Source organism: Schistocerca nitens, chromosome 7 (assembly GCF_023898315.1).
Source record: "Schistocerca nitens isolate TAMUIC-IGC-003100 chromosome 7, iqSchNite1.1, whole genome shotgun sequence".
NCBI classification, from domain to species: Eukaryota; Metazoa; Arthropoda; class Insecta; order Orthoptera; family Acrididae; genus Schistocerca; species Schistocerca nitens.
The window spans coordinates 19,175-91,263 of record NC_064620.1 but is presented as its reverse complement, the minus strand read 5'-3'; the positions used below and the strand labels follow the sequence as shown (position 1 = coordinate 91,263).

General features: G+C 39.3%; 1 protein-coding gene across 2 annotated transcripts; it reads left to right on the top strand.

The window, feature by feature from the left end:
* The first annotated feature begins 27,343 nt into the window (after positions 1–27,343).
* Positions 27,344–63,468, top strand: LOC126195144 (low-density lipoprotein receptor-related protein 4-like). 2 transcript variants are annotated; one of them, XM_049933649.1, is made up of 9 exons: positions 27,344–27,403; positions 29,872–30,024; positions 35,904–36,047; positions 36,856–36,986; positions 48,834–48,968; positions 53,022–53,282; positions 53,934–54,072; positions 55,823–55,932; positions 62,589–63,468. In XM_049933649.1, the coding sequence occupies exons 1-9, from the start codon at positions 27,349–27,351 to the stop codon at positions 62,802–62,804; spliced, it is 1,344 nt and encodes a 447-aa protein (XP_049789606.1). In that variant the 5' UTR covers positions 27,344–27,348; the 3' UTR covers positions 62,805–63,468. The 2 variants fall into 2 exon arrangements, with proteins under 2 accessions (XP_049789606.1, XP_049789607.1); XM_049933650.1 differs by lacking the exon at positions 48,834–48,968.
* Positions 63,469–72,089: the final 8,621 nt, after the last annotated feature.

Below are 72,089 nucleotides of genomic sequence, written 5' to 3'. Positions count from 1 at the left end.
TAAATTACTCAACGGACAGTATTTTTCAGTACTGGTATTTCGTTCATTCCAAGCACGTATCGATTCGTGACGTCATCGTCTGAATCCGTTTTAGCAAAGTAATAGTTTCTATCATTCGATAAAATTTTATTGATTATGAAATACAAGTTCTTGAAGTTTATTCAGAATGGGAAATGGTTCCAATGGCTCTGAGCACTATGGGACTTAACATCTGAGGTCATCAGCCCCCTAGAACTTAGAACTACTTAAACCTAACCAACCCAAGGACATCACACACATCCATGCCCGACGCAGGATTCGAACCTCCAACAGTAGCGGTCGTACTGTTCCAGAATGGGAAATAATGATTAGTAATTGCAGACCATAATTTATCTGCTCAATATAAAGGTGTTTTGAATTTTTTGTGCACGAAAAAGTGTGAATTTATGTGCAGCTTTTACTCTGAGACGAGTTATCACTTAGCGTGCTAAAAAAAGTGCGCGTGTACAGTTCGCTGACCTGCGCGGTGAATTTTATTTTTGTGATTTTGACCCGAATGGAGACAAATCCAGTTTCATTTAGACTTTACGTGAGATAGACACATCACGTTATTACAAAAGAGTCGTTGAGCCCATTAGGGTAAACTGAAACCTGCGCGCTCGATTTGAAATACGTTACACGCTAGTGCGTGATCGACTGTCCAGTGAATCGCGTACAATGGTTGCAAACGCGCTTGGACTTAATGCACGAAGTTGAAAATTAATTTTGAGACAAGTGCTGATTTTGACAAAAATGAACCGAAAGTTTATTCAAAATATCGAGTTTCTGTTTTAATTGAGACACGTATCACCTCGTTGGTCATGTTGCTTACAAGGGAACCTTCCCATCGCACCCCCCTCAGATTTAGTTATAAGTTGGCGCAGTGGATAGGCCTTGAAAAACTGAACACAGATCAATCGAGAAAATAGGAAGAAGTTGTGTGGAACTATGAAAAAAATAAACAAAATATACAAACTGAGTGTCCATATGCAAGATATGCAACATCAAGTACATACAGAGCTCCGGAGCGTCGTGGTCCCGTGGTTAAGGTGAGCAACTGCGAAACAACAGGTCTTTGGTTCAAGCCTACCTTGGAGTGAAAATTTTAATTTTTTATTTTCAGACAATTATCAAAGTTCAGGCACTCACACATAATCAATTTCGCTCTCCAGAATTCCAGGACATGTTTAGATTTGCTTGGGCATATGCAGGATTTGACGGTCTACACACAGAAAAATTTGAAAACGTTAAAAACATCTGTTTTGACAGAGCACAGGGAAAACTGTGCGACTGTGAAACTGTTGCATTCATTTGTTGCAGTTTATGTGACAAACTCTTATGTTTTCATCACTTTTTTGGGAGTGATTATCACATCCACAAGAAAACCTAAATCGGGCAAGGTAGAAGAATCTTTTTACCCATTCGCCAAGTGTACAAGTTAGGTGGGTCGACAACATATTCCTGTCATGTGACGCACATACCGTCACCAGTGTCGTATAGAATATATCAGACGTGTTTACCTGTGGAGGAATCGGTTGACCTATGACCTTGCGATCAAATGTTTTCGGTTCCCATTGGAGAGGCACGACCTTTCGTTTACTAATCACACGGTTTTACGGTGCGGTCGCAAAACACAGACACTAAACTTATTACAGTGAACAGAGACGTCAATGAACGAACGGACAGATCGTAACTTCGCGAAAATAAAGTAAGTAAACTTTTCGCTCGAGGGAAGACTTGAACCAAGGACCTCTCGATCCGCAGCTGCTCACGCTAACCACGGGACCACAGCGCTGCTGAGCTCAGAGTATGCTTAATGTTGCCTATCTTGCGCATGGAGTACTCAGTTTGTATATTTTGCTTATTTTTTTCATAGTTCCACACAACTTCTTCCTGTTTTCTCGATTGACCTGTGTTCAGTTTTTCAAGGCCTATCCACTGTGTCAACTTATAACTAAATCTGAGGGGGGTGCGATGGGGAGGTTCCCTTGTTAGCAACACTGTAACGCTGGTTAATGAATTCATTAGAAAGATTTGCGACGTAATAAGTCCCATTACTCATACAAACTGTTACACGAAATTTGCTGACCGCATGAGGGTATGAGAGTGATTTTATTTCCAGAAATGCCAATAAACCAGCGGTTTCAAAAGTTAAATTACTGTTTTGTAACTTTATTGATTGTCCCACGCCACTACTGAACGTGTTGTATCGTGTCTCTTCACAAGAGATCTCAAGAAGCCGGGATAAACAAGAAACAAGAAGAAGACTAAAGAAGAGGCATCGGTATAACTGGACTAAAGAGTTTCTAACAAACAGAACACAGCATGTCATTCTGAACGGAGAAAAGTCTTAAGACGTAAAAGAAACTTCGGGCGTGCCCCAAGGGTGTGTTACAGGACAGTTATTTTTCATAATACAGTATATTTAAACGACCTAGGACTTAGCGTCGGAAGTTCCAAGAGGCTCTTCGCGGATGATGCTGCTGTTTACAGAGGAATCGCAGCGCTAGAAAATTGTAGTGAAATGGAGGAAGACGTACAGAGGACCGACGCTTTGTGCAGGCAGTGTCAATTGACCCTCAACATGAACGAATACGAAGGTCGTCCACAAAGTAAGTTCCGTTTCTGTTTCTATCCGCGACAGCGCTTCGATCGCAGTTCCGAGCATGCGTGGCAGTTACTCTGACTCAAGGAGAAGACGTGTACGCCATTTTCAGATCGCTGCTGCCGACTTGTGCTTTGTAGTGCTTGTTTATAATGTCGGCCATAATTGAAAATGCGGCCGCGTGTGAAATCAGATCTGCGATTCGTTTTCTAAATGCATTGAAAGTTAAATCAAAGGAAATTCATCGGCAAATCTGCGAGGTTTACGGACAAAATGCTGCTAGTGATTCAATGGTTAGAAGATGGGTCAGACTGTTCAATGAAGGACGTGATCAAGTGCAACATGATGACTGAAGTGGACGCCCATCTGTGGTTACTGATGAACTGGTTCACACAATTCAAGAGAAGATTAAGCACAACCATAAGTTTACACTTAGTGCCCTTGCTATGGAAGTTCCGCAAGTCTCACGATCACTAATTCATGAAATTGTTGCTCACGTTGGGTACCCAATATTCTTACTGAACAACACAAAAAACAACGGATGGGCAGTGCACTTCAGTTTTTGACATGTTACGATGAAGAAGGCGCTAGTTTTCTTTCTCGGATACTCACAGGGGATGAAACTTGGGTATCGTACAACACCCCTGAAACAAAACGGCAATCAATGGAATGGAGGCACACTTCATCCCCAACGAAGGGGCCGGCCGGTGTGGCCGAGCGGTTCTAGGCGCTTCAGTCGGGAACCGCGCGACCGCTACGGGCGCAGGTTCGAATCCTGCCTCGGGCATGGATGTGTGAGATGTCCTTAGGTTATTTAGGTTTGAGTAGTTCTACGTTCTAGGGGATTGATGACCTCAGATGTTAAGTCCCATAGTGCTCGGAGCCATTTTGAACCCCAACGAAGGTTAAGCCTAAGTAAATCTTGTCACCTCGCCCAAGTGTACCGTTTTTTGGGACAGAAAAGGCAGTTTGCTGATTGATTTCTTACCATGAGGCCAAACAATCAATGCACATGGTTACTGCAAGACCATTAAGAAATTGCGCCTCGCAATACAGAACAAGCGCCGAGGATTACTGTCAAAAGGTGTTGTTTTTTGCTACAATAATGCGCGACGTCACACGGCGAAAGTGACCAAACAACTCTTACGGGAATTTCACTGGGACGCGTTTGATCGTCGTCCATACAGCCCGGACCTCGCTCCTAGCGACTTAAATCTCTTCTTACACCTAAAATGTGTCCTTGGTGGTCAACACTTCAACGATGATGACGAGCTGAAAGAACATGTTCCCACATGTTTGAATACACAGGTGGCAACCTTCTATGAAGAAGGCATACAAAAACTTGTGCCACACTATGAAAACTGCCTACATGATTTCGGAAGTATGTAGAAAAGTAGTTAAACGGTTGTAGATTTTTGTACAATAAATATTTTTCTGTATCTGTACATGTTTGTTTCATATAACCAAAAGGAACTTACTTTGTGGACGACCCTCATATAACTTATTGCGCAAACATAGAAAGACCATTTACTGTGTGACTACTGTACAATTACACTATTGATGAGAAACTGCTGGAAACAATATCTACCGAAAAGCTATCTATGGGTAACTATCCAGTAGGACAAGCAAATGCCAGACTGAGATTCATCGGAAGGATCTTAAGGAACTGTAACTGATCCACGAAAGAAGTGGCATGCAAAGCGCCTATTCCAGCGATATTTGTGTATTGTTCATCAATAAGGGATCGTTAGCAGGTAGGACAGACAGAGGGATAGAGAAGATCCAACGAAGAGCTGTACGTTTCGTCAAGGAATCGTCGTGTCGGCGCGAGAGCGTTACAGAGACACACTACAAACTCCATTGGCACACGATACAAGAGAGGTGTTTTGAATCACGGAGAGGTCTACTATTGAAATTTCGAGAGAGCACTTTTTGGGAAGATTCGGACAACATATTACTTCCTCCCACATACAATTCGCGAAATGACCACGACGAGAAAATTCGAGAAATTAGAACCATCTAAGAGATTTACCGACAATCATTCTTCCCGCGCGTCATTCGCGAGTGGAGCAGGGTTGGTGAGACCAGTAAGTGGTAACGAAGTACTCTCCGCCACACTCCATTAGGTGGCCTGTGGAGTATGATGTAGATGTAGGTTACACTGCTTGAGAGCAATCACTGGAAGCAATTACTCCCATTAAATAAATAGGAGCGATCTGAAATGGGATGACCACGTAAAATTAATCGCGCGTAAGGCAGATGCCAGAAAGAGATTAACTGGAAGAATTTCAGGACATGTAGTCTATCAACACAGGAAGTAGCTTACTAAAGACTCGTTCGCCCAATATTTGAATATTGCACGTTAATATGGGATCCGCACCAGATAGAACTGATAGAGGAAATAGAGATGATACAAAGAAGAGCAGCACGTTCAGTTACCGGTTCATTTAGCAGGCGCGAAAGCGTCACAGAGATTCTCAGCCAACTCCAGTGGCGGATGCTGGAAGAGAGGCGTTCTGGATCAAGGCATGGTCTATTGTTAAAAGTTCTTAGAGAGTAGGTACCTAGAAGAGTCAACCAATATATTGCTTCCTTCTACGTATATCTCACGAAAAGACGAGAGCGTCGAGTCCACACGGACTGGGACATGACAAGGGGAAATGACACTGGTATGTGAATGACCCTCGGCCACACACCCTAAGGCAGCCCGCGAATTACAGATGTAGATGTAGACGTTGGTCGAAATTTACAGACAGCCAATCCAAATCTATGGAAGTGTAATGAATGAAGCTTCAGTCAGAAAATGGTGCATCCTTCTTAATGGCGCAAAAACGAATATTCGTGATGAAGAATGACCGGGTCGACCTTCAGTTTCCACTGACCAACTCAAATCAAGGAACGTGTACATTATTTCTTAAGTCAACACTCCTTTTTCTCAACCTATACTAATCGTACAGGGTTGAGTGAGGTATCTTTGGAAAGGTTTTTTTAACCTCCTTCTGACATTGCATACGATTTTGCGCTAAAACGTACTATTTGTGGGAAATTTTAACATGAAGGAGACTTTTAACTATCATAGACAAAAAGGCATCATGAATGTCCAGCTACATACCAATATTTGACGAAGCTAACTTCTTAATCAGGAGTAAGACTCCCTTTTCATATTATCTTGTTGCAAATGCCATTTTATTTGTTTTAAGGTGCTTATTAAATGGATAATTTGTTCAAATAGTTCTGGCGCTGCAGTCCGGAACCGCGGGACTGCTACGGTCGCAGGTTCGAATCCTGCCTCGGGCATGGGTGTGTGTGATGTCCTTAGGTTAGTTAGGTTTAAGTAGTTCTAAGTTCTAGGGGACTAATGACCTAAGATGTTGAGTCCCATAGTGCTCAGAGCCATTTGAACCAATCAAATGGTTCAAATGGCTCTGACCACTATGGGACGCAACTTCTGAGGTCATTAGTCCCCTAGAACTTAGAACTAGTTAAACCTAACTAACCTAAGGACATCACACACATCCATGCCCGAGGCAGGATTCGAACCTGCGACGCAGCGGTCTCGCGGTTCCAGACTGCAGCGCCTAGAACCGCACGGCCACTCCGGCCGGCGGATAATTTGTATACAGCTTTGTCGTAGATGACCACTGTCATAGTCCCTTATTTATGCCTAATGTACAAGTTGTCTTTCCTAAACCAATTATGTTCTGAAACGACAACATATCTGCCCGTTTCGTCTTGAATTGTGGTTTACCTTTTGTTACTACAGCCTAACGTGCTTTACTGTAATTGAAAATGTTTGTCGAGCTAAAGTTGTAGGTTGTGTGACCCTATTGACAGTTCCTGGGGCCCTATTCTATATCGTTCACACCCCGGTGCAGTAGGTTAGTCTCGGTAGTAACGTCATTTTCGGTTCTTTATCCGAGTTTCCTATTCAGTAAGCTTCTGAGACCTGTTACCGAACGGTCCTCCCGCCGATTCTTCGACAATTGTACCGAGCGGTTTTGGATTCCGGTATGGCCCCGTCGTTCGGTTAGCTGTGGTTTATTTACACCTATAATTTGTTATTTTACACATATCAAGCGGTTTTAGCTTTGGATTTAGTGATTTTGTTACTAAAGAATCACCACAGGACGCGTCCAGTTGGAAAGTGAGTTCATAATAATTCTTCTTTGTTAGAAATATGGTTAGGTTAGGTTGTTACTATGAATGATTACTACATCAAAAAAAGTTTTCAGTCAATATTCTCTCAAAATATCTGTTATTTTACACAATTAAGTGTTTAAAGATCATTAAATATCAAGACATCGGCTCTGCTTATGTATATTACATGAGTGTTAGCTGAAATTACTAGTAACTTGGCGTACTCTTTTCCGCAAATGGTTTACTTATTAAGCATCGAGATGTGTTTAAAACTTTTAAGTAACAATTGAAAGGAATTTTGTGAAGCCTTATAGTGGAAATCTTCCAAAATTTCATGCATTTACGGCTTACGCCCGCATCACTCGGCAGCGAAGTCAGCCTGCATCTCTCATTCCAAATACTGTTATTATTTAAAACTATAAAAGTGCGAAAGTTTCGCACGGGTCCCTTGGTGAGGAAAAAATTCAACAAGATAGACTGTCACTATTTGCAAGACAGGAAGTTAAGCCAGGCCCGCGTCGAATCCACGCGCGGAGGGCTAACGACCGGCCTGGTTGATGGTTTTCACACCGCTTCCCACGCTCACTTGGGCAAACGTTGTGCTGGTCCTCACTTTCCGCCCCAGAAAATGCGATACACGAACAGTTGAAATGCGATCACACACAGAACAATGTTTACGCAATTCACAGACAGGTGGCGTACACGACTTCTATCCCCCAGGCAACTGGTGACCGCTCAAAGCACGGGCATCGGGCCGCAAAGTTAAATAAATTACATTTCTCAATAATGAGAACTGCGGACCACCTTCCTAGATGGGATTAACGAGAAGTAAAACAAAAACAAGACGTTTCACTATTTTTGAACTGAGACAGTACTTTCCTCAGATTTCCCGGTCAGTTCTTTATTACGTTGCTAGCGGTGATTTGTGCCAGGGGGACTCCTCCCTTTTGACAGATGAACACTAAAAACAAAGATTGAGAGAAGTACAGATTTTTCTCACTTGGTACAACAAAGGGGGCGAGATGGTTTTGAGCCACAGTGTTACTGGTGACGAGAACTGAGTTTCCAGAAAACAAGCTCCAGTCAATTGAGTGGCATCATTTACGATCCTCAAAAAAAAAAAAATAAATAAATAAATAAATAATTAAAAAAAAATAAAAAATAAAAAAAACACTGAGCACCTAAAAGCTGTAAGACTACTGACACCCAAACCTCCAGCCGTCAGTCAGTCAGATCGCTAGCAAATGTATATTGACGGAGTATCAACAAAAGCTCCGATGTAGTTTGTGCTATGTGTTGTCGTCCAGGAGAAGCGTGCGTAAACGGTAAGTAACAAGTAACATCTGACCTACGGAGCGAAGGAAAACCAAAACTGTGAGTCTCTCGTGAGGAGCTCCCGTGAGGCGAGGCAGTCGATGGAACGTTTCTTTGTCGTAGCAGGGGTCCCTGGTCGTCAAAGTTTTTATACTGTAGTACACGTGAAACTGTTATATTGTAAGCTCTCCACTATAAGTTTCAGTACGAAATTTAGCCCAAATTTAGCTCCCACTCTATAAAAAGTCTACGTATTACCAAAACTGTGTGCCCACAAACTGTTATCCCTCTTACTCGTATGTTAACTTTTGACTAAAGAGAACCTAACTTGAATTGAACTGTAACTGGTCTGAATATAACTTGTCTTTATATTAAATGTGCAACTGAAGTAAAACTATTATCTGGCCCTAATCGAAATTTCCACTTACTTCGCGTCTTGACAACACTCTAGTAGATTTATCGAAAGCACAACAGCAAACAGCAAGCAGGCAGCGGCTAAGCTAAGTTCCTAGTTCTGAATAAATATTCAAACTGTTCCATACCACGTGGTGGTAATGTAAGGATAAACCTTCCTTAAACAGTGGGTTGGGGAGAATAACTATTCCTATGAAATGATATTCCAAGACAACGATTTTAGAACGAAAGAAATGTATTCAAAAGGACAGAGAAAAGCTTCGAGTGATCCTCACACTTTACATTGGTCTGAACAATACAATGATTAACAAAGTGAACAATGATTTGAAAAGAGTACAATTTTAACAGAGTTTCTGTAAAAACCGAACAGCTTAATCAGTTGAGATCTTATTGCATGACTCAGGGAAGCTGGGTGGTTTTTCTATCAGCTCCAAGCAAGCTAATTAGCTGACAATAATCATTACTAGCTGCGCAGTGCTGCAGTCTTACTACATTCTCTTCAAAAGTAATAACATTATTCAAAATTTATATCTTTTTCGCCTTCCAATATAAACATCATATTCATCGTTACTGTCCTCTACAATAAATCTTTCTTCTAACAGATACAATCACTTAAGTCAACACAGCACAACTGAATATGTCCGTCAACTATCACACTTCAACTAAAAATGTATCTGACTGTGAAGAGGCGAAGACTGTGCTACGACAAGACCAAAGATTGTTTATCAGCAACATAACTTCCTCTCTCTCTCTCTGACGTGCACATCGATAACTTACAAAAAACCAAATGACATGTCCACCATGTGGGACAACATGTTTCTGACAGGTAAAATGACTGTTCGGAGTTTATAGCTATGCTCCATTGGCTGTCCGCTTTCGCTTCGTTTATTTGGATGTAGCAGACCTGTAGAGAACATTTGTAGTATAATAATAAGAATTATTATTATTATTACTATTAATATTTTCGCGCATGTGATGCAATTGTTTCTTTGTTCTTCCGTTCCGATTGTTTACGGTTATTCTGTGAAACTGCAGATGTGCTCTATAGGTTTGCTACTTTTAAATAAACGAAGCGAAAGCGGACTGCCGGTAGAACTTTGCTATGAACTCCGAACACTGTTTTATGTTTCAGGAACATGTTGTCCCACATACGAATTTTACAAGTCAAACAGTACCAAAACTGGCACGATCAGTGCTCGTGACCCGAGACTCTTGGTACGACAAACTATCCCTCTACCGGCTTCCCCACGGGAACTCTTTGCGACAAACGCTTACAGTTATACGTTTGCTGTAGTCCGTAGGTCAGGTGTTACTTTACTCACCGTTTACGCACGTTCTCCTGAACTGCAGCACATAGCACTAACTACATCGGAGTGTTCATTGATACACTATCGCTATACAACATTTGGTAGCTATCTGACTGTCTGACATCTGGGGGTTTGGGGATGAGCTCTGTCAATTTTCCGGAACGTAGCCATTCTTCCAGCATAGATCTATAAAATTTAGAAGACTGATCTTAAGCTTTTCATGGACCTATTTAATAAGATCCAAATTTATTTTGTCTTCTCCTGGACACTTTCTCTTTCTCATGGTTCCTATTGCATCTTCCACGACTTCCAAGGAGATTGGACGTACAATTTTCTGCATTTAATGAGGTCATTTCAGAGTCTGTACGCTGATGACAATAGCAAAATACTTGTCGGCCCAACCATTAGTACAGGAATGAGAAGAATCACGCACGAAGTTTAACAAGGGTGTCCTTTATTGCTCACATTGTTTAAAACACATACAAATGACATTGCCAATAAATGGCAAAAGAGAGTCGAAAATTGCTAACCAACCAAGATATACAGTATTTAACTCACTCCTTTTTGCACATGACCATTTTATACAATCTGCAAGGAACTGTTTGACCCTTACATATAATGGCAATACAACATAATTTAACCACGTCCACAAATCAAACTGAAGTTACGTTCTTTTGAAGAAAAGAACACCGTAGTGTTAAAATAATAACCGAGAATAACATACTGGTATAAGTCCACATCTCTTATGCTTATGATAATGGTCCTGAAAAGAAACTACAAGGGTTCTTACTTACCCCTGTTAAGTACGATTAAGAGAACACTAACAAAACCAGGAAAGGGACAGTACTTTAATTCTATAATACAATTAATGTACCTTTACTGCTCCATAGATTCGAAGCACGGACTTTAACGATTAAACTACTACAGAGAATTGAAGGGGCAGAAATGATACTTCTAAGAGCTTTGACAGAATACAAATTAGATGATCGTAGGAGGAGCAGTGACGTAAGAGAGGAGATCCATGTTCTAGGAACAGTAGGAAAGATCGTGTAGCATAGCTGTGTTTGGTAATAATGCTAAGACGTAACTGCAATTTATTTTATTTTCTCTAATGGATGAGTATGGTTTCTTATTATTTGCATATGGAAAGACTTCAATTTTTTTTTGTTCATTGTATCTGCATTTGTAACATTATCTGTGATGTGAAGTACTGCTATGAAAATCGTAGACATTAAAGCATAGAGAGCGATATCGAAAGCTCAGTTGAGCAGCGATATACAATGAAGGAAAGTTAGATAGTCTGTGCGTGTGTGTGTGTTAGCGACAATATGGCGAGTCGTGCGGTGTTGACTTGAGATGCATAAACTTGCCGAGACAGTGACGACAGACGGACTTGCTACAATAACTTCATCTGCCGCCGTCATCTCCAACAGCGAACAGATAAGCTGTGTTGATGTGTGCTCTTCCCAGTTAAAGTCTGCCAGTTCATGCTGTAAATTGTTTGTTTCATTACGAAACTCTTTTCTTTCTTTTCCTTTTCTTAATCACTGCTACGTAAATAAACTTACTTGAGATGAACTATTAATTTTCAGTGTAGCTTTGTTGATCCACCATTAATGATAAGTATTTTTCTTTTACTTAAACTATCTCTTTCTTTCAAATTAATGCTGCTGCAGCGGGATATTGTTTGTTTGCCTTTCTGAGGGAAGTGTTATAAACGCACGTGCACTATTATTTTCAAAGTCGGTTGGCATACGTACTGTTTGTTACGGTCGCGCGCGTAAATCGCGCCACCGTCATTATTTTCTGGGCATCGACCAATAAAATTAAAGCTGATTGTTCGCTATTGGTCCCAGTTTCTCAAACCGCGCAAGTTATGTTTACATCGTACTTAGAATCACGTCACTACACTTTTACGAGTAATAAGTTGCTTGATGGTGATTACAGGTATAAGTGAACAGATGTATAGTTAATCCTACAGTGTGATATAATTTAGTGACTAGGTTGAATCATATTCTCCATATTCACATAATCCGGAAGTAAAACGAGTTCTTCTAGGGCGAAATAATCAGACATTAACTCAGTTAAGTTATTTCTAACACAACCTCATGTAGACACACGGTCTATATTCTCACGAAGTACAACCCTGGGAACCGTTTTCCCCGCATAATGGTAAATACAGTACCATTAATTTTTTAATAAGATCGTTAACGTGAGCTTTCCACGTCAGTTTACTCAATCTGAACACCAAGAAATTTGAATTATTCGGACTCACAAATAACATGCCCACTCTGTGCAATCAAAGTGTCAATTTTAGTTGAACTGTGTATATCTGGGTCTTACTGTTATTAAGCATCGATTTGTTTTCTACAAGCCACGAACGTATGTCTCGACATGTAGCACGTGATACGTAGCCTGTGCATAGTGTCAAAATTAACAAATTCTAGGGTTTTCATTTGACACGTGTGAGAGAATAAAATATCCTCTGGGTGTGACAGTACCGCCGTGCGGCCGGGGTTTACCGAGCCACGTCAGCTGCGAAGCGACGCGAGTGGAGCTGTCAGTTGTCTGTCTCACGAGGTGGCGACGTCTCGCTGAGATTACATCACTACGCATGCGCAGCGCAGACAGCGGCGAGTGCTCCTCTGGTTTCCGCAGCGCCACCTGAAGACCTGCACCAGCAGAAGGCGAAACCGTCTGGCTGCTGCGTGCTGACGCGTCTGCGTCTACCATCTAGGCCCCGAGTATCTCTTACTATTGCGAATACCGGATACCGAACGTAAGACTCTGGATGAGACATCGAAGGGTTGTAAAACAGTTGTAAAGAGAGTGATTCCCAAAAAATTCTTCTTCATAATTGCAAATTATCTTCATCAGGGAGTGTAATACTACATCTACATCTGCACACATACTCGCGAGCCGCCGTGTAGTTAATGGCCGAGGGTAGCACCTTCCACTACTAACCGTGTTTCCTGTTCCACTCGCAAATGGAGCGAGGGAAAAATGTATGTCTATATGCCTCCGAACGAGCCCTAATTACATGTATCTTATCTTCGCGGTCCTTACGCGAAATGTACGTTGGCGGCAGTAGAAACGCTATGTGGTCAACTGGAAATGCCGTTTCTCTAAATTTCTTCGATGGTGATTCTCGAAAAGAATGCCATCTTCCCTCCAGAGATTTCCAGAGGTATTTCCTTAACACTCGCTTTTCGATCGACTCTAGCGGTAACAAACTAGCAGCACTAGTGCCCTATACACGGTCTCCTTTGTAGACGAGGCACACTACAATTTCCCCAAACTCTTCCAATAACCGAAGTCGGCCATTCGCCTTCCCTGCTACTGTCCTTACGTGCTCGTTCCATTTCATATCGCGTTCCAACGTTACGCCTAGATATACGAGAAGCACATCATTAATATTGTATTCGAACATTAAGAGGATTGTTTTTTCCTACTCATCTGCATTAAATTGTATCTTTCTACATCTAGAGCAAGCTCCCTTTCATCACATCAAAAAGAAATTATGTTTAAGTCATCCTGCATCGTTCTACAATCCCTGAACGGCGGTACTTTCCCATATGCTGCAGCGTCATCAAGAAACCGTCGCAGCTTGCTGCTCACGCTATTCGTCAGATCATTTATGTATATACAGAAAGAGAGCGGTCCTCTGACACTTCCCCGGAGGCACTCTTAACGATACCACTGTCTCTGATAAAAAGTCGCACACTGATGACTCGACGCAACTTTTAACTCCTATACGAGAAGAGAACGTAAGACGAAATATCCCTTTCATTCCGTTAACGATACAAGAAATCGGAACGAAGTTTTTGACATTATAGTGCATAAACGGACACGTAATTTTGTTCCATTTTTAATGATGTTAACTCCTGAATCGGTCGAGTCTTTTCGAAATGGAAATATACTTGCTTTTACACCCGCCTTCGTAGCCGAGGTCGCTGACACACGCCCGTGAGGTGGCGCACGACTCGGAGGTAAGACGGTTGGAATTCTTATGGTGTGCGACATTAACACTGCCAGTAATTGGTAGGCAAGTGGAGGCCAGGTGGTGACGTAAAATTCCTGGTCACAAGTCTTCGCGCCAGTGTCCTGGGTTACATTCCAAACCTATTCGCAGTTTCTCATAGAGTGAGGACATGTGATCCTGGTGGTGGTGATTCTTCCATTGGATGGCAGAAACGCTGAACTCAGTTTTAAAATGTTCCTTTACTAACGAAAATCCAGCAATATTCCCCTCAACTGAATCACCGTACCATTGATAAGATGAGTGAAATAATAGTGTCAGTGGCGTAGAGAAACAGTTGAAATTATAAAACCTGACAAAGCTCCATGGCCCGATGGAATCCATATCAGATTCTATATTGAATTTGGAGCTGAATTAGCGCTCTTTTAACTATTATTTACCTGTTGTCACAGTGATCTTCAGTCCGAAGACTGGTTAGATGCAGCTCTCCATGCTATTCTATCCTGTGCAAGCCTCTTCATCTCTACTGCAACTTAATATCCTTCTGAATCTGCTTATTGTATTCACCTCTTGGTCTCCTTCTGCAATTTTTATCCCCGCTCCTTACACGCACAATTCCCTCCACTACTAAATTGGTGATCCCTTCATGTCTCAGAATGTGACCTCTTAACCGATCCATTCTCCTAGTGAGATTGTGCGACAAATTTCTTTTAAGTTGTTACCTGATCTACCCATCTAATCTTCGGCATTCTTCTGGGGCACCACATTTCAGAAGCTTCTTTTCTCGCCTTGTCTAAACTGATTATCGTCCATGTTCCAGTTTCATACACGGCTACACACCATACATCTTCAGAGAAGACTTTCTGACCCTTATATCGGTAACAAATTTCTCTTCTTCAGAAACGCTTTTCTGGGCATTGCCAGTCTACATTTTATATCCTCTCTGCTTCGCCCATTATCTGCTATTTTGCTGCCCACGTAGCAAAACTCACCTACTACTTTAAGTGTCGCGTTTCCTAATCTAATTCCCTCAGCATGACCTGATTTATTTCGACTATATTCCATTATCCTTGTTTTAATTTTGTTGATTTAAGATATTGTGCCAACCGTTCAACTGTTCTTTAAAGCCCTTTGCTGTCTCTGACAGAATTACAATCTCATCGGCAAATTTAAAGTTTTTATTTGTTCTCCCTAGATTTTAATTCCTATTCCAAATTTTTCTTTAGTTCCCTTTACTGCTTGCTCAGTGCATAGATTAAATAACATCGGGGGTAGACTACAAACTGGTCTCACTCTCTTTCCAACCACAGCTTCCTTTCCATGCCCTTCGACTCTCATAACTGCTGTCTGGTTTCTATACAAGTTGTAAATACCCTTCCACTCCCTGTATCTTACCTCCCCCTTCAAACCAACAGCTCAATTCATGGAATCAATACTAGAAATAAGAATAATCTTGACAAGGATTTAAAGTCACTTAGTCTTGTACAAAAAGGTGTGCATTATTCAGGAACACACATTTTCAATAACTTGCCAGCAGCCATAAAAAGCTTAACAACCAATGAAATTCAGTTTAAGAGAAGCCTAAAAGATTTATTGGTGGCCAACTCCTTCTACTCCATTTATGAATTTCTTAGTAAAACCAACTGATTTGTATATAAGTACAACATAACTTCTGCACAATTTCAGTGCAGTAATGTGTTCATTGAAAATTTGTGTGTCTGTGTATGTTTGTGTGTGTGTGTGTTAGTATAATCTAACTTCTGCACCATTTCAGTGCAGTAATGTGTTCATTGTAAATAAGTATTACAGTAGTTGTATTACCTTATAAATATATAATAAACTTTTTCATTTTAAATTCAGTGCATTAGTATTTGTAAAATGACTCTTAGTGTTCATTAAAAAATGACGATCATTCCACTTGGGAGCTGTGGAATGGTACATTAGCTTATTTGTTTTAGTTGTAAATATTTGTCATGTATTGTTGTTTTTCTGACATGTTCCACATCCTGGAGGACCTCCTCACTACGGATCAATTGGAATGAAAGTAAATCTAATCTAATCTAATCTAATCTAATCCGCTACCTTCAGAATTTCAAACAGAGGATTCCAATCAACATTATCAAAAGCCTTCTCTTACAAATGCTATAAACTTAAGTTTGGTTCAAATGGCTCTGAGCACTATGGGACTCAACTGCTGAGGTCATAAGTCCCCTAGAACTTAGAACTACTTAAACCTAACTAACCTAAGGACAACACACACATCCATGCCCGGGGCAGGATTCGAACCTGCGACCGTAGCGGTCGCGCGGTTCCAGACTGTAGCGCCAGAACCGCTTGGCCACCAGCGGCCGGCAAACTTAAGTTTGCCTTTCCATAAGCTATCCTCTAAGAGAAGTCGTTGGATCAGTATTGCCTTGTGTGTTCCTACATTTCTCGTGTATCTAGATTCCTCAGACAAAAACTGCGCCCAGTAGTTAGAAGAAAGCACAGGCCACAATCGTCTACAAGAAGGATAGCAGAGGTGACCCACAAAACTATCACCCAATATGCTTGACATCGATTTGTTGTAGCGTATTAGAACATATTCTAAGCTCAAACGTAAATAGGTATCTTGAACACTATGATCTCCTCCATGTCAACCAGCAAGGATTCTGAAAACACCGATCATGTAAAACACAACTCGCACTTGTCTCACACGACATAATGAATGCCTTGGATTGAGGCAATCATGTAGATTCAGTGCTTCTCGTTTACCGAAAAGCATTTGGCTCGGTACTACACCTACACTTATTATCAAAAGTACGAATTTATGAGGTATCATACCAAATTTGTGACTGGACTGAGGATTTTTTGGTAGGGAGGATGCAGCAAATTATATTGATTGGAGAGTCACTGACAGACGTAGAAATAACCTACGGTGTACCCCACGGTATAGTGTTGGGGTCCTTGTTGTTCATGTTTTATGTTAATGTCCTTGCAGACAATGTTGATGGTAACCTCAGACTTTTCGCAGATGATGCAGTTATCTGTAGTCTGAAAAAAGCTGCGTAAATATTCAGTGAGACCTTGATAAGATTTCCAAGTGCTGTAAAGACTGGCAATTCAAAAATTTAAAAGGAGGAAATTTTAAAATCTTAGACTTCTCCACTAAAACTAAAGTAACAGCGTGTAACAGTTGGAACCGGTCAGCTCCTAAAAATACCTGGTTTTGACACTTTGTAGGAACTTGAAATGAAACGATCACGTAGACTCATTCGTATGTAAAGCAGGTGATGGAGTTCAATTTATTGGTAGAATACTAAGGAAATGCAATCAGACGGCAAAGGAGTTTGCTTACAAACCACTCGTATGACCCATCCCAGAATATTGATGAAGTATGCGGAACTCGAACCGAAATGGGTTTAACAGGGGATATTGAACGTGTAGGGGGAAGGAAAGTACCAACGGTCACTGGTTTGTTTGATCCGTGGGCACGTCACAGAGATGCTGAAGAAACTGAATTGGCAGACAGTTGAACATAGACACGAATATCCTGAGAAAGCCTACTTATTAAGTTCAAGAAACGGGCTTAAATGATGACTCGGGGAAGATACTGCTACCGCTTACGTATCGCTCCCGTTGAGATCTGCAGTTAGCACTAACAATTACTGTGTACTTGAACTTTTGGAACACTATATCATCCACGTAATAAGCGACACGTTGCTTAACGAAAGTATGAATGGAACTAATAGACGTCAACCGTGACAGGTAGTTTTAGTATATTGACTTGTATCCTTCTGAATCTGCTTATTGTATTCACCTCTTGGTCTCCTTCTGCGATTTTTATCCCCCGCTCCTTACACACACAATTCCCTCCAGTACTAAACTCGTGATTCCTTGATGTCTCAGAATGCCTTATTTTTATAGACAAGTAAAATATCTATAACATTTTTTCACCATCTCGTAAGTAAAGCCATACATTACGAACAATAGAATAAAAAAATACAAGCTCAATGCTCCAATTTTGGAGTAATGAAAAAGGTGACAGCCAACAATTTTTTTTTAGGTTTTCTATTGCATTGATTCATATTGTCGAATCTGTTCCAATTAATTACATTGCAGTGACACAGTATAGGAAGCTATCTCATGCAGAAATACTTAGCTACACACAAGGGTCTGAGAACCGTCATAAACTTGAGGAAATTAATCAAACTGCTATATACAAATATTATCTACATATGAACATAGCACCAATCTACACTCCTGGAAATTGAAATAAGAACACCATGAATTCATTGTCCCAGGAAGGGGAAACTTTATTGACACATTCCTGGGGTCAGATACATCACATGATCACACTGACAGAACCACAGGCACATAGACACAGGTAACAGAGCATGCACAATGTCGGCACTAGTACAGTGTATATCCACCTTTCGCAGCAATGCAGGCTGCTATTCTCCCATGGAGACGATCGTAGAGATGCTGGATGTAGTCCTGTGGAACGGCTTGCCATGCCATTTCCACCTGGCGCCTCAGTTGGACCAGCGTTCGTGCTGGACGTGCAGACCGCGTGAGACGACGCTTCATCCAGTCCCAAACATGCTCAATGGGGGACAGATCCGGAGATCTTGCTGGCCAGGGTAGTTGACTTACACCTTCTAGAGCACGTTGGGTGGCACGGGATACATGCGGACGTGCATTGTCCTGTTGGAACAGCAAGTTCCCTTGCCGGTCTAGGAATGGTAGAACGATGGGTTCGATGACGGTTTGGATGTACCGTGCACTATTCAGTGTCCCCTCGACGAACACCAGTGGTGTACGGCCAGTGTAGGAGATCGCTCCCCACACCATGATGCCGGGTGTTGGCCCTGTGTGCCTCGGTCGTATGCAGTCCTGATTGTGGCGCTCACCTGCACGGCGCCAAACACGCATACGACCATCATTGGCACCAAGGCAGAAGCGACTCTCATCGCTGAAGACGACACGTCTCCATTTGTCCCTCCATTCACGCCTGTCGCGACACCACTGGAGGCGGGCTGCACGATGTTGGGGCGTGAGCGGAAGACGGCCTAACGGTGTGCGGGACCGTAGCCCAGCTTCATGGAGACGGTTGCGAATGGTCCTCGCCGATACCCCAGGAGCAACAGTGTCCCTAATTTGCTGGGAAGTGGCGGTGCGGTCCCCTACGGCACTGCGTAGGATCCTACGGTCTTGGCGTGCATCCGTGCGTCGCTGCGGTCCGGTCCCAGGTCGACGGGCACGTGCACCTTCCGCCGACCACTGGCGACAACATCGATGTACTGTGGAGACCTCACGCCCCACGTGTTGAGCAATTCGGCGGTACGTCCACCCGGCCTCCCGCATGCCCACTATACGCCCTCGCTCAAAGTCCGTCAACTGCACATACGGTTCACGTCCACGCTGTCGCGGCATGCTACCAGTGTTAATGACTGCGATGGAGCTCCGTATGCCACGGCAAACTGGCTGACACTGACGGCGGCGGTGCACAAATGCTGCGCAGCTAGCGCCATTCGACGGCCAACACCGCGGTTCCTGGTGTGTCCGCTGTGCCGTGCGTGTGATCATTGCTTGTACAGCCCTCTCGCAGTGTCCGGAGCAAGTATGGTGGGTCTGACACACCGGTGTCAATGTGTTCTTTTTTCCATTTCCAGGAGTGTATATACACTGACTGGCAGTTTACTCAAAAACACATGGCCATAAAATCGTGGAAATTATCTCTACATACAAGATTTTATAATACTGTGTCTCGATATTTTCCAACGTATGAAATGTCTCATATCAATATGACATTTACATACCTATGACAAGTAACTGGTCCTCCTTTCACAAACTTCTCTCTACATCTGTAACAATGACAATACTGCACCATAGCTGTTACTAAAACTGAAACATAGATAAACCAACGCAAATACGTGTGATATTCAAGTTTTGCCATTACCATGAATTCTAAACAAGCAGTAACACGCCAAAATCACATGACTAGCCTGGTTTAATGTTGACACATGCACAGTAGAGTTGGGGGTTGTTTGGGGGAAGAGACCAAACAGCGAGGTCATCGGTCTCATCGGATTAGGGAAGGACGTGGAAGGAAGTCGGCCGGGCCCTTTGAAAGGAACCATCCCGGCATTTGCCTGGAGCGATTTAGGGAAATCACGGAAAACCTAAATCAGGATGGCCGGACGCGGGATTGAACCATCGTCCTCCCGAATGTGCACAGCAGACACTGCTTACTCCATAGATATACGTACTCTATATCTGATACAAACGTTAAAAATCTAAGTTCATATGTTGATCAAGCTTCCGTGTTGTTCTTATTTCAACTGATGCTAAGTGGTTCATTGTCACGGGGACTCAAACTAATGACTGTTACTAGTTCCTTAGACAAGTAAAATAAGCCTAATAAACACAACAGATACACATAACAGAGACTTTAGACGTGAATAATATATTCTCCTTCAGTATTAACAACAGTTTGCAAATGCTGGGGTAATTTTTCGATTTGCGACTGGAGCGCTGTTCGGAGCGCATTTTCATCCAGAAAGGAAGTTCCTGGAAGACTTTCGACAGAGAGCGGAAAAGGTAAAAATTCGAGGGCCCAAGATCAGGTAAATAAGGTGGGCGCGGAATGACTTCCCAATCCAGCTCCTGTATAGTGGTTTTTGTCTGCCTAGCGGAATGAGGGCGGGCGTTATGGTGGAGTAGCATTATCTCACGCAGTCTCCACGGTCGTTGTCTTTGGACAGCGTCTGCAAGACGTCTCAGTTGTTGGCAACAAATGTCAGCAGTGATGATAACACCTAGTACAACACACCGTCACTGTTGCACCAGATGCGTAACATTAGCTTTTGTGGATGTGCGCAGGTCTTTGCTCTGAGAGTTGCTGCTTTGTTTGGTCTCAGCCGTTCTTTTCTTTCCCTTATGTTAGCATCAAGACACCACTCCTCGTCACCGTAACGATACAGCATGGGACTGGTCGGTGTTATTCGCGAGCCGACTGATGACGAGCAAGCAGAGATGCAGATCTGCTAATTTTCGTAATTTTGGGTTAGAGCATGCGACACCCATACATCCCATTTTTGAACCTTACCCACTGCATTCAAACGTCGCACCATAGTAGAATGATCATATTCCATCACATCTGCAACTTCTCGAATACACTGACCTAGATCACTTTGGATTAATGCGTTTAAACGGTCTTCATCAAACCCCGAAAGTCTTCCTGAGCGTGAAGACTCACTAATGTCAAAAAGAGAAAACCATTTTCTTGTCCTGTTGTGTCCAATGGCTTTATCCCTATACACGGCCCAAATGTCTATCGCTGTCTCCGCTGGCGTCACCCCTCTATTGAACTCAAACAGAAGAATATTCCGGAAGTGTTCCGATTTCTCCACTTGGCACTCCATTTTTTTAGTGTCCACAAATCACTCGCTGTCTCCAAATGACAGTATGTAAACTCAAGTAGCACCAGTGAACTAAACATAACAATGACAATCGATAAATAAACCCATGGCAACTGAAATGCTAACATGCAAAACAAAAACTCTATGAACTTATGCGCCAATCTAATACAAATAAAATTTATCTGCATCTTCATTTACGTCTATACTCTGAAAATCACCGTGAAGTGCATGGCAGAGTGTACGTCCCATTGTTCCATTCAGATATGGAACGCAGGAAGAATGATAGTTTGAATGCCTCTGTGCTTGCAGTAATTGTTATAATCTTATCCTTACGATCCCTGTGTGAGCGATGCATAGGGGTTGTAGTATATCCCTCGAGTAATCATTTAAAGCCGGTTCTTGAGACTTTATTAATAGACTTTCTCGGGATAGTTTACGTCTGTCTTCAAGAGTCTGACAGTTCAGTTCCTTCAGTGTTTCTATGGCACTCTCCCATGGATTAAACAAATCTGTGACCATTCATACTGTCCTTCTTTGTATACGTTCAACATCCCCTGTTAGTTCTATCTGGTAAGGATCGCACACACTCGAGGAGTATTCTAGGATGGTCTCACGAATGATCGGTAAGCAATCTCTTTTGTGGACTTATTGCACTTCCCCAGTATTCTGCCAATAAACCGAAGTCTACCACCAGGCCGGCCGATGTGGAGGAGCGGTTCTAGGCGCTACAGTCTGGAAACGCGCGACCGCTACGGTCGCAGGTTCGAATCCTGCCTCGGGCATGGATGTGTGTGATGTCCTTAGGTTAGTTAGGTTTAAGTAGTTCTAAGTTCTAGGGGACTGATGACCTCAGAAGTTAAGTCCCATAGTGCTCAGAGCCATTTGAACCATTTTTCTACCACCAGCTTTATCCACGACTGAAACTATGTGGTCATTTCATTTCATATCCCTACAAAGTGATACACACAGGCAATTGGATGAGTTCGCCGATTCCAGCAGCGACTCACTGATATTATAGTCATAGATACGTTCTTTTCGTTTTGTGAAGTGCAAAATTTTACATTTCTGAAGATTTAGAGCAAGTTGCCAATCTCTGCACCATGTTGAAATTTATCAAGATTTGACTGAATATTTATGCAGCCTTACTCAGATAGTACTTCATAATAGATAACAGCATCATCTGCAAAAGGTCTGACTTTACTATTAATAATGGCTGCAAGGTCATTAATATACAACATGAACAGCAAGGGTCCCAACGCACGTCCCTGGAACGCATCCAAAGTTACGTCTACATCTGCCGATGACTCGCCATCCAAGATAACATGCTGTGTCCTCCCTACCAAAAATTTCTCAATCCAGTCACAAACTTCTCTTGATACCACCATATGACCGTACTTTCGACACTAAGCGTAGACGCAGTACTGAGTCAAATGCTTTTCGGAAATCAAGAACACTGCATCTACCTGGTTGCCTTGATCCAAAGCTTTCAGTACGTCATGTGAGAAAAGTGCGAATTGGCTTTCAGATGATCGATGTTTTCGAAATCCAAGCTGGTTGGCACTGAGAAGGTCATTCTGTTCAACATATCTCATTATATTTGAGCTCAGAATATGTTCTAAGATTCTACAACAAATCCATATCAAGGACATTGGATGGGAGTTTTGTGGATCACTTCTACTAACCTTCTTGTAGACGAGTGTGACCTGTGCCTTTTTCCAAGAACTAGGTGCGGTTTTTTGTTCGAGGGATGTACGATAGATAACAGTTAGAAGAGAAGCTAACTCATCCGCAAATTCAGTATAATATCTGACAGAGATTCCATCGGGGCCTGGAGCTTTGTTCATGGTACGAGAATTAAATTAGGGCAATTCTTCTGAGTTTTCCTTTCTAAACGAACATTTGAAAACGGAGTTAAGCATTTCAGCCTTTGCTTTGCAACCCTGAATTTGAGTTCCTGTCTCATTCGCTAGGGACTGGACATTCATTTGGTGCCACGACGACAATAATCTGCTAACGTAGTCGTTGAAGGCATCACGCATTGCTCTCTTGAGAGCCACTCGCGTTTCATTCAACATCTCTCTATCCATAGCCCTAGGCTTTGTTTTACACCTATTATGCAGCAATCTCTGTTTCTGTAGCAGTTTCTTTACAGTGACTGTATACCTTGGAGGTTCTCTCCCATTACAAACTGTTCTACTGGGTACATACTATCCACTTCGTGGTCAACTATTCTTTTAAACTCGAGCCAGAGCTCGTCTACTTGCTCCTGACCTGTGCTGATAGTTTCAAGTTCCTCACTGAGATGTGACATTACTGATTTTTTGTCTAGTTTACTGAACATATATATCTTTCTGCTTGTTTAGTTGTCCTTTGTACTTTCTAATCATTGTTGCCACAACCGCGTCATGGTCACTGTGTCTTGCTCATTGTGTCTTGAAATTAAATCACTTGCAGTCAAGCAGATCTCACATTAATTACTACGTTTCAGAAAAGTGTTCCGTCTTCAGTAAATATGAATACCGATAGTTCGCGTCGACCCATATTGCGGAAATGTCAACATTTATCTTTTCGGAGACATGTAACTCAGGGGCAATGCGACGAAACACTTCCTAAGCCTGAATACATCGCAGTATTTCACGAATGTGAAGTAGTTTCTTGAACCTACACCGCATACGTTTTGTTTAGGACTAGACATTCGGAAGTATATTTGCAGGATATTCGGCGATGTATTCTCTCGAACACTTTTAATGTTTACGTCGGAATATATTTGTTCATCAGAGTGTTGACTGATCGGACATGCTAAACATTTAACGAAACCTAACATTTTTAGTGATATGGTGGCAGACTGGTGTATTTGAAAGTGTTAAAACATTGAAGCACGCAAGAAAGTTTCAGAGTTATTCGTTCAAACATTGTAGATAAGCATACTGCAATGATACGCTTAAAACTATTGAAAGTAACGTAAAACAGGACAGTGCTACATGAACTACTGTATATTATAACATGCCTTAATCGACATGAAAAGGTGTCAATGTTTGGGAATGTTGTGATAGTCTGCTTCGCTTAGCTGCCTACGTCGTTTGGTAATGATAGTACTGCTCTGTTGGTGAGAGAGTACTATCAACAAACTATTTTAATGGGAGTTTGTTAGTAAGGCAAAGGAAATGATCTCCGTCGGTAGTATTATGTTGCAAGGTTGTTATGATGTACAGCGTACCAAACTGAAACAGATTATATAAATTTTAAAAAAATCCTTTTGTAATTTTATAAATTGTGCTATGTATTTTAATAAATTAGAATCACGAAGAACGTAGTCTTCATTCAAAAGTACACACCACTGATATACTACCTCCAGTGCTTTAAAAATATTCCAAAGTCGTTGTACATAAACCTCAAAGGTATAATTATTTTCATTTCAAAACAGCCAATGAGTAATCTATTTCTTAAGAACTGGACAGACTCACTGTTAGTGCGCGGCGCGAGCTTGAAATAATGTTTATATTCGTCTACTGATAAACACAGTATAATGAGAACACTTTTTGTTTTCACTCTGCAAAATTTCCTCCAGAAACTTTTCTCTCCACAGTTTTAGATTGGCTTGTCTACTACACGAAGGCTCATCCATGATGAAACGCCTCACAATAATTATACTAGGATTATAACAAAATCTTTTAAACGCAACCAGCAACCTAGCATACGCACTCGTCGATGCAAAATACCGTACAAAACAAAAAACTGCGCGAGCGAAGAGCGGCTGAGAGGCGCGAGGCGCGAGCCAGAGATGATTTGGGGATTCCACATTCGTGCATACAGCGACATGCGTTCCGACTAGGCAAAATTAGTTCAGGCTAGGAACTGCCGGTTTATCCTAAAGCACGTAAATTCTAACGAAGATAAACCGATTCGACCTAGGCTAACCTGTTTTATCCTATCGGTAACAGGATGAACGAGGTTGACCTAGGCGAAACTAGTTCATCCTAAAATCGGGTTTGGCCGGTAACATATACACCGCCTCTAGATTAAAAATTATTACCTATGCATAATAAGTGCATCAGGCTTATAAAAACGTAGCTGAAAAACCAGAATGCAACGGCAATAACAATTTACACTAATAATTGTAAGTTACTTGACCATTTAATCAAAAACGCGTTAAAGTAACAATGATAATTTTTTTATTTGCATGGCCAGAAACGGGGTGAGAACGTGCTTCCTCTCTCGGCAGACTGTGGTAGGGGAAAGAAGGGAGCGTCGGAGCAGGAGAGTCGCGTGATGCTTCATCAGCAGGGGGATGGATGCTATATAGCGGCGGGCAACCGCGCACACGTTCTGCAGAACTTACCATCTGACCCCTCCGCAGGTGAGTACCAGAGCTTTGTATTTTATTGAGACAGCGTGTTTCGCATAGTTAATTTATCATACTGTCATTAGTAACAGAGCTTTCCGGGTATTTACTTTTCAATAATGCCTAACAAATTCACTAGAAATTTGATTTACTGGGTTTTCCTATTGAACTTAAGTCCACAAATACTTCATTTGCACTGCGAATGTAAGTTTGTTGTCCGCATACTAAATGATGCTTATTTGTTCGATTGGCTTCTCTGCATTTTCGTTCTGAACGCTTGGGTTGTACAATTGTTGATTGCAAACATACCGCAAGAAAATTCACGCCATTTCAGGTATCGACGACTTCTGATTTATCTCGTTGTTTTTACCAAAACCTTGCTTGACTCACTTTTTGATTGTTAGAATGAAATTTTGCACCGTTTTCTTTGTAGGTGTTTCACTCTGGTGAAGTTCTTTCATTCTCGTCAACTGGATCGCTGAAAAAATAGGCCTTTAGTGTAGTGTTAACCCACAGGTTTTTGAGTAGCAATAGAGTTAACACTAACTCAGGAGCAAAATCGAAATCCTGAAGGTGATCCGTTTCGCTGAACCAGCCTGGAAGATCTAAGTGGTGCTAACGCCTGTGGAAAATATGTTTGTTTACTTTGCGTTTGCAGAGGCAGCGATCTCTTCTTTTCCGTGCGTACTTGCGGATATGAGCCATTTAAAAGGCATTGCCAGATGTTTTCGTGATATTTGGCATTTGTCAGAATCTCCAAAGAAATGAAGGCAAGTCATTCACTTTATTAAAGGATTCACATGATGATGCATTGCGAACTCGGAAATAAAAATAATTGTTTGCGCAAAATTTAGCGGCTAAAGTAGGAGAGCAGAGCATGTTCATATCCAATTCATCTGTAGTAACTGTTAACAGTGAAAAATGGTGAGTTGTACCGTGAATCAGGAGTCAAAAGTTAATCACTATGTCACCCAATAAGTGGCCGGGTCAGTCAGTTCAGAGGTCAGAGAAAGGCATCAGCATACCACCTGCAACAGGCTCATTCCTACTTAAGCACTGTGTTTCGAATCAATCTTTGGGTTGATGACAGTTGTTCTTAACAGTACGAGTAGAAGAGAGATCAAGTCTTTTGTTTGTGTCTGTGCAGCGTAATAAAAAATTTGTATAGAGAATCTGTGCCACACTTCAAAAATAATTTGGTAACAGCCCTTTGGTAGGGATAATAAGCTCTACCAGAAGATAAGATATTGGTTGCTATAGCAACATGTAGGTTTTTGAATTTGTAAAATCATTTGGTAATGAGCTTTGAATAATTCTTTGAGGATAATATAGCCCTTTACAAGCCCTGACAAACATTCCAGTCATTTTTTGATCAAAAACCACAGCAAAGCTGCATAAGACACCAGAATGGAAAATGACTCAGAATCTGACAGTATACTCTCATTTGCCTTGTCAAATACAGTTTTCCATTCAAGAGTCAACTAAGTAATTCTGAAAAAATATAGTAGTCCTGAAAGCTGGAATATATTTACTCCCATGTTACTGCAAAAAAACACTGAATTTATAACACTGTTATAGCCGAATTAGCAATTTGTTTGTTTATTGGTCTTATTACAGCATAAAGCTTTTGCTTAATATTATATTCCCATATTTGTTGGTAAAAATATATCCTCTGAATTATTTAAGTTTATTTCTGTGTTATGAATATTCTTAACGCAGCATTGATAGATAGTTTTCATGGTGTGAACTAATAGCAGCATAATGTTGAAGTATAACCTTTTCCTTTCACCGTAAGTATATAACCTCTTATTTTTTTCAGGTTAACGTCAATGGCAGATATGGTGTCCTCAGCACGATACTTGTTTTCCATCTTACTACTAATTGGTGAGTAGCCTGTAGTTTTTGTTGTATATTAGTGCAGTTTCAATATTGTTTCATCCAAGAAATAACTCCCAAGCTATGCAATTTGTAATATTGTTTGTTTAAAGGCTTTAATAAAAAGTTGTTTAAGAACCACATACACAAAGAAGTATTGGCAGTAAATTCCTGGATACATATAATGAAGCTAGATTGCTACTTAACAAATAGAAGGGAAAAAATGCAGAGGATACACACAGAAAAGTGCTTCTAAACAGAGTCTTTATTCACAAGTAACAAGCACACAGATGTGTCTGATGCAAATGCCAACTGTTGGTATATGTGACTGCTGTGTGTGTTTGTGTTATATCAGTATATGTTAGCTCTCAAGGAGAACTACATCTGTAGACTAGTTTACCAGCTCTTGTATGTTATCATCTACTGCTCAGTGCCTCTTTTGTGAAAGGAAACCAGTGTAGAGCAATTCAATAAAACTGGATGACATATGTCACCATTTTTAAATTTTAAAATAAAACATGTAGTGAAAAAACCAAGAAACTTTCTTGTAGAGTGAGAAAAGAAAGTTTAGGAAAAATGTTTATATAAGACTGAAACGAGAAAAAGTTGCTCATATTATGAGTCAGAAGCAAGGAAAATCAAATTTTACATTCCATTGGGTAGTGAAACTATTAGAGATAAATCAGAAGCTTGGAAAGAACAAGGACGTGTAAGGAAATCAGCGGCATCATTTTCACTGCAACTACCAAGGACTAAGGGAAACCACAGAAAATCTAAATCTGGACAGTTATCTGAATGCCTCACCTCCCAAATTCGATTACAGATACCTTAAGGTCTGTGCATCAAGCTAGAATGGATCAAGTAAATTTGCATCTGTCTTAAAATATCAAACTTTTTTATTTATAAGGTTTTTAACTGTTTTGTTTTATTTTATTCAAGTAGATAGTTTGCTACTCTAAAATATCTCCCACATACCTTCCTGAGAATTTATAGGTATGTACAGGTTCATCTCATGGGTGTTACTCAAGCTGGAAATATGGGGAAGTCTCTGTATAGTTTGGGAAGTTGGTATATAATTTGGGCTTGAAATCAATGTATGAGGCATGCTTACATGCCTGTGGGAGGCAGAAATTTGACTGTCATCTGGTGTATAGATTTCATTTTTATATTTATTTATATATTCTGTGTATAATTTAAGAAGTTTCATTCTGGAATCTTTCATGTAGTTATTTTATTTATAAACCAATTAAATCAATGCTGCCACTGCTAGGAAGTCATATTATTTTGTTTTCTTATTTGTTTTCTTTCTTCCAAGCCATGATACTGATGGATTTTCTAATCAGTTAAATCTGAAAGAAAAGAAAGAGAAGAGAGAAATGTTTCACAAAATCTAATTTGGTGAGTAGGTGGTACATAAAACTGTAATGATGAGGAGATCCCACAGATTAGGTGATGAATACCACTGAAATTAACAGCAATGCTCATGCCAGCACAAGTAAGATGCCACAGGTCCCATTCATGAATAATGGATGAAAAGGACAACTGTTGAGCTAACTGAGTACGAACCACATTCTGTAATTTCTCTGGCTGTATTTGTAGCTCTGCTTGGAAAAGACTATTCTAGTATGACTACAGCAAGAAAATTTGGTGCAGCCCAATCTACACTGGTGCATATATTGCCGTAAACTGTGCAGAAAGGAATTATGTTACTAGCAGCTCTGTGATGTCAATGTACCTACATTCTCAGTGTGCTGTTGCATGGATCCCAAACCAACAGATATTACATGAGAATCAACCTTTACCTTCATGTCAAAGAATGCATGTAGATTCTGCAAGAATCCCTGTATATGGATGCATAGGATCTAGAATCTCATTATGAATTATTTAAAATGAAATCATTTGATTGGAGTTGGCTTTATATATACATTCCAAAAATAAACGATAAAACTGAGCTTCAAATATACTGGCTACTTACTAAGGCATCACTGCCAGTGAGAGACTTATACTACTGTTTTGAGGTATGCTTACCAAACGTACTTACAAACAAATCTATGTATATATAGAATGCCAATTTCAACAGTTGTGTATATGCTTCCATTAAAATAAATTTTGTGATTGACATTCCAGTGAGTCATGTGGTATGGACTAGCTGCCAGCCAGTCGTAGTTCTTTCTTGAGCCAATGTGCTAGTTATGCTGTATATTTTGCAGGTACTGTATATGCAGAGTCTTGTCAAGTGAGGCTGGCTGTGCACCAGCAGTGCAGGATCTTCCACTGCAATATGCCAATGTCAAGGTTACTTTACTTAGGCTGTAGCAACTAATAGAGACATTCTGTTGTTTAAGAAGTGGTACAGATTGGAGGAAAGGAGTGTGTAGAACGACGAAAGTTCTAATTCAGGAATAATGATATTGACCTGAGGGTCATGACTCTTATTTAACAAACAATAGTTCCTCAGTGCTTCATTTGATTTACAGCTCATGTATCAACAATGGCAGTACACTCTCCTTCTGCTGGAACCTGCCCACCAGGTTCACTGATGTGCCTTGATGGTTCACAGTGTTACAGCGCCAGTTTACGCTGTGATGGAAATGCGGACTGTGATGACACAACAGATGAATATGCCTGTGGTAAGTTACAGGAATAGCATGATTTAAATTTAGAGTGACAAAACCAATAAGTCTCAATTAGACTATTGTTGTGTTGAAAAGAGTCTCAAATGTCAAATTCTCTTTTTTATGCTCACTTGAACTTCCTAATTTCTATAAAATATTATATTTAGACAGGAATTAAACAGCCTGGCACAACTGGGAAATCTGGGAAAAACGTGGGAATTTCTTCATCCGGGAAAAATTTGGGAAGAAACCAGTAATATTTTAGGATTCCAGGAATTCTTCATTGTTTGAGTTTTCAGTTAAATGTTTATAATTTTGACTAATAAGAACTGATACTCTAATAAAGAATTTCACTTTAGCTCACTACTGCAGCAATAAAACATAAATGAGAGCGTAACACCAAAATAAAACTTTAGTTGCAAAGGAAATGTGTCAATTACAATAACAAAACAGAGTATACACACAAGTGTCTGCTGATAGCAAAACATGTGAAAGGCTTCAGGATGAAGACTATGCAACACTTCTAATAATAAACTACTATCAATGAGTATGACATCACAACTGTTTACATTCCTAATGGGTAGTGGGAAAATATTGTGAATGGTGGGTTGAGAAATGTTACTATCAAAGTAAATTTCCTTTTACACAACTTGAATAATGTTGTGTGAGAATGTGTGATGAATTTCTTAAGTGTGTTTCACTCATATTCAAACCTTAACACTTTGAGCACAAGCCACTTAGAGAAATTTTGGGCCCAGAAGACCAGCCCTTTATACCATTGCTTAAGATTTTTGTGGTGTGTTTGTGTTTGATATATCTTAAAGCGTAATATGTATATAAAAAAATTATATGTGAAAGCTTAGCTTTTTTTGTAGCTATACTGTATGTATATTGATTTAAACCATTAACTTTTCCTATTTGTGTGTTCGTGCTACTTAACAGTGATGTTGCTATTGGCTGGGCACATCTTGTGTCCTATGCACTGAATATCTGTTGTCATTGGCTGGCAAGATTACGTGACATGAGCAATGATAGGCTGAGAAAAGGGCATTGCACAGTGAAATCTCAGTTTCAGTGCTTTGTAAGCTTTTGGTGGAATTCATATTTATACTTTCATAATACAAAAATGTGCGGTGTACATGCCACTGAGCATCAAAGACCTTTTCAAACTGCATTGATTTTTGCAGGTTTTCGTTTCCTAAAGTGCTAATATGCATGAAACCTTTACCATTCAAAGGATTTATAAGTTTTAAAGCTCTGAGGGAAAGTATATTGTCACTTAACACATATAAAATGTACTTTCACCTATGAAGAAGTATATTTTTAACCAGAAAATCTGGGAATTTTTTTTCTTTTCCAAATGTTAAAGGATGAAAGCATCTTTATAGTTACTCCTGACTTCTCGGTGATACACAGTGAGCTATCATTGTAAAGCTCCAGTGCACTGTACTGTCCTCTTTTTTTTATGTCCACTTGACACATTCAACAGTCTTTCCATAGCCCCACAGTATGTGCCCACTCACTTCTCAAATTTCTTCTCAATAACAGTCTGTCCAATCCAGTTTTGGTAACATATATTGGTTTTAATAATAATAATCTTTATTTACTCCTGACAACTTAACAGGGTCAGATGTTGTCATTTCTTGTAAGCAAGCAAAAAGTTAATCAAACATACCTCCACCCCCACCCCCTAGGAAACATCACCCTGATATTGTGCAACACTGCCTCTAACCTTGATAATGGCCTCAGTTTGGTGAGGAAGAGAATCTGTACATTTCTTTGGGTATGCCATACCCAGGTGAAGCTACTAATTAGATCCAATAGAGCTACCAATTCTTGTGATGGGAAGTGCTCCATTTCACTTGCTGTTTCAAATAGACATAGAAATTTTCTGTGAGATTGAGACTGGATGATTTAGTCGGCCAGTTGAGGTTTGAAAGGATGCCAGTGTGTTAAACTAGGAAGGTATGCATTCTGCCCTGGAAACATGGTTACTCCCAGCTTGGAAGATGACAGTGTGCACTGCTTACTCATCATGAAGATGCAGAAGGAAGGTCAACACTTGGTCATCAAGAATGTATAAATAAACTCATGGTTCAAGTTTGCGGTAATCTGAATGAGTTTGTCCAAATCGTAGTGCAGAAATGCCCCCAAAACATTCATAGAATCACCTCCTGCCTAAACTATGCATGTTGAACCTTTCATTGGGCTGTCGGTGGGCTTGATCTCTTGCATCATTTGAAAAAAGATGAAAATGTGATAGTTACTATACTGTCTCTGTGTTGTTTGGCCAGTTGAAGTCGTGCAGCTTTATGTGTTTCTGTGGGCAATTGGCTTTCACGAGAGACTAGTGTTGCAAGTCCAAATTTAGAAATGGTGTGATATTTAGCCGGACGTTTTGCCCTAAAAGCCAAACTTCATATTTTAAATAGGAATTGAGTCAGATGGATATTTTCAGTCTTTTTAAATCAAGTATAGTAAGTTCTTTGTGAGACCAACCCAACATGCTTAAACTGGAAGAAAGAAAAAAATGTCAACAAGCAGCATTATAATTTGGCAGTTATGATAGCAAGTAAGTGCTCAGTCTTCTTAACCATTCAGTCTTCTTCATAAGATAATCTTGTGTCAAAAGAAACTAAAAGTTCTTCATTGATCAAAATAAACTATTATTACTTCTTATAGTATGGAAAACAAAGTGATATTTGATCATTCTAATTTGATTTATAAAGAAGTTTGGGCGGGTTGGCATCAGCTAACTGGCTCATTGTATGTTGTGTCACTTGCTCTGTGCATAGTGTTGTTGTAAAATGTTGTATTGGATTTGTTCAGCCTATGAAGAAAAACATGGGACACAGACATAAGAACAGCATTGGTTGGAATATCTATATATCCTTCAATCTTGTAATTCCTCCTTATACTTACTTCTCACACTTATGTCATTAGCTTGGAATGGGCCTTAGTTGTGCATTCTCTACTGCATCAACAAAAAGCCTATCAAAAGTGAGACAGTCTGGACTGATATATATATTTGGCCAGACATGAGCATAAAAAGGTGAATGTGTCTGGCTAAGCCAGACACATGGCAACCCTATGAAGGACCCAACTCTAATTATCTATTGCAAGCATTTCAGTTCACAACGTTAACTTTTAAACTGGTTGACGTGGGCCTGCATTCACTGACAGTACCGATTCCAACCGGATTTGACACCAACTGTTTTTGCCAAGGCTTGATATGTGTTTCCGGTCCCAGTCGGTTGGGATCTTTTTATGAAAAATGTTCTTACACCATGTTACATGGCTGTGAGTCATGTCCTGATACTGGTACTGCACAGTCATCAAATTATCCACAATAGTGATGAGAGGTTTCCAACATAAGTCTATGATTTTATCAAAAAAGGTGACTGACACATATCCTTGCTGAACCCATGGGACTGTGTGCCTCGAACAATCATTGACACCTGGCTCTTACATGTGTCAGACAAATCCTGCATCCGTTGGTGAAGAGAACTCAATGCCATTGATCAAGTTTGCATTCCAGGTGTTCCTTTGTCCCACCTTGAAATCCTCAGTGATGTGTATTATCTGGTTGATGCAGCCCTCCTAGTTGCCTCCAGAGAGGCAGCTCACAGTTCTGTTACACTGTTCTCAGAGTATCTGTGAGTTATAATTTGTAGATGGCAGTCATCAACTGTGTTGTTGAAGGCAGATCTTCAATATTTTGTGCCTCACAGTGGCAGTTGCACGTTCAAATGATGTTGCTGTGATAAAAACCAATTCGGCTAGCAACCTCCCATGTGATAATGTGCACAAAGTCTAAAGTTTCAAATGCCCCTCTGAAACATTTTGATTTAACAATGAACAGAAGCCAAACTGTCCTGTTCCTGATTCGAGACACAGTGCACTCTACTGAACTGAGCTGAAAATGCAGGTTCAGTGTCACCTCCATTACACAGCTGACTTCCTGTGGTCAAAAAGAAAAAAAAAATTACTATGTAAGTCATAGGGCTGGTGCAAAACAATTTTTGCAGTTTCTATGGCACCAATAAACCTGATGTGATGGTTGAAGTGGTCGCTATAGCAAGCAGAAACATACAGTTACCAGTATTTGAATGCTAGCCCCTATTTTGACCAGAACCAAGGTGGAATCTTCCTACACTTCACTCAGGGGCCTGAAAATGGCCATAGTAAATTACTGAAACTGGTAGCCAAATAAAATAAATTCGGAAATTAGATGGCTGAACGATGTTTCGATTTGACATCCTGATGTATACCAGTCATAAATCTTGACATTACATGCAACTCTCTCACTTTCTGCATAGTATTATCTATCTTCCATAATTTTAAATTTGAACAGATTAAGTTAGGCTTGACTGTGACTGTCATGAATATGAATTAAAACAACAAATTACTGTTACCAGTCACTTGCATCATATATTCCATGGTGTATCTTGAAGGATTACATTGCCATAGTTAGGTAAATTTATCTTAGTTAAGAGAAACAGATGTATTGTATACATGACTTTTTAACATCTTTACATAGTTTAGTTTGTAGGAAGTGCCTGTGATAATACAATATAAATACAACTGGAAAAGCAGCCTGTGACCACTGAAAGGCAGAGCCACAGATTAACCAAAAAGTCATACATACAGTAAGCTGTGCCTTCTTAATTTACTTAAATCCACCTAATGGTACACGTATACTCTGCCAAAATGTCACATGGAACGTGTAACAAAAGTAATTGGTTACAGTAATTTGATGTTTCAGTTGACATACAATGAAAACAAGCCATTGTTGAGCTGTTTTCATTTATTGTAATGAATTTCAGCTAATAATCTTATTATGAGAAGGAAAGTTGCTACTCACCATATAGTAGAGACGCTGAGTCACAGATAGGCACAACAGAAAGACTCTCACAATTAAAGCTTTAGGCCATTAAGCCCTTCATTAGGAATAGACTCACATTGGCACACACTCATACAAACGTAACTCACTCACACGACTAGTTGCATTTGCGTGAGAGAGAGAGAGAGAGAGAGAGAGAGAGAGAGAGAGAGTGTGTGTGTGTATGTGTGTGTGTGTGTGTGTGTGTGTGAGAGAGAGAGAGAGAGAGAGAGTCTATTGTTGACGAAGGCCTCAGTGGCCAAGCTTTCATTGTGAGATCTTTTTGTTGTGCCTATCTGCCACTCAGAATCTCCACTACATGGTGAGTAGCAACTTTCCTTCTCATATTATTGTTACATTCCATTGTAGATTTTCCATTGTTTGATTTGAGCTAATAATCTTAGTCATTAATACATGGCCGAATATTAGACGTGTCCAGCTATTTTCAGAACTTGGCATCCACTTATGCAGACAATGTCACAACACTGCAGCAGAAGTTACGCAGTGCGACACTGTCATGCACAAGAGACATTTGCCACTCTGTAGTACCATGTGTTATCCATAGTCCAATTTTTAGTAATGTAGTTTTCTCTGTTCATTGATTGCACACTTTGTATGCATAAAACTATGTTCCATAAGAACAGCTAATGTCTCACTGAAGGTATACACCCTGGTGCAGGTCAGTGCTGCTTGTTATATACAGTTTTTTAATGCTGAAAAGTGACAAATGTCACAGTTTGAACAGGTTAGGACTAAGTAAGAACGGTCACTACTTGTTTCCTTGATAGCTCACCACATTCATCACACAGCTGCTTAGAGGGCACTGCACATAAAAGGCATGCTAATTTATACTGTATTTATAATAAGTCTTGTACAATTATGATAATTCCTTTATTGTGGTGCTGTTAAAAATACATGAATGTATTTGGAAGTAAAGTTTCAATGTAAATTGATGTCCTGATAAAATTTACTACCTTCTTATTTTTATCCTCTCATACTAATTCTTTTACAGAGGGAGTTGAGCATTCTGGTGAAAAAAATATAACATGTCCTGAGAATTCAATCCCATGTAAAAGTGGGGATCAGTGCATTGAGACACACCAAAGATGTGACAAGATAGAGGACTGTGCAGATGGCAGTGATGAGTACAATTGTCGTGAGTATTGCTATGGCATTCGTATGAATATATATATAAAAAAAAACAAATTGCATATCATGTGTGGAATAACAGATTTCTGTAACAGCTAAAGCTTTACATAGCAATGATTTTGGTCAGTGCACAAAAAATTGATTTTAATATAATAAACACATGAATATGGTTTCCTTCTTTTGCTGTATGTCCGTCATATTTAGTCATCATGACAACAGGCTGTTTTTGCAATTCTTCCTTCACTGAAATCAAATAATTTGCACTCTGAAACTGGGTAAGTGTGTGACCAGTTACAAAAATAATAATAAATCTCATAATGTGATTTCTCTATATTTTTGAGAAAATTCTTTCATTATAAAGTGTCATTTTTCCTGATAAAAGGCTAAAAAGTTGGACAGAGTTTATAAAAATGCTACAGAATTATATTCTGTTCAACTTTTTAGAAAAAGATGTTGATGTCAGTGATCAGATATTTTCTAAGTAATTCCTTGTCCCCAACATTTCTTCTTTGTTACAGTACAGGTGATTTCAGTCTATTCTAGCCATTGAACCAAAATTGTGTGCATTTCTGGCATACTTATTTGTATGCATTATCTGATATTGAGACTACAATTTCTATATATTTTATTCTGCAACCCAGTTTACTGATAAATGTAATTAAATAGTTATACATATTTTTTAAAGGAACATCCAATGAGATTAATTACAAACATCCAGAGAAAACCTTAAAAAGGTGCATGCATATAAACTGAAATAAACTATTTTGTAATACAAGTAATTATGTGATTGTTATATTTCTGAACTTACCTTTCAGCTGTTGTGTGTGAAGGGGAACATTTATTTCCATGTGGAAATGGAAACTGTATTAGTACTGATTTGAAGTGCAATGGAGAAGATAACTGTGGTGACCATTCAGATGAAATGGGATGTGGACCACCAGTTGATGTGAGTACCACTTACTGTGATGTAACTATAGTAGTAGTAGTAGTTTCAGATGTTATTGAAAATTATCAAGAATTAAGTCAGTTGGAACTGCCTTAGCACATGCTTACTGTCACTGGTGTTGATGCCTTAGAAATTCATATGAGGCCATACAAATGCAATGCAAAATGGATGTGAAGATTTGGTATGGCTGTAATTTAGCTGAATCTGTCATTTAGGCATATTTCTCTTTCTGCAGCAGGTTATAAGTTATGCCATCTACATCTTCCTTGCTTTGCATGGGCTTTATAGAAATGAAAATATATGATGATGAAAAGTCTAAACATGACTGATTTTAAGAATTTATGGACATTGTTTTACTAAAAGCTGATTTACAACTGAAGATAATATTTGCATAATGTTAAAAAGCCTTTGAAAATAGTTAGGAAAAATGTTTGTGGATTTTAAGGTGTTGTTTGTCATCTAATTACTTCACCACATCAAATGATGTTTCGTGTTTGACTTTGTGCATGTTGCATGGCAATTTATTGTTTGTCCTAAGATTTATTGTGTGTATTGTTTTCAGTATTTTGGAGGTATTCTTAACTATTTTTGTATTGTCATAAATATTTTTGTGCATGAAGCATGGAATTGAGATGTGTGCAGGAGTTTTACCGTCATTAGACACTCAGTAGTAACAAACTCTTCAACTCTAGTGACTGTGGGTTTGCCTTTGAATCTAGTGAATGTGCATTGATTTCGTTTTCCTCCCATCATGAGTGAAATTCATAGCAGGTCTTCTAATCAATACTGTTTATCTGTTATGGATGTCAGATGATGGAACTTGACCAAATGATTCCAAATTAGTATACTATAGCTTCATGTCTAGTAGACCCATGTCGTATATATACAACAATAATTTGAGCACTTGAAGCCTTATTGTGAGAAATTCATACTACTTAAACACTATTGATGAAATACTGCTCAGAATACGTACTATTGTGCTCAAAATTACTTGTAAAGCTGATAGAGGTGAATTACATTTAACTGAATAAGAATTCATTCAAGAATAAGAATATATATCCTTAATACGCATAGAATAGCTACCACAGCAAGACCAAAATTTACTTTTTAAAATAAATCAGAATGAGGTCTGGTGTATTATCATCAACTATCCTGTGTTCAGAGGATGTAGGGAATATTTTTTTTAAGGATGTTGTATGTATCTACCTCCTCCTTTTCCATACCACACAGAGGTTCCCTTGCAACCATAGAGGAACAGCACTCCAGAAGGAAAGATGGTAGAGATAATGTATTAAGGAGTCTGGGGATTGTTCCTGCAATGAAATATTCTATATATATAGTGTTAATTGTTGCTCCTTCAGTGTGAGTTTTCATGAACAGCTACACTTTGCTAGTTAAACAATACTAATAAGTAATAAAACATATTAGCTAAACTGGAAGGCCTTTGCCTACAAGTGCTTTAAATTGAGATTGAATTCTTTCTCTTGTTCACAATGTTCATAGGCCAAAAATGCCTATTACAGAAAATATTCTACCAAGTGTTCACTCTAAGAAGAGTTATGTGGGTGACGGGAGTTGCTGTCTTGTTAGAAGTCGAATAGCCTCAATCGGTAATGACAGCTTTTGCAGCACAGCCAACCTAGTCAACCATGCATAGCAGATGGCAGTGTGTTTCAAGTAGCTATATACTCATAAACAGTAGCAGCCGTAAGACACAGTTAGAGGTCACAGAAACCTCAGATGTAATTTAATTTGAAATTGTTTAAATTTGTTGATATGTTCAGTGAAAATACTCCTTACACACAGTATTGAAACCTAAGGTTGTTAGTGACCATAGGCACATGAATATTTGCCTGAAGCCATGCGCCTTCCATTGACTTTCATCGATAAATAAATAAATAAAAACAGCTACTCCTGTCAGCCACCATGCCGTAACTCTTCATAGAGAGAATAATTAGTAAAATATAGAGGTTTTGGTCTTACATAAAATCAGTAAGGAGTTAAAAATTCTCTGTTCATTCACTCAGTGACCATAATGGCACTGTAATGGAAGATGACAGAGAGAAGGCTGAAATATTGAATTCAGTCTTCTGAAATTGTTTCACCACGGAAGATTGTAACACGATCCCTCCTTTCTATCATTGTATGAACGTCGAAATAGTAAATACTAAGTTAACTGATCACAGATTAGAAAAGCAACTACAACTGCTTAATATTGGAAAGGCATTAGAACCACATGAGATACCTATAAGATTCTACACAGATCACGCAAGAGAACTTGCTCCCCTACTATCAGCAGTTTATCGTAGATTGCTGGAGCAAAGTGCATGTCATTGCCATTTTCAAGAAGGGTCATAGGACAGATGCACATAATTATAGCCCTACATCATTGATGCCAGTCTGTTGTAGAATTATGGAACACATTTTGTGCTCATGTATTGTGGTGTTTTTGGAGAGTAATAAATCTCCTGTATAAAAATCTACATGGTTTCCACAAACAGACATCTTGCAATACTAAGCTTGCTCTGTTTGTCCTTGAGATCCATAGCATTGTGGAGAGTGGTGCTCAGTTTGATGTCATCAATGTTCTTGACTTCAGAATGATATTTAACACCATCCCATACTGGCATTTAGGGAAAGAAAGTACGGGCTCACTGAGATTTTCTTATGCACAGTACTCAACACATTGCTGTTAATGAAACCAAATCTACAGATGTAATGGTAATTTCTGGAGTACCCCACAGAAGCATGATGGGACTATTTCTGTTTACAATGTATATAAATAATCTAGTAGAAAGTGTTAGAAGCTCTTTAAGACTGTTTACAGATGATATGGTTCTCTATAAGAAAGTAGCAACACCAGAAGACAAGTACTGATTTGCGGAATGACTTTCAGATAACTGCAGGCTCTGGCAGTTGACCCTCAATGTAAATAAACGTAACACTGTGAAAAATTTAGGAAACAAATCCACTATTTCACAACTACACTATTGATGACAAATTGCTAGACACTGTTGCTGTTGTTGTAGTCTTCAGTCCGAAGATTCTTTTGCTGCAGCTTTCCATGCTGCTCTATCCTGTGTGAGCCTCTTCAACTCCAAATAACTACTGCAACCTACATCTTTCTGAATCTGCTTACTGTATTCATCTCTTGGTCTCGCTCTATGATTTTTACACCCCACTCTTCCCTCCAGTACCAAATTGGTGATCCCTTGATGTCTCATAACGTGTCCTGTCAACGAATCCCTTCTTTTGGTCAAGTTGTGCCACAAAATTTCTTGTCTCACCAGTTATATTCAGTACTTTCCCATTAGTTATGTGATTGACACATTTAATCTTCAGCATTCTTCTGTAGCATCACATTTCAAAAGCTTCTATTATATTTTTATCTAAACCGTTTATAGTCCATGTTTCACTTCCATACATGGTTACACCCCAAATACCATCAGAAAAAACTGCCTAACATTTAAATCTAGATTTTATGTTAACAAGTTTCTCTTCTTCAGAAAAGCATTTCTTGCCATTACCAGTCTACATTTTATTATATCCTCTCTACTTTGGCCATCATCAGTTATTTTGCTGCCCACATAGCGAAACTCTGCAACTGCTTTAAGTGTCTCATTTCCTAATATGATTCCCTTAGCAGCACATAATTTAATTCCACTACATTCCATCATCCTTGTTGATGTTCATTTTGTATACTCCTTTCAAGACACTGCCCAATCGATTCAACTGTTCTTCAAAGTCCTTTGCTGCCTCTGACAGAATTTCAATGTCACTGGCAAACCTAACGTTTTTATTTCTTCTCTGTCTAACCATTATGTAATAAATCTGAAACCTTCTGGTGTCTCCAGGTCTCTTCTGCGTGTACAACCTTCTTTTATGATTCTTAAACCAAGTGTTAATGATGATTAAATTATGCTCTGTGCAAAATTCTACCAGGCAGCTTCCACTTTCATTCCTTTCCCCCAGGCCATATTCACCTTCTATTTTTCTTTCTCTTCCTTTTCCTACTGTTGAATTCCAGCCCCCATAACAATTTAATTTTCATCTCCTTTATCTATCTGAATAATCTCTTTTATCTCATCACTCATTTCTTCAATCTCTTCATCATCTGCAGAGCTAGTTGGAATGTAAACTTGTACTGCTGTGGTAGGCAAGAGCTTCATGTCTATCTTGGCTACAATAGTACATTCACTAAACTATTCATTGTAGCTTCTTACTCATTATTAAACCCACTCCTGCAATACGCCTACAGGATGACTATATAAAAAAACGTAAATTAGTTATAAACTATGGCATGCACATGCTTTATTCAACATGTTAACATCACTACAGATAATCAGTTTTAGGTTATGACATGTTTGATATGCCTGCCATCATTGGTGATGACGTGGTGCAGACAAATAGTGAAATTCTGCATGACCCACTGCAGTGTCAGAAAATCGATGCTGTCAAAGACCTCTTGAATGGTTGTTATCAGCTGAGTTTTGGGGTTATTGCTGTACACCTTGTCTTTAATATAGCCCCACAAAAAGGAGTCACATGTGTTCGGATCCAGAAAATATGGTGGTCAATAAGAGCCCATGCCAGAGGACTCTGGATACTCCAGAGCCAGAATGCGGTCCCCAAAGCACTCCTCCAGGACATCAAGTGCTCTCCTGCTTTGATGGGGTTGAGCTCTGTCTTGCATGAACCACATCTTGTCGAAATCAGTGCCTCTTTCAATAAGGGGGATGAAATCATCTTCCAAAACTTTTATGTACCATTTGGTAGCCACCGTGGCATCAAGGAATATCACACAGATTATTCCGTGACTGGACATTGCATGCTACACAGTCCTCCGATAAGGTTGAAGAGACTTCTTGATCGCAAAATGTGGCTTTTCAGTACCCCAGATGCGCCAGTTTTACTTATTGACAAACCCATCCAAATGAAAGTAGGCTTCATCGCTAAACCAAACCGTATTGCCATCAAAGTTCTTTTTGCCAATTCTGTGGACGACAGTGTTGGTGAAATACAGCTACTGTTCCATTTCCCTGAGGCTTGATGGCTGATAGGTCTGACTTTTGTATAGGAAGAGATCAGGTCTTCAACAACAATTTGTCATAGTGTCTCCTGGTTGATTCCCACCTGTTGTGCAGCGCATGTGATCGACTTCGTGGGGCTGGTTTGAAACACAGTGCTTTGTCTTCTCAATGTTTTCAGGTGTTTTCACCCTTTTTTGATGACTGACATTGCCAACACTGTCAGCATGAACACTGCCCACTCTCTCAAACTTGCAAATCAAATTCTTGGTTGTTAGCACACTTGGACCAGTTGTCTTCAGCTTGATCTCAGTTGAAACTTCCTTTGAGCCACAGTTGGGCTGTTATTGCTTGAGTAATAGGCCTTCATAAGCGCTATATGCTCAGGCACCTGTACCATGACATTTTTATGTGCAAATGGCCAACAACTACTAGGCCTGTACGCATGACCATACTAATTCCCATTATGCCCCGCACCCAACCATGCAGGTTGAACTTCCTAACGCAAACCATTCAGAAGCTATGATGATTTTATTTCATATAGTCCAATAATTGTAACCTTGTATTTATAACCCTGTATTCACCTGACCAGAAGTTCTCTTCCTGCTGCCACCAAACTTCACTAATTCCCATTATATCTAACTTTAACCTATCCATTTCCCTTTTTAAATTTTCTAACCTTCCTGCCCCGATGAAGAGATCTTAACATTCCACGATCCAATCTGTAGAATGCCAGTCTTATCTCTCCTGATGACAACATCCTCCTGAGTAGTCCTTGCCTGAAGATTTGAATGGGGGACTATTTTACCTCTGAAATGTTTAACGCAAGAGGACGCCATCATCATTTAACCATACAGTAGCGCTACATGCCCTCGGGAAAAATTGTGGCTGTAGTTTCCCCTTGCTTTCTGCTGTTCGCAGTACCAGCACAGCAAGGCTGTTTCGGTTGATGTTAAAAAGCCAGATCAGTCAGTCATCCAGACTGTTGCCCTGCAACTAATGAAAAAGCTGCTGCCCCTCTTGAGTAACCACATGTTTGTCTGATCTTGCAACAGATACCCTTACGCTGTGGTTGTACCTATGGTACAGCTATCTGTATTGCTGAGGCACACAAGCCACCCCACCAATGGCAAGGTCCATGGTTCATGGAGGGGGGTTGGGGGAGGGGGGGGGGGCAGAAACAGTACATACCATAAGAACTCTAGGAGTAACTATCCAGATATCCAGAGTGACCTTAAGTGGAATGATCATATTAAACAAATTGTAGGAAAAGCAGATGCCAGGCTAAGAATTGTAGAAAGAAACTTAAGTAAATGTAACTCACTCACAAAAGAAGTGTTTTACAAGCTGCTTGTTCGACCAGTTCTTGAGTACTGTTCATCAATTTGGGATCCTTACCAGATAGGACTGACAGAAGAGATAGAGAAGATCCAACTAAAAGTCACTAATTTCATCACAAGATCATGTAGTCTGTTCAAGGGCATTACAGCGATGTTCAACTAACTCCATTGGCAGATGCTGCAAGAGAGGTGTTGTGCATCACAGAGCAGTTTACTATTGAAATTTCGAGAGAGCACTTTGCAGGAAGAATGGGACATTATATTACTTCCTCCTACATAACATGTAGTGTAATGATCACAATGAGAAAATTCAAGAAATTAGAGCTAATACAGAGGCTTACTCACAATTCTTCTTCCCATATACCATTTGTGAGCAGAATAGAGAAGGGGGATCAGTTAGTGGTACGAAAATTACCACCTGCCATAACCATTACATGGCTTGTGGAGTATGATATGGATGTACACATCTTCTATGATGGAAATTTTTGGAATATGAAAATTGTGAGCAACAGAAAGACCTGAATCTGGAGCTGGTGGATGTAGACATTTTCTGTGATGGAAATTTTTGGCATATGAAAATTGTGGGCAACAGAAAGATCTGAATCTGGAGCTAAAATTTTTGTAGAGCAAAGGTCTTAAAGTTTAGATTATATGAGGGTAATCCCAAAAGTAAGGTCTCCTAATTTTTTATAAGTACATAGATCTGTTTATTTCTACAATGGTTTACATCAGTTTACAGCTTGAACATTTAGCTATTTTTCGTAATGACCATTTTTGTTGATGCATTTTTGTAGACGCTGTGGCAGTCTTTGTATGCCCATGTCATACCAACTTGGCGCCATGCTGTCCAGAAAGTTATGAACCTCTTCTTTCACCTCGTCGTCGCAGCTGAATTGCTTTCTGGCCAAATGTTCTTTTAACCTAGGGAACAGGTGATAGTCACTGAGCGCCAAGTCAGGACTATAGGATGGATGGGTGATTATGTTCCACTGAAACAGTTGCAGGAGGGCAATGGTTTGCCGAGCGATGTGTGGCCGAACGTTGTCATGGAGAATGTGTATGCCCTCGCTCGGCATTCCTCTTCTCCAGTTCTGAATTGCCCGTTTGAGTTTTTTCAGAGGCTCACAGTACCTGTCAGTGTTAATTGTAGTCCCAGCTATTCAGCTCCAATGACGAAGTGAAAGAAGAGGTTAATAACTTTCTGAACAGCATGGCAGCGAGCTGGTATGACATGGGCACACAAAAACTGCCACAGTGTCTACAAAAATGGATTGACAGAAATGGTGATTATGATGAAAAATAGCTAAATGTTCAAGCTGTAAATTGATGTAAACCATTGTAGAAATAAACTGGTCTATGTACTTATAAAAAAATAGGAGACCTTACTTTTGGGATTACCCTTGTATTTTTTATTATTAGTGTTGTTGAACTAGTAAAGTATAGCTGTTCATCAAAACTCTCATTGAAGGAGCTCAACTTCTCCATATTACAACATTCTTCAGTTTTGCTATTTTCATCATTTGATTCACTGCTTGAAAAATTCTTTTCCTTTCATCTCAGAAAATCGGTCCTTTGAACAGTAATAGGCTCTAAGAGGGTAACCTTCTACAAAGAAATGAATAAAAGGCCTTAGTTCAGCTAACTTACACACAAAATTGTGTACCCCACTGCCTAGGTTGTAAGTGTGTCAAGATAATATTGTTAATACAGGGTGTCTCAGAAAGAGGCCTGGGAAGGGTCTGTGAGTCGTGCGACGTGTTTGCTGCTGTTGCTGCTGTGTCTGCCAGTTGTCAGTGCGTAGTTCTCGGACACCAATACTTTGCACGTGCCCCCTACACTGTGCAACTAAGTGCACTGGAGTTTTCTTTAGAGTTTTTTTGTCAAGTTTAATCATTTCAAATATTATTGCTAGACAACATTACTGCAATTTTGCCCAGTCTGTGGCTTTCCCTTCCTGTATGTCACTGGGCTCAATCCTCAGACGGAAACACCGTGCATGTGTCTTCCATACTATGGGACTGGGTGTGCAGGTGTTTTGTTTTAAGCTTCCTGTCAAGTTTCCATTGGTATGTTGTATGGTATACAAAATGATCAGTGAGTGTTTCTTGTGTTGAACTATGCAAAAACAGAATCGTATGTGGAATGTCGGCTTGAATTCGTACAAAAATTTCCCAGTGTACATGGTCCCAGTGATTTGCTGATGCACAGATTAGTGAAGAAAGGTTGACAAACTGGATCTGTGTTACACAAAGAAAGGCCTACAGAACCTAGTGTTTTAACGAGAAATAAATTAGACGAGATAGGAGAGGCCTCAGAAAAAAGTTCGAGAAAATCTCTGCACCGTTTGGCACTTAATCCTGGTGTGCCGAGAGCAGCAGCTCACAGAGCTGTGCACAGACTGAAATTAAAACCATACAAAATAACAGTGCATCTACTGAAAAACTCAGATACTGTTGCTTGACGTCGTTATTGCAACTGGCTGTTGGCTGTTACAGTCCATGCATGGGAGGGGGGTTGATCTTGATAATTTTTTTTAAATGAAGCATGGCTACATTTGTCAGGGTATGCAAATTCTCAGAAAAATCAATGTTAGAGCTCTGAAAATCCTCATGAATTACCTCAACAACCTCTGCATGACGTGAAAACAGGAGTGTGGTGTGCAGTTATACTGGACCAATCTTTTTCCACAAAATAATAAATTCTGACATGTATGTGATTAATATACTGCATCCTTTTCATTTTAGAGCTATCACCTAACAAAAAGATATACGGTTATTTCATGCAGGATAATGCAAGACCACACATCGCCAATGCTTTTATGACAGCAATACGAAGTATTTTTGATGATAGGATAGTTGACTTGCCTCCTCGTTCTCCAGATCTAAATCTGTGTGATTTTTGTCCTTGGGGAATATTAAAAGACAAGGTGTATGCAACCAATCCCCACACACTCTAAGAGATGGAAGATGGGGTTTGGCTTATATGTGACTGTAGGCTTTCCGAGCGTAAACTATTGAAGGTTTCTCAGGCCTCCATCCAGGTGGTAGAGTTGATATCTCGCAATGTTTCGGGAAGTGTCGTACTACCCATCTTCTGCCGAAGTGAACTATATACTTCGCCAGAAGATGGGTAGTATGACACTTCCTGAAATGTCATGAGATTTCAATGCTACGACCCGGCTGTAGACCCAAGAAACCTCCATCAAGGGGTTTGGCTTGTCATTTCCCAGATTTTGGCAGCCAAAATTCGTTGCTTATTTGCTAATGTGTTCAGGAGATGTCAGGCTGCTCTTACCACAGAGGGACATCATTTTGAACACCTACTGTAAATAAAGGTAAACTTAAGTTAGTAAGATGGCAATGTTATTTATGCTTAACTAAGGGAAGCATGTGCACAGCTGACTACCAGCAGGTAAGTGTCCAAGAGTCAGGCACAGTGGTGGCTGGTGGATGCGGTGGCTGTGCTGCGTGACCCCCTTGTATGACGTCTCATTGCAGAGCCTGTTGGGGTTCAGTTTAATAGAACTTGTGAAATTTTTCAACTTCATATGCTAATATTTGCAGTGAAAATTAAACAGTTACTACTTGCATAGGATTTTTTTAATAATCAAAGAATTATTCCCCCCTCCCCTTCACAACCCCCTTTCCTTAAAATTCATTTGGATTCAATGAATTTTCTTACAGCCTTTCATGGAGCCTGCAATATACAGTACATTAGAAAATGTTTAAACTCTGTAAATAAATAAAAAGAATGTTATGTTTTAGCCAACACTAGATTTCCAAGACATATTTGAATAATATTCTCAGAAGTACAAACATAATTGGATGAATAACAGTACTAGGCTGTGTGTGCTATTCTAAGATTCCAGATCTTACATCTGAGCTATAATGCCCTTTTAATAAATTTCACATATATTTAATTACAGTAAGGTGTCAGTAAGTTACACTGATTTATGTAGTTACACTGGTGCAAACAGACAGCACGCTTAACCTCTTATTGAATATGTACTGGGATTATGGTGCAGCTTGTCCATAGCATCATATATGGAAAATGTATGTGATGTATGAAAATATAATAAGGAAAGTTCTAGCTGGATACAAATAATTTGCATGTAAAGGAACCCACTCACAAAATAGCAGCAGAATTGACTCATACAGACATACCCACAAAAGAGAATGAAAATTTTGCTTGCTTTCAAAAGAAATCCTTTGATGAGATGAACCCGGAGTAATTTTCATTAAACTCTAATGTAAGCCTACCCCATAGAGACAGTAGAGATGCAGACCATTTGATTAGAGGCAGTAGATGTGCACACCTTTGTAACAATTGATGCTCGTATATGAACAACTTGAGCATATTTATTTGAGGATCAATTGAAGCTCACTGGATTTTGTTTACCTAAAGAAATGAGTTTCAATATGTGTTGAAATGGTCTCCGGTTGTCTCTGAGCCATCATTACTTCTGATTTCATTCATTACAGAGATATTCTGTTTCAATCATAGTATCAATGTTTAGAGTTTGTGAGTAGTAAGCACATCTTCTTCATTTCTTAAGGAGCATCAACAGGATGCTGTAAATGTTCCATATATCAGATTCTTAGAAGTTTTTTATATGAATGTGCAATCTACAGGTAACAGGATGATGGCAGGCCATATACTCAAGGTAACTAATGCATATTGGCAGAGTACCACTTAGACTAGGTTAGTTAATTCAAATCATAGTTGGAAAAGAAACTGTTGTTCCAAGAATTTTGATGGCCAAGGGAGAAGAGTGTGTAATGTGAAGTTCTTGATGGCCAGAATGCACACTTAGGTTCTGTGTTAAATCATCTTTCTAGTCTCTCATAAACGAGAAATTGTGACATTATTGGTGACTATTCTTCCTTTGGGTGAAGACATTAAGTTCAGCAGCTTCCCTGATGTAGTTTGAGAGGTGTAAGCTTTGTTCCAGCACCTGTTTTCTTCCTCTTGCTTCTGTCTCACTCTCACTGTCCTCAGCAACACAAGCACAAGACAGCACCACACTTTACACACATTCATTACAATTATCTCAACTGAATAGTTCACTAAAGACAAAACTCTTAATCTACAAAGGATAACAGTATGTATGTACAGAAAGAAAGACTAATAATTATGAGAATCACACTACCTGTAAAGGTTCATTCACTTATTCATTGTGCTTTATAGACATCCATCAAGCAGAACTTTGAAGATGTAGAATGAGTCACTGTAGACAGCAATAAAATTCAAGCAGCTCACAGAACAATCAACATGATACAACTTTATATGTTGTTTACATGTCAAAAGTGCTGAGTAGTACAATAATCTTGGCCAAGAATATTGGCATTATTTCAGAAATTAAAATAGATTTTTTTTTTTAAATTTGTGATACAATCAAGTTGGGAATTCATGCGCTTGACTAGTTGTGTGTGTGAAGGCGTTGCTAGTTGCATGTGGTGGAGGGTGCATGTGTTGTACAGATGAACTGCACAGCAGAGGAGTTTGTGTGTCCTGATGGAACCTGCCTGTCACGTAGCCGTGTCTGTGATGGTGTCGTCAACTGTCTTGGGGGCAGCGACGAGAAGGGGCCTTGCCCTTCCTATGATTCTTCGGCGGTAAGTGCACTCTGTCCGCTCTGCTGATTCCTTATTTACTGTACTGGGCAGAGGTCTTATGTCTTTCTAGTGCAAATTATGTTATATCCACATTATTTGTGTTGATATTAAGTAATGTGAAATTTATTTCTAATTCCATTTTAAAGCTTCGTTATTTGTTTGCCAGCTTTCAGGAAAGTGTAGTCCTGCAACTGTAAAAGTGATATTCTAAAAGAGAAATATAAGTAATACCATACATTTATCTTTAATGATGTCATGATCAATACCACATTAAATCTCAGTCCTTCTGCTTTTCTTCATTTCATTCAGTTTCTGATTCCTCAGTAAAGACTGGAATTCTACATCTGCATCTACATCTACATGATTACTCAGCTATTTAAAATAAACTGTCTGGCAGAGGGTTCAGTGAACCACCTTCAAGCTGTCTCTCTACTGTTCCACTCTCGAACAGCACACAGGAAAAACGACCACTTAAAGTTTCCTGTGCGAGCCCTGATTTCTCATATTTTATCGTCATGATCATTTCTCCTTATGTAGGTGGGTGCCAACAGAATGTTTTCACAACTGGAGGAGAAAACTGGTGATTGATATTTCATGAGAAGATCCCGTCGCAACGAAAAACACCTTTTTTTTAATGATTGCCACTCCAATTCACGTATGATGTCTGTGGCACTATCTCTCCTATTTCGCAATAATACAAAACTAGCCGCCCTCCTTTGTACTTTTTCAATGTCATCCGTCAGTCCCACCAGATGCGGATCCCACACCACACAGCAGTGCTCCAGAATAGTGTGGACAAGTGTGGTGTAAGCGGTCTCTTTAGCAGACCTGTTGCACCTTCTAAGTGTTCTGCCAATTAATCACAGTCTTTGGTTTGCTCTACCCACAACATTATCTATGTGATCATTCCAATTTAGGTTATTTATAATTGTAATGCCTAAGTATTTAGTTGAATTTACAGCCTTCAGATTTTTATGACTTATCGCATAATCGAAATTTAGTGGGTTTCTTTTAGTACTCATGTGAATAACTTCACACTTTTCTTTATTCAGCATCAATTGCCACTTTTTGCACCATACAGATATCTTATCTAAGTCATTTTGCAATTAGTTTTAGTCATCTGATGACTTTACAAGACAGTAAATGACAGCATCATCTGCAGACTTTCTAAGATGGCTACGAAGACTGTCTCCTATACTGTTAATATAGATCAAGAACAATAGAGGGCCTATAACACTTCCTTGGGGAACACCGGATATTACTTCTTTTCTGCTCGATGACTTTCCGTCTATTACTATGAACTGTGACCTTTCTGACAGGAAATCACGAATCCAGTTGCACAACTGAGGTGATATTCCATAGGCACACAGTTTGGTTAGAAGACTCTGAGGAATGGTGTCGAAAGCCTGGTGGAAATCTGAAAATATGGAATCAGTTTGACATGCCCTGTCGGTAGCACCCATTACTTCACGAGTATAAAGAGCTAGTTGTGTTTTGCTAGAACGATATTTTCTGAATCCATGCTGATTATGTGTCAATAAATCATTTTCTTTGAGGTACTTCATAATGTTCGAATACAGTATATTTTCCAAAACCAGACTGCGAATTGACATTAGTGATATGGGTCTGTGCTTCAACGGATTACTCATACTTCCTTTTTGGGTATTGGTGTGACTTGAGCAATTTTCCAGTCTTTAGATACGGATCTTTCTGTGATTGAGCAGTTGTATATAATTGCTAAATATGGAGCTACTATATCAGCATACTCTGAGAGGAACTGGACTGGTATACAATGTGGACCAGAAGCCTTGCCTTTATTAATTTCTGTAATAAATATCATTGTCATCATCATCATCCACAAAATAGTGAGGTTTGGTTTATGTATCATTACTTGCTCCAATTTTAAGTAGGCTACAACTAATCTTTCCCTCTCTTCTTAGGACACTCAATATTTTCCCTTGAGGTATATTTTCTGGAGTATGCTTTTTCAGTTCATTTCCATTTTCACTATTCCTCTTTCCAGTCCATGAGTTTGTAACTGGCAAAAGGTTGCTGGAGCTTCACCTCTGTTGCGTCAGTCCTCTTCAGTTGACTGGCAATTATAGTCCAAGTCTCTGACCCATACATTAGATCTGGTTCCACCGTCTAAAAATTTAATACTGTTTCCTAACTTTTTTGGGGAGAGTGTGATTTATAGCAGTAAATTGATTGAAAATATTCTGTATCACATCAGTTTAGTCTTTGTAAATCTGACAGAAAATTTGAATATGCTGTACTAATTTCCCATCTTTTCTCTTATTGAACATTTTGTAGGTGAAAGGCAGTACACATTTTCAATTGTAATATTTCCCATAATGGTGTAAATAACCTCACGATGAAAGCATTGGAAAATTACCATCATTATTACTTGTCTGCAAATGATGTTAATTATGTACAAAGAATAGGTAAGCAAAGCCCATGTGCCTAGAACTGCAAACCCAATGTTTGAAACAAGCGGTAAAGATTCAACAACATGTTAATGTCTATTGTACAAGATGATCTGAAAAGTTCACGAGTTAACAAACAGAATACCTTTACTGACCTTCAAAGTAATCACCGTTATCTACAACACACTTCTGACATTGGTTGTAAAGCTGTTGGAAACTGTCAGCAAGTGCTTTTTATGAACTCTCTCAAAGCACCGTGGTCATGCACTGTTGGATATATGTGTCATTACAGTGGATGAGACCTGGTGTTACCAATCCGATCAGGAGATCAAGTGACAGTCAGTGACATGTTGTTCATCGTCTTCCTCGGGTAGAAATTTGTGATGAGTCAAACAATTGCTGTCAAAAAAAGGCAATCAGCATCATCTTAATCTTGAATTTTGTCAGCAGGTTTCTTTTTTTCTTTTAGGAGGTGAGGAACACCAAACCATTGACTGTCACTTGGTCTCCAGATAATATTGATGGCACCAAGTCTCAACTGTAATGATGCAGATATCCAACAACATGTGACCACCTTGCTTCAAGCAGTGCCATGCTGACAGTTTCCAACAACTGTACAACTAGTGTTAAGAGGGTGTTGTAGCTAATTGTTATTACTTTGAAGGCCCGTAAAGGTATTTTGCTTGTAACTCTTGTTTCATTTATTTTCTGAGACCATGCATCAAACTGTTCTGATGCACCTTGTATAGCTCGCATAAGCTATGGTAATTACAAAGATTTGATAGCTGTAATATTTGTTGCAACATTATGACAAGAAATAGGAGCTGTAATATTTGTTGCAACATTATGACAAGAAATAGGGTATGCACAATAAGTTTCCCTTCTAGATCACTAAAATAAGAAGTAGAGATATTATAAGTGAATTACTTTATGTGTGGACTTCTTCTAAATGAGCTATGGTAAGAAATAATACGGGAAGGGCCATGTTTTCCTCTGAATCTTGTTGTATTACATTATAATCGCAGATCAAAAAGGCAATTGCTCCTATGCTTTCTTCTGTGAATGTGATATAGTTGGCTGCTCACATAAAGTGACCTGTTTGTCTGGTTGAAAGTGCAGTATTCCCAGCTACCTGGCCTATATATGACTTTGTATATGAAATATTTGGCACTCCACTTGTAGAACTTGATGAGGGGATAGGTTTAATCCAAAGTGACATTATCAAAGAGATAATCATATACAAGAAGTAATCATTTGTACTCCAAGCATCATGAGAATAAGGTGCTTCACAACAAGGAATGAGAAAGGTCCTTCCAGAACAACTACTTTTTATTATTGAAGAAGAGAATCTGGGACCAGATTACAGCAACCTGAGGGAACACTTGACAAAGCAGTGATGAATGGAAGAAGATTTGCAGTTATTTCAAGCTATCAGAATAGTGGTAACAATGCAATAGAAGCAGAGTCGTGGGTTCATAATTTAGAATATTCCACTAGCATGTGTATGTCATTACACTTACATAAGTTGTTAGTGATGTAGGCATGATAGTGTCATACTTTGGATTGAACCTATGCATCTGATGAACTTTATGGAGACTTGTAACAACTTGTTCATTTCTGTTCACAGGAAAGTACTGCATCATCAGAGACAGAGGTTTCAACCACAGATGTTAAACCAGTGGACACACAAGATAACACTGGAAATGACATCCACATACCACCAGAAGTAAACAGCACAGTAGGTGCAAACAAAACTAGAGAACTGTATGACTGCAAAGACGATGAATTTCATTGTCATGATGGTTCCTGTGTTGACTGGAACCTTATCTGTGACAAGGAAACCCATTGCCCAGATGGCAGTGATGAAGTTGAAGGCTGCCTCTTGAGGGTAATCAACATTGTATCTCTCTTGAGTATTGAATAATTAATAATTTTATGGAATAACTATTGCTAGACTTCACATTAAAATTTGGTTCTCGGATACGTTTCTTTCCCAACAGTTGAAGAATATTTAACCCAAAATAAAATAACCAGTTTTTAGTGTAAAGCTTATTGTTGACATTAATTATCAGCATTCAACACTATCAAGTGATCAGTTAATTTTTTCTTGAGTAACACTGTGAATATTATGTAACTTAACATTGGAAAGAGTGTAGGCAGTTCATGGCAGCTGGGACAGTATCGCCATGCGTGGTTATATGTCTGTATTTGTAAAGTGACTGTCAACAACTCAGTGTCACAACTATTCTATGAATTAGCTTAGCTCTCTCCATTATCTATAGTTCACCAAGGACTTTCCACTATCATATCTATAAGTAAGCATATGGAATTTAAAAATATTAACAGTATAATTGAATGTTTCTCATAGTTTCTGAAGAGACATTTGATCAGAAAGGCTTCCTCAATTTCTGTAATAATCTTCACATCAAATCTTAGATAAGTAACATTGTTGGTCTGTTAAATCACAACTGCAGTTACAGTTAAGGTAAGGCTACAATAACAAAAGTCTAAACATTTTTGCTTGTGACTTGCCTTGCAGAAAGATTGTGGTGATGGATTTCGTTGTGGTTCTGGCCATTGCCTGCCTAAGGAATGGTTCTGTGATGGCAATGTCGACTGTGTTGATGGATCTGATGAAGATGGTTGCCATAAGATTCCTGAACCAGATGAGACCCAAGGTATGTCTTTGAAGTGATGGGTAATATACTGCAGTGTGGTTTTGTTTTATTTGTTAGTTCTTCAGCTTGTTTGATCCCCTATTCCAGTTCCTCCTGTCTTGTGCTAATCCATTGATGTTCATGTATGTGCTGTTCTGAACAATAAGTTTTAAATAATAAAAAAATATTTCTTGGATAGTTTTACATACTTTTGGCAGTACAAAAAATTTCACCTCCTGGCCACAAATCTGTCTCATAATTTTATACCTTATAATTCTGTTTCACTAGTGGCCCTCTTACTGCCAAATCAACAAATTTTGAATGCTCTTTGCATATGTTCCCCATTCTCCTAACTTTTCCGTTAATACAATGAGGCATTTCCAAACACTTCTTTCCTGACATTTCCTTTCCAATATCTCTTCATTTTCTATTTTGTCTGCAAACATAAGTTTGTACATCTTTTGTAGCTCCACTATTATGAAAAGGAAAGTTGCTACTCATCAAGCGGAGATGCTGAGTCGCAGATAGGCACATCAAAAAGACTGTCACAGTATAAGCTTTCGGCCAACACGGCCTTTGTCAAAAGTAGACAACAGACACACACATGACTGCAGCCTCTTGTAGCTGAAGCCACACATATGCCACATGAGTGTGGGTTCAGCAGCCTGAGGCTGCAGTCACGTGTGTGAGTTGTATTTCTGTGTGTGTGTGTGTGTGTGTGTGTATTTTCAACAAAGGCCTTGTTGGACAAAGGCTTATACTGTGACAGTCTTTTTGTTGTGCCTGTGTGCGACTCAGTATCTCCGCTATATGGCGAGCATCTCCACTATATGGCGAGGAGCAACTTTTTCCCCAGGCTTCCAGTTTATTCAACATTTTTTTCCATGGTTCATGTTTCACTTCCATATAAGACTGTTTATTTTTCTCTTATTCTACTGTTTCTTCCTCAAGTTAGATATTTAGCAAGTAGCTGTTACATTTTATGCTACTGTCTTGTAAGCCGCAGCATTGTCACAACTGAGAAGATGACAATGATCTTCTTTTTGTTTAAAAAATGTATATTCAACTGAAAAAAATATCGTATTGTCATATATAGGCAACAACAAAACTGAACTTCCTTTGTACTGCTCTTTATCTTTTCATATTTTTTAATAAGTAATATGTCCATGTATGCAGTACTTATTTCAAGTCTTCCTTATTTTGTAGTCAGAATAGGTGTCATTTGAAAGCAGTACTATTAGCATCTGTTCCTTTTGTGATGAACCTTTTTCTTTTTTTCCCCGTACATTATTTAGCATAATAGTCAGATAGCAGTGACAATAGTCAGCAGTACTGCCTAATTTCTTTCTTAACATGAAATAGTCTTTCTTGGTTTTCTACACTTACAAAAATACTTAAAGCAGAAGTCTTGTTATTACTCAAGATTCAGTGGTTCAGTTATTTACTTATAATCAATTTTTATAGGACTTCAGGACTGAAAGAAATCAGCACAAATAGCTTGAAAAGTCATTACAAACATTGAAATAAAATAAATGTCTATGCCAGACAAAGAACTTTTCACCATGTTCTCATTTAAAATGTATACTCCTCATAACCTCTCACAACCTTTGTTTATCATCACTGTCTCATACAGCATATTTCATACTTTTAAATTTCAAGTTGTGTTTCTGAATATGAGGATAAATGAAAGCGATAACATTACAGTGAAAACACATATATTATATTTCTTATTCTATAACATTTTGATTAAGATCACATATGCTTTTAACAGACACACTCAGACGATCAAGAAAGGATGTTGGAATGGACCATCTTATGGAAATACAGCTGGAAATTGCCAAACAGGAACGCTTCAATCAACAACATTTATATCAACTCAAGGCAAGTAAAATAAATGTTGAAGTCATATTATGTTTCAATAGTTCAGACAATATCTCACTCTTATGGCCAATTTAAACAATGATTTGAACATAACAGCACAAAGTCAAGTCTGAAATATAACACCCATGGGAGAAGCTATTTCTCAGCTTACAGATTCAGTTGAAGCCAGTCACATCATTTTATAAATAAGGAGTTCCTCTCAAAGCAGAGTACAGAGAAACTTGTTGAGGACATGAAGAAATCGTATGGAGATTGAAAAGAAATAAAAATATCAGACTGAGAAAGTGCAAGAAAAGAAGTAGTGCAAATAAAAAGAGAACAGAAATGGCTGGATGAGAGAGCCCTGGTATGAGGCAGGATTAGTAATAAGAACATATCAGATCAAAGCATGGTTTATAGAACAGGGTTGACAACGGCATGCAAAAGTGCATGTGTGCACAATGTGCTGCAAGCATGCAGTCTGAGGCTTGGCCTGTCTCAGTATGATTCAACTTTGCTCACAACTGCTTGGTGCTGCTTAACATTTCATGTAGCAGTGCTATGTGATGCTGTTTCTTCTGGCATTTGACATGGCATATTTTAGTCAGCATAATTGTCTTTGGTTGGGCAGAATCATGGTTTTATCCTTCACTGTTTGTATTCCATATAACGGGGCTTCACAGGTCCAGTGGCTGTTTGCACAAAAAGAGAAAGAAGCAGTCTAGTGATCTACTGTCACAAGTGTTTAAAAATTAATGGGTAACACAGAAGAGAATGATGAGACTTCTATCTATTATGCTGTTGCATAGTTGATGGGTGCCGCAATTTTGCTATGGGTCGGCACTATAACACCATGCAGAAATAAATTAAACATTTAGTTGATGATGAAAGAGCAAAAAATTACAATGATCAACAGATGATTTGTATGGGATTCATTGTCTTGTACATCAAGAAGCAGTTAGTGCTAAATTTGTAGGCATGGAGCATTTAATTAAATTAATGCGAGAAATAGTAAATTTTCTGAAGTTGTATGCACTATACCATCAGTTGCAGCAGTTTTTAGTGGAACTGAATGAAGAGTATGGAGACATTATACGTTACTGTGGAGTGAGACATTATATGTTACTGTAGAGTATGTTGGTTAAGTCAAAGGGTATGCCCAAAACAATTTTTCAAAGTAAGATCCACTATTGTATAATTTCTGAAGGAAAAACGAGAGCAAGAATGAAAATTAGAACATCTGAAATGGATTGCAAACTCACATTTTGAGTAAACTTTACTGCACACTGCCCACAGTAAGATGGTGGTAGGTGAATGCTGTTCTTGAACATGGAATCAGTTAGTTGACATTCATAAGCAGCTGTAAATCACCCACTCTACTGTCAAATGATTGGAATCTGCTGTGTATTGATGTGTTAGTCATGTACTGGTACCTTAGGTAGCAAAGTTACCTCTCTCCTGTGAATCCTGTCTCTTCTGCAAGAATTACAGGGTCTGTCATTACTCGCACACTTGACTGTGAGTGGCGTGTCAATGGTATATCAAGATGTCCTGTACAGGTTAGACAGGGACCAGGGAGGAATCGGGCTTTATACCAGTACCCCTAACCAACAAGTTTGAGGTGTTGTCTTCCACTAAAAGTGAAACATGGCCAGTGGGACTCACTTAACATGTTGGAAAACCTGTTTTGTCCTGTGTCAAGAGGAGGGAATGTAAAAGGGTAGGGGTCTAGTAATCATTGGCAGCCCAAATGTATGGCGAACAATGGTATCCGTTAGGGAAACAGTAGCAAGGACAGGAAGGAACACCAGATGCACTCAATGTGTATGCCTGGAGGCCTCATTCAACATGTTAAAAGAGGCTATTCTGGCAGCCATTGAGGGAACAGGGTGCAACCAACTGCAGATTGTGGTGCACATTGGAACAAACAATGCCTGTTGTGTCCGAGGTCATATGTGGATTTGGATCATTCCAGTGACTGGCAGAGAAGGTTGAGAAGACCAGTCTTTCACACAGAGCTTTAACGAAGCCCACAATTTGCAGCATTGTCCCTGGAACTGATCATACCCCCGTGGAAGGACTGAATCATATACTTCAAAGATTCTGTGACAAGGTAGGCTGTGACATAGTGGACATGTGTCTTAGTGTTGAGCACTGTAGGTTTTCCCAAAGTGGGTCAGGTGTGCATTACACATTAGAGGCTGCTACCCCTGCAGCTGACTGTATGTGGGGTGCACAAAGGGGTATTTTAGATTAGTTGACTTTCCATCCAGTCCAGTCCAGATAATGACAGCTGTAGGAGACCCAAAAGTATAAGTGTAAATCCAAAAGAATGCCCCACACAGGCAAGAGTATTAAAATCATAGTATGAGGTTCATTCAAATGAAACTTGGTCAGTGTGTCTACCTTTGCCTTACATTTAAGGTGGCACCACGTAACTGGGGGAATGGTGGCACCACTATTGGTAGAGAGACAGACGCACGCACACCGTTTGATGTTGCATAGCACCAGTGTGATTTCCCGCTGAAGAGAAGGTGGTCACATGAGTTATCGTCCACTATCGAACATGCAGGCGAGTAAGCAGGAACAACGAGGAGTGATTTGAATTCGTGCCTAGCATTATCAAGCCACTTTACAGAACCTTTGGCGAGCCATTGAGTCAAAATGTCGAGGCATGTTGTCCAGTGGCGTTATCCTCCTGCATGATAATGCCTGCCCACACACGCCAATGCGGTGAAGACGACATTGCAGTAGTTTTGGTGGGAAACGCTGGAACATCCACCATACACTCCTGACCTTTCACCATGTGACTTCTATGGGTTTGGACCTCTAAAACAAGCTATTCGCGGACATCGATTCACAACAGATGACACACCGTGTGACTGGGTCCAGGCCTGGAGCCGACAGCAGTGTACTAGCTTCTTGAAGGATTGAATTGAGTGGCTAGGGTCGCAATGGGATAAATGTGCCAACAGTTTTGGCGACTGTTTTTGAGTATATGTACTGTGTATAACTACATTTTTGAGTTAATAAAACCAATGCTGTTACTTTACACTAGTGACTGGGTTTCATTTGAATGTCCCTTATAGTTAATTGCCGAAGCATTCCAAAATAGTGCTGGAGTCTGAAGCACTACTAGAAAGCATGAAACTCACAGAATACTAGGTACAGAAGCTGGTTGAAACCTGACATTGATAGCAGTGTGATTTTTTAACTTTAAATGTAAATTGAAAGGATAGTATAATGGGAAACGGAGGTGGTGGTGTGTATTTGTCACAGTAGACAAGAAACTCAAATCCACTCAGATAGAAATTGAATGTGCATGTTTTTTTGGGCAAGGTTCAGTATCAGGGATGGGCATAATTGGATCCTTCTATTGCCCATCAGACTCATCTCCTGAAGTAATTGAGAACCTTAGAGAAAACCTCAGTTGACTTGTACGTACGTCACACTATGATCATCGACGGAGGTGTCAGTCATCCAGCAATCAGTTGGTAAAATTGCTGTTCTGTTAGTGGCAGGTGTGACAAGACATCCTGTGAAATATTAAAAAAGGTATTCTCTGAAAACTACTAGCACAGATAGTCCAGAACCCCACTCATGATGGAAATGGATTAGGTGTAATGGTAACAAATAGACCTGACCTCTCTGATGATCTCCATACTGAAACTGGTATCAGTGACCGTGTGGCGGTTTTGGCAACAATGATTACCAAAATATAGAAGGACAACTAAAACAGTTGAAAGATATATATGTTCATTACACTAGATTAAAAAAGTAGTAGAGTCATATCTCAATCAGGAACTTGGAACTTTCAGCACAGTATGGGAACATGTAGAGGAACTATGGCTCAAGTTTAAGAGAATAGTTGATTATGCACTCATTAGTATATACCCAGTAAAACTGTTCATAATGGGAGGGACCGTCCATGGTATACAGTCACTGTAAAGAAATTTCTAAAGAAACAGAGACTACTGCATTATAGGTGTAAAACAAAGCTTAGGGCTAGAGATAGAGAGGTACTGAATGAACATATTGTCTGTCAAGAGAGCAATGCATGAAGCCTTCAGTGACTACTTTACCAGAATATTGCCAAATGATTTTCCACAAAGCTCAAAGAAATTATGGTTTTATGTAAAAGCTGTTAGTGGCACCAAAGTTAGTGTCCAGTCACTTGCAAATGAGGCAGAACTGAAATTGAGTGTAACAAAGCAAAAGCTGAAGTGCTTAATTTGGTTTGCAAATGTTTCTTTACAAAGAAAAACCCAGGAGAACTGCCCCAATTTAATACTCGTACCATTGAAAAGATGAAAAAGGAAGGAGGATTAGAGGTTTAACACCCCATCGACAGCAAGGTCATTAGAGATAGAACACAAGGTCAGATTATGAAAGAATGGAGAAGGAAATGAGCTATGCCCTTTTCAAAAGAACCATCCTGGCATTTGCCTGGAGCAATTTATGGAAATCGCAGGAAATCTAAAACTATATGGCCGGATGAGGATTTGAGCTGTCATCCTCCTGAATGTGAGTCCAGTGTGCTAACCACTGCACCACCTTGCTCGGTACTGAAAAGATGAGTGAAATAAGTGTTAGTGTCAGTGTTGTTGACAAACAGCTGAAATCATTAAAATTGTACAAAGCTCCAAGGCCCATGAAATTTATGACTGGCATGAGGATTTTTTTGTAGGGAAAAAGAAGCATGTCATTTTTGATGGAGAGTCATTGTCAAATGTAGAAGTAACTTCGGGTGTGCCGCAGGGATGTGTATTGGGACCCTTCCTGTTCATGTTATTAATGACCTAGTGGACCATATTAATAGTAATCTCAGACTTCTTGCATTACACAATGATGCAGTTCTACAATGAAGTGCTGTCTGAAAGAAGTTGCATAAATATTCAATTGGCTCTTAATAAGATTCCAAAGTGGTGCGAAGATTGGCAACTTACTTTAAATGTTCAGAAACTTCACAAAATGAAAAAAGCATGATGTCATGACTGTAATATCAATGAGTCGCAGTTGGAATCGGCCAGCTCATACGAATACCTGGGTGTAACACTTTTTGGGATACGAAATAGAATGATCCCACAGTCTCAGTCATGGGTGGAGCAACTGATAGATTTCACTTTATTGGTAGAATACCAGGGAATTGCAGTCAGTATACAAAGGAGATCACTTACGAATCACCCGTGCTACCCATTCTGGAACATTGCTCAAGTGTGTGGGATTCCTACCAAATAGGACTAACAGGGGATATTGAACATAAACACAGAAAAGCAACACTAATGGCCACAGGTTTGTTTGACTCATGGGAGTGTGTGACAGAGATGCTGAAGAAACTGAGCTGGCAGTTTCTAGAAGAAAGATGTAAACAATCCTGAGAAAGCCTACTTACAAAGTTTCAAGAAGTGGCTTTAAATTGTGACTCTAGGAATACACTACAACCCTGTACATATCATTCCCACAGGGATTGTGAGGACAACATTAGATTAAGTACAGCATGCAAAGACGCATCTACACAATCGTTCTTCCCACACTCCATATATGAATGGAACTGGAAGCAACCCTAATAACTGGTACAATGGGATGTATCTCTGCTATATGCTTTCCAGTAGTCTGCAGAGCATAGATGTAGATATTTCCTCATTTTAAAATGATACTCAATGAGTGTCTTTTTCCCACATTGACAACTGTCAGATCTTCAAATGAGGAGTCAGAATCTCTCATCTCTGTGATGTTACAGTGAGTAGCCAGTTCACTGTCTTCAAGCAGCACTGATGGCACAAGCTATTCCTGCCGAGACAATTATCATCATATCCTGCAAACACAGTTCCACTGCACCTGCTGCTTGATTTACGGAAAAGTTTCTGGGAATGGAGAGCAAGGAACCTGATTTTGGAGCCCAATATTCAATAAAATTTACTTCAATGGAAGCAGATTTTAGAATCCATGTGATAGTGGATAGATTTGTCCACATAAACATACATTATTTAAATTTTTATGACAAATTGGATCTATACAGTTAATAATTACAATGTGGAAGGTCTAAGGGATAAATCATTACACCTTGCTAGAAAACACTTGTAGTAAGCCTGGCACCTTCTGATCAGGGACCTGTTATCCACTTCAATACGTCATAGCCACACTGAGTTACATATTATCCTGGTGGGGCATTTAAGTGGACAAGGTTACACATGCAAACAAGATAAGTGATGGATAATATGTGAGAGTTACGGGATGGGGGAGGGGGTAGAAGGAAAGATGTTGCACATATACTAACTTTCACTAATTATTGTACGAGCAGCTCCCCTGGAAAGAAATTTATGTTAGATTTCTGATTTGATTATTTACAGTTTTATATACATGAATATGCAGTAACAACACTAATGTTGTAGGAAAAAAGTCACAATATTGTAGCACTGCTTTAAAATATATTTTTTACTGTCTGTGACAAAGAGTGCTGATCGAAAGCTTTCAGTTTTGTACCTAATCATTAAGCAATGCTTGACATAACAGCTCTTTGCACTCATCAAATGTGAAAATAAGCATTGCCAAAAACTGAAACCCCACTGCAATCTGTGTAAACAAACAACAGGCAGACAAGTACCAAATTCCTAGTACTGTTATAGTTTTTGGCTAGACTCCATACAGTGTTGTTAGATTTTACTTTGCTGTTGCAGGTGGAAGAACTGTCAACACGTAATGAAGCAGCTCGTGCAGAACTGAAGGCAGCACAGGTCTGGAGGGATGCAATGATTGAGCGCCTGGAGCAGCAGCGCAAGGAGCACAGGCTGTCGTTGGTTTCTCTTGAAGGAAGTAAACCTGAAACGGGACTAAATCACACTGCAACAGAAGTTCCCCCTCAGAGTACTGCAGCATCAGTGGAAACGGTATAGCAGCTGCTGTGATATTATTATGAATTGAACATCATCGTACCGCACAACAAAACTTACTGAGACAGTACATGCAAAGTCTCACCAGAATACAATGTGCGCCAAATCTATTTTGTGGATGCGATAGACAAAAAAGACTATTCTCACCTGTTGTGGTCATGATAAGCAGCTGATAAAACATTATTGTCATTGTATGATATCCATCTGTTGCCTATCCCTTTTGTCCATATTGTCCTTTGTGCCTCCTTCCATTTCATCTTCCCATCTATATTTTTCTTTTTCCTTGCTAATGTGTGAGGATCACATTCACAATTCATGTCTGATTTCATGTTACCAATGACCTTTTACTTTCATTGTATATTACAGCCTTTATATCAATGTATCTTTAATTTATGGCATCTTCCCTTGACTTCCGTGTTTATATATTTTTGTAAACAGCCTTTAGTGCCTCTCTTGTACAAAATATAATAAGTAAGCACTAAGTGCATATTATTGTATTTTATACTGTATATTATTGTTATGTGTTGAATTATAACCCACACCACCTGTCACAAAGGAAAGCTTAAGTGGATGATTGATGCTGATAATGATCTTGAAAAAGTTGGCTAAGTTTTTTGAGAAACTGAGGACTTGCCTAAATGCCTCTGATTGCTGTGAAAACTTGTGAGAAGTATGACACTATAGTTTCATTTCCATATGTTCACCATTGTGAGTATGTATGTAAAATATATAAGAAAACTTCACAAAGTATAAAGTTGTGTGACTTCTGTACATCAATTTGTTTTATTTTACTCAACATGACCCTATTACTAGTTTATTTATTTATTGTGTAACATACAACTGAAAACAAGTTGACAGTATGAAAACAATACACAAACTGAATACAAATACTTCTTTTTACACTAAACAGACAAAAAGTACTTTTTATATTAGTAAATTTATATGTGTTTAAGTGTCAGCTACACAATCATAGATCAGGCATTTAGTTCGTAATCATTCATAGGAGTTTTGTCTGTTACTTATACTTCTGTCATCCCTGGCAATGTTTATCAACAAATTATTATTGTTACCTACATGCCCTACTGTTGGTCAGCAGTGATCTATTCCTATACACTTAGTTATTGCATTATAATATAATTGGATTGATAAAAAATATGCCCACGAAGTGATGGCAGGAAAAAATGCACAGAAAAGTTCAGGAAATACGCAAGCTTTTCAGTGCCAGTGGCTCTTTCTTCTGGCAGAAGGATTGGAGGGGAAGGAAGAGCGCTGAAGAAAAAAGGATTACCGAGGTTTAGAAAGTGAGCAGAATTATGGAAAAGTTGTACAGAATCCTGGATCAGGAAAGACTTACCAGACAGATTGATAGGGAAAGATTGATTGTCAGGGACTGTACAGGATAAGATTTGAAAACCTGAGAGATTAAAGGTGGAAGGTAGACAGAGTAATGACAAAACATCACGCATGAGTTAATAATATCAGAAAGGTAAGTGCATTACACATGGTAGACATGTGAAATGGGAGGGAAATGAAAGGTGGAGAAAACTAAAGGAAGCAAAAGAAGGAATAGATACTCAAAGGAAAGGCTGACACTGAAGAAATTAACATAAATTAGCACCAGGGGAATGGCGAGAACCAAGGGCACTCTTTTAACACCAGTTCCCATCTTTGTAGTTCTGAAAAACTGTTGCCATGGGTGAGAATTCAGATGCCATGTGTGGTGAAACAGCCACTAAGGTCACGAGCGCCATGTTGTAGAGCATGCCCTGCAATAGTATATTATGTAATAATTTTTTCATAATGCGGGGCCACAGTCGTAATATACCATATTTCTTTAAAGTCAGTATCGCCATTAGACTGTTGTTTATTTACAGTGTTACATTTACTCTTACACAATCATGATTTTGGCTTCAAAGTGCCATTATCGAGTGTTTTAAGTGTTATACATTGCCTAAGATGGTATACTGTCGTATTTAAATACACTATTAGACACATTGTCTAAGAGTCAATATTTCTGGCAGAGCCTACTGCTTTGTTTCATCGCTGAGTATACCATCTTGACTACTTAGCCAACTGCCATTCAGTCAAGATGGTATACTCAGTGATGAAACAAAGCAGTAGGCTCTGCCAGCAATATTGACTCTTAGACAATGTGTCTAATAGTGTGAGTAAAATTGAAGGCAAACACTGAAATCACTTAATTAGGTTAAAGTCTGATTATTCCCCATCCACTAAATCTTTTCTCAGAACTTGACAACTGCAGCAAAGTCTTTATGACAGCTTTTACCAGGTTCCATAAATACGCTTAACTTTATGATTTTTTCTTCAAAAATTTTTAAGAAGTCTTTTACAATAGCAAATAATACACAAAATCCAAAACTTGAGCATGACTTCAAAATCACATAAGATATTAAATTCAAATTCATATAACTATTTACAAAATCCATTATATACACCCATTCACTCTTACCTTTCACACCTGGTAGCATTGGTATTAGTAATATTTTGGTTGTCGTCTCTATCAGTTTATTTTATTAATCACCTCCGATAAATTTCATGTCATTTTTGGGATAGATTCATTTTCCATTAGTAATCAAATGCTAACTAAAACCTTCTTTTTTCAAACATCGACTTTTGTAACAACACTCCACAATTCCTTTACCATTTTCCAGCAGGATAACACTCCCTTCTACAACAAGTTACGCCCTTCCTCCTCATTACTCTGAGCCCTTTTATTATACTCTATAATTAGTCATCTCTGTTACTTCTCTCACTACTACTTCAAAACATATACCTTCATATACAACATGACAACACTTCACTACTGCAAAATCACCATAATGCGTCATTTTATTTTTCAAATTATACCCGCCTGTCTCATTACTCTCTCAACTCCTTTTTCCACACATACTTTACTCGCACTGTTACCACTATTCATCACAACAACACCCCCTGCTACTCCTTCTCATTTCCAACAGAGTGAAGAATATGAAAGATGACAGATAAGTTCATAAAGATAGAAGAGGAAGATTGACAACACGAAGAGAAAGTGAAGTAGTATTGTCAATAACTCGAGCACCTGGTGATCGTCAGTCACCTAGCATTGCAACGAGTACAACGCCCTCAGAGGTTTCAGTACCCTCAGATCCTATTCTACATGCACATATCTTTTCAGGTCAATAATATTCTGCAATCCCAACAACTTTCCTGATTTCCAATATGCCAACCTATATGCATTTAGATGCGGCTTTTCAATAACTCTGAACGGACCCATGTACTCGTCGGTAAACATTTTAGTATCTGAAGTTATCTTTTTGGACTTTTCTCTGGTTTTAACAATAACTAGATCTCCTATCTTAAAACTTGTAGGTGGTTCCCTTGCATCATGCCTCCTCTTTCACTCTAATGCCTTCTTCTTTATGTTCTCTCGAGCTACAGTTTCCTTCTGATCCTGGGCTAGAACAACGATAGCTGGAAATTCCACAACATCAAATAATAAGTTATTAGGTCTTACACCACACATCAGTTCACAAGGAGCAAAACCTGTTGCCTCATGCTTTAGATGGTTTATCACTTCCTCAAAATATTCTAAATATTGTGCCCATGCAGTATGCTTTCTGTGGCAATACGTTCGACACAATCTGTTGAGCTCCTTCATAATTCACTCACACATATTCCGCTGAGGAAAGTATGCCGAAATTTTAATATGTTCAATATTTTTACTTTCCGAACATTCTTTAAATCTTTTTGACACAAACTGCAGACCATTGTCCGATAATATTGCTTTTGGTACCCCTATTGTAACAAAGTAGTCTTACTGCAATTTACTTACAAATACCTGTGCATTTGCTTTCCTAATTGGATAAAACTTCACAAATTTCGTAACCCCATCTACCAAAACGAACACGTACTCACACCCCACTCTAGATACAGGCAATGGTCCAAAAAGATCCACTGTGACTAGATCTAGTCTATTCTGAGGCTCTACCGAGTACATTTTGCCTTGCACAATTCTGTTATTGGCTTGAACTTTCTTACATCGGTCACACATTTCTACTCTCTTCTGTACTCGACGCCACATGTTATTAAATATTACTGTCTCACTCAGCTTTGCTATGCACTTCTTTGCCCCACAATGTCCAAACTTTTTGTGTACATAGTCAATAAGTAGGTCTACATGCTGCCCAGGAAAACAAATTTTCCACTGGCTGTCGATATTCTTCTTTCTCCTAAACAGAATGCCCTTATGTATTTGGTAGTATTCTGATACTTTAGGGTGTGCAGGATCACCCAAATAACTCTTTACCAACTTGATATTGGCAACTTGATTCTGCTCCCTTAGTAAATTTTTACAAATCTTTTTCAACTGTCCTTCCTCACCTACTTTATTTTCATCATAACTGCAAAATTACATATCTCTGCCTTACTCAACATTGGACTTTCACTTTCTTCCTCATTCTCCACACTTCTAGATAATGCACCTGTTACCACATTTTCAGATCCTTTTATATATCTAATTTCTATGTCAAATTGCTGTACATACATTGACCACCGAGTTAGTCTCTGGTGCTTAAGTTTACAAGTCTGTAAGTAAGTCAAAGCCCTGCGATCGCTATATACAGTCACTTTATCTCCCAACAAATACTGTTGAAACTTATGCAAACCGAAAACAATAGCTAAGGCTTCTTGTTCTGAAATGCAATAATTTTTCTCAGACTGCTGTAGGGACCGACTTTCAAACGTTATAGTCTTGTGAATTTCTTCTTCTCCCTCTGTATCCACTTGGAATAACTCAACAGCAGTTCCATACCCACATGCATCCGCTACTAAACAAAACGGTTTTGTAAAGTCTGGGTGGTGTAGTGTAAGTAGGCTGTTTAGGTTTTTATATTGGTAACGCCACGTAGCGCTCTGTATGAAAATCACTGGCTGTACTGTGTGCAGTCTGTGGTTGGTTGGCATTGTTGTTGGCTATTGTAGTGTTGGGCAGTTGGCTGTTAACAGCGCGTAGCGTTGCGCAGTTGAAGGTGAGCCGCCAGCAGTGGTGGATGTGGGGAGTGAAATGGCGGAGTTTTGAGAGCGGATGATCTGGACAGAGACAGTAAATTTGTAAGACTGGATATCATGAACTGATATATATATTATGACTTTTGAACACTATTAAGGTAAATACATTGTTTGTTCTCTATCAAAATCTTTCATTTGCCAACTATGCCTATCAGTAGTTACTGCCTTCAGTAGTTTGAATCTTTTATTTAGCTGGCAGTAGTGGTGCTCGCTGTATTGCAGCAGCTTGAGTAACGAAGATTTTTCTGAGGTAAGTGATTTGTGAAAGGTATAGGTTAATGTTAGTCAGGGCCATTCTTTTGTAGGGATTATTGAAAGTCAGATTCCGATGCGCTAAAAATATTGTGTGTCAGTTTAAGTACAGCCATGTATAATTTTTCTAAGGAGACGTTTCATATGTCGACCCTTAGCCGAGGATACCTCTCTGGAATCTTCTGATTTTTTCTTGTAGTTTGTGTAATAGGTGTAGCTTTTGTTTATTGCTAGCGCGTAATTGTAGAGAGAATCTCCTTTGTAGCTGCAGTCTTTCATTGTTGTACAGTAAAACAGTTGTGGCATGCAGATAGATTTGCACCAAGTATTTCGCAGCTGCACTAGCAATTAACGAGATATCATTTTCAATCCTATGTTAATATGTTTTCTTATTTTGCTCTTCAAATTGTGCTTCTCTGTGTTGTCGTGTGAAATATTGTGACAATAATGGCGTGTGAAAAACGTAACACTAGGCTCCAAAGTAAACTGAGAAATGACAGTGAAGACGAAAGCAGTGTGTTAGCGCCGCCGAGTAATGAATTAACTAATGTTCAACATAGTAATTTGGTAATTGTGCATAGGGAAATGGAGTGGGCTGCAAATAATGGTGTAGGCAGTGAAACAATTTGTGAACAGGGAAGCATTATCGATCGATCAGACGGCAACAGCTCACCTCAGGAATCCGAAATGACAGGACACAATCCTGCAAATACTGTAGATTCACGTTTTGCGTCCTCACCGTTTCCTCAAATAAGTCAAGACACATTTTCTGCTTTACAAAATGCGAATATTGCCGGTTCAAATGCACTGCCGAATAGCACTGAGGAACATGTTTCAGACCCCACTGCATTGTTATTACAGTTAGTGCAACAAATGGGACAAAGGCTACAAAAGTTAGACACAACGCTCGAACAAAATCAGAAACAAATGGGACAAAATCCTCAAAATTTAGACACAATGGAACAAAATCTTCAAAAGTTAGACACAATGGAAGAAAATCTTCAAACGTTATACACAATGGAACAGCACCGGAGACAAACACAGCAACAGTTAGACGCAATGGAACACAATCTTCGAAATTTAGACACCACACTTGAACAAACACGTGAAGATTCAACTACTGAGTTACATAAAATCGAATCGAAGTGCCAAAAAGTCTGTAATGACGTAAAAACATAAATTTGTGAGCATTTCCAACCTATTTTTTCACGCCCTGAAAATGCATAACAGGATCACGAAGCAGCCATAAAGGAAATGCAAACTATTGTTCATCAAAATCACGACACCTTGCAAGCTAAAATAGACTCAGTTGCATCTAACGATTCTGTTATGCAACTTGCAAAAACTCAGAAAAACTTGAAGGACACAGTAGATACTATTTCAACACAAGTGTACACTCTGAAACTTGGTTCAGAAAAACACACTGAGGAAATAAGTACACTATCGGAGAAAGTAGCCGAACTTTCGGATCAGTTCTATGACACAGAAGAGTATGAACAAATTAAGAAATTCAAACAAAATCAGAATCAAATTAATACGCAACACAAAAGAGAAATCCGGGAAGTACAAGATCAGTTGGCACAAGTAATACAAAAATTACATATTTCAGAGGACACTCGCGCTCCAACACGGGAAGAGGGACTTAGAAATACGTAAAAGCCGCAAAATAATAACACAGGGCACTTCGGAAATTATGAAAGAAATTGGCAAGGTACACCGAATTTTGAGATGGAACCGCCGACACGACGTAACAATGATCGATATGCGACTCGCCGACACGATGATTTTGACTATAAGCTGTTCATTACTACACGTAAATTAAAAACATTTAAGAATTCTGGCAACGACATTCATCCACAAGCATGGCTCCATCAATTCTCTCATTGTTTTCCTCCCAACTGGTCATTAGAGCACAGATTAGAATTTATGTGTGGCTATTTAGAGAATGAACCAGCTGTAAGAATGTGATCAGTCATTCACGATTGCCACAGTGAAGGATAAATTTATCATGCCTTCCTCTCAGCATATTGGTCTCAAGCTACACAAGACCGAGTAAAACATATCACCACAATGATGAAACATTTCGAACAATCTGAATTTTCCAGTCTTGTGAAATATTTTGAAGACATGTTGCACAAGAATCAGTACCTGTCAAACCCATACAGCCCCTCAGAACTCATCCGTGTTTGCTAAATCAAATTACCTGAACATTTGCGACATATTATTTTGGCAGGACGTTGCAAAGACGACTTTGAAGCTTTTCAGGGACTCTTACAAGAATTAGAAATTGACACTGACAATCGCGGAACGCGAAAACAGGAACACAACAATTACAGGTCACATCCGTCGCAATTTCGCAATGAAGGAAATAATAACTGGACATGACAAGGCTATTCTCACAACACAAATCGTGACCAAAACAGACACCACCCGTATGACAACCGTTGGCAGAGTAGTAATAATTAAAGGGAAAGATCACCTCTCCGCAGTAGTGACTATCACAGAGACAATCAGAGAAACAGACAATACAGGAACCAAAATAAATATTATCAAGGGAGACAGAATAACTTTAGACGCAACGGTCACCACGCAGTTACGATTCTGGGAGAAATTCTCCACCACATGACCGACCAACAAGAAACTATGTAAACTACCGACAAAGCGACAGACCTGAATTCCATCAGAACTGGCGAGCTTCAAACAGGGTTGGGCCTTCTCGTCAAGGTGAATTTGTAGAAGTTGAGTCTCCTAATCCCAATAACGACGCACGCCAACAAAGAGATAGCAGACAATGACTCGCACCGCAGGCAGCCGCATGCGCCGGCTGGCTCAGAGAAAAATAGCATAGACGCTAACCTTGAGAAAAATTCCAGTATTCTTTACCGACGTATACTGCATGATAACTGCGTTCAAGTTGAAACTCTGAGTACTAGGAAGAGTAAAGGATTGCACCACATTTCACATGTCAAACCGTTTATTGAGAGATAATCTGCTTTTTAACTTAGTCTTTGCCATAAAACTTTTCACTTCACGCTACTAGTACAATTTGTCACACTGAGAAACTGTTAACATGCAACAAAGTTTTGAAGTTAACTATCCAGTCTAGAACCTAGGGATCATTTTTAAACAGAAATTACGAATGCATTGTTATAGTGAACAGACGACACAGCGTTATTATGTGTGTACATTCTTGCTTGTTAGTTGCACGATTACGTAACGACTATATGGCTTACATACTTAGAACATATACTGCTAATGAGATTTTAATGCAACATTTTGGTTTACTTGAAAAGACATTCTTTATTTGAAGTACTTTCTGTGAGATTAAAGATGACTTAGCTTTTAGTTTATTTGACAGCTACTAATATGCGACACAATTTACATTTTTGCTTTTGCGGTGTTTCTGTTTTATATCTGCACAGTTTTTCTGAATTCTTCTGGATAGGAAAACATGTTTTAGTAGTAACTTTTGTGGTATAGCTACAATGAGACAGCCTTTTCTGTAGCACAACAATACGTTACAGTACAGTACTTTCTTCATCACAGCAATAAGCATAATAACTAAGGTATCTATACGCAAAGCATTTCACTTTCGTTTATGATGAGGTAAGTACATTGACTTCAGAAGAACTTTGCTTACAGAGGACGATTATTACGACACTTCCACAGAATTATCTTACAGTAAGATGCACATTTAGCGCTACAGGACACGCATTTGAGTGATTAATTTTGTACCTAAACCATTTATTTTTCAAGATTTTTGAATTACAAAGAAAGTTTTCCGTGATACATTTCATTCCATTGCTGTAATCTGTAACACCTGAGGGTATAATTACATTAATCCTCAGGGGTGTACACGCTTACTTTGTGTACCATGTGTCTGGCAAACACAAGGAGCCCTAGCTAATATGGTATTGGCTTATACAACTTTACACATCGGTACCATATTTCTCTAACACATAAATTACA

Coding starts and splice junctions, on each gene's coding strand:
- LOC126195144 (XM_049933649.1), top strand. CDS start 27,349: ATGGCAGATATGGTGTCCTCAGCACGATACTTGTTTTCCATCTTACTA. Junction 36,987..48,833: donor GATGTGGACCACCAGTTGAT/GTGAGTACCACT, acceptor TGTGTTGTACAG/ATGAACTGCACAGCAGAGGA. Junction 53,283..53,933: donor TTGAAGGCTGCCTCTTGAGG/GTAATCAACATT, acceptor CTTGCCTTGCAG/AAAGATTGTGGTGATGGATT.